The 70,619-nt window shown below is 46.8% G+C and overlaps 7 protein-coding genes across 7 annotated transcripts; all 7 read right to left on the bottom strand.

Annotated features, from left to right (window-relative positions):
• Positions 1 to 36,987: 36,987 nt before the first annotated feature.
• Positions 36,988 to 37,933, bottom strand: PtA15_11A196 (uncharacterized protein; the record flags this gene model as incomplete). The annotated part of the gene is made up of 3 exons (XM_053161079.1): positions 36,988 to 37,314; positions 37,394 to 37,501; positions 37,586 to 37,933. The coding sequence occupies 3 exons, from the start codon at positions 37,931 to 37,933 to the stop codon at positions 36,988 to 36,990; spliced, it is 783 nt and encodes a 260-aa protein (XP_053025062.1).
• A 2,041-nt stretch (positions 37,934 to 39,974) lies between these two features.
• PtA15_11A195 (uncharacterized protein) lies at positions 39,975 to 40,285 on the bottom strand (the record flags this gene model as incomplete). The annotated part of the gene is made up of 2 exons (XM_053161078.1): positions 39,975 to 40,064; positions 40,148 to 40,285. The coding sequence occupies 2 exons, from the start codon at positions 40,283 to 40,285 to the stop codon at positions 39,975 to 39,977; spliced, it is 228 nt and encodes a 75-aa protein (XP_053025061.1).
• Positions 40,286 to 41,229: 944 nt separating this feature from the next.
• On the bottom strand, positions 41,230 to 44,360 carry PtA15_11A194 (uncharacterized protein; the record flags this gene model as incomplete). The annotated part of the gene is made up of 10 exons (XM_053161077.1): positions 41,230 to 41,452; positions 41,540 to 41,799; positions 41,915 to 42,073; positions 42,170 to 42,387; positions 42,507 to 42,597; positions 42,674 to 42,844; positions 42,911 to 43,674; positions 43,753 to 43,816; positions 43,884 to 44,111; positions 44,193 to 44,360. The coding sequence occupies 10 exons, from the start codon at positions 44,358 to 44,360 to the stop codon at positions 41,230 to 41,232; spliced, it is 2,346 nt and encodes a 781-aa protein (XP_053025060.1).
• Positions 44,361 to 44,705: 345 nt separating this feature from the next.
• PtA15_11A193 (uncharacterized protein) lies at positions 44,706 to 48,813 on the bottom strand (the record flags this gene model as incomplete). Its single annotated transcript, XM_053161076.1, has 4 exons — positions 44,706 to 47,169; positions 47,252 to 48,216; positions 48,285 to 48,386; positions 48,457 to 48,813. The coding sequence occupies 4 exons, from the start codon at positions 48,811 to 48,813 to the stop codon at positions 44,706 to 44,708; spliced, it is 3,888 nt and encodes a 1,295-aa protein (XP_053025059.1).
• A 7,434-nt stretch (positions 48,814 to 56,247) lies between these two features.
• Positions 56,248 to 62,243, bottom strand: PtA15_11A192 (uncharacterized protein; the record flags this gene model as incomplete). Its single annotated transcript, XM_053161075.1, has 32 exons — positions 56,248 to 56,472; positions 56,551 to 56,610; positions 56,689 to 56,759; positions 56,835 to 56,883; positions 56,956 to 57,006; positions 57,081 to 57,093; positions 57,164 to 57,220; positions 57,294 to 57,344; positions 57,440 to 57,626; positions 57,754 to 57,792; positions 57,891 to 58,003; positions 58,097 to 58,340; positions 58,416 to 58,446; positions 58,515 to 58,593; positions 58,661 to 58,753; positions 58,814 to 58,866; positions 58,925 to 58,949; positions 59,034 to 59,086; positions 59,156 to 59,291; positions 59,370 to 59,395; positions 59,467 to 59,556; positions 59,629 to 59,699; positions 59,771 to 59,829; positions 59,893 to 59,936; positions 60,022 to 60,176; positions 60,245 to 60,292; positions 60,359 to 60,569; positions 60,653 to 61,368; positions 61,452 to 61,511; positions 61,590 to 61,676; positions 61,749 to 61,823; positions 61,901 to 62,243. 32 exons carry the CDS (start codon positions 62,241 to 62,243, stop codon positions 56,248 to 56,250), a joined length of 3,615 nt encoding a protein of 1,204 aa, XP_053025058.1.
• A 533-nt stretch (positions 62,244 to 62,776) lies between these two features.
• PtA15_11A191 (uncharacterized protein) lies at positions 62,777 to 66,142 on the bottom strand (the record flags this gene model as incomplete). The annotated part of the gene is made up of 8 exons (XM_053161074.1): positions 62,777 to 64,534; positions 64,618 to 64,820; positions 64,908 to 65,140; positions 65,220 to 65,426; positions 65,520 to 65,596; positions 65,674 to 65,807; positions 65,896 to 66,028; positions 66,101 to 66,142. 8 exons carry the CDS (start codon positions 66,140 to 66,142, stop codon positions 62,777 to 62,779), a joined length of 2,787 nt encoding a protein of 928 aa, XP_053025057.1.
• A 1,152-nt stretch (positions 66,143 to 67,294) lies between these two features.
• Positions 67,295 to 70,367, bottom strand: PtA15_11A190 (uncharacterized protein; the record flags this gene model as incomplete). The annotated part of the gene is made up of 5 exons (XM_053161073.1): positions 67,295 to 67,390; positions 67,806 to 67,981; positions 68,045 to 68,192; positions 68,261 to 68,511; positions 70,097 to 70,367. The coding sequence occupies 5 exons, from the start codon at positions 70,365 to 70,367 to the stop codon at positions 67,295 to 67,297; spliced, it is 942 nt and encodes a 313-aa protein (XP_053025056.1).
• Between the last annotated feature and the right edge of the window lie 252 nt (positions 70,368 to 70,619).

Here is a 70,619-nt window from a genome sequence, read left to right as displayed (position 1 = left end):
TCAAAGCAAAATTCAATTTTAATTGTTTGTTAATTAAGATGAATTATTGGGTTTCAATTCATATTATTTATATGCGCATGAAGGTGGTAATGGTTTTCACTTTGCTAATGTAACTGTCATGTGCGCATGTGTAAGTTTGTTAAAAATTGCAGGTTGGGCCTCGGCCCGTAGATCAACAGTAGAAATTGCCCATGGGTACCCTCCCACGGGTGCTGTGTGCGGGTCCGGGTATGTAAATTTTGGATGGCGGGTACCTGTCCAGGTACCCACTGCAGAAGGTCTGGAGAAAAGCAGTTGTGGACGGCCTTTTGCACTGCGATCATGGCCCCTGCTAACCCTAACCCTCTTGATGTCCGGCAGACCAAATATTGGATGGGTATACACCCAGCCTCTCCATTTCTGGCACAGACAGGACATTGAGTCCGGCACAGACAGGACATTGAGAGGGTATACACACACTCTCTCCATGTCCGGCACAGACCAGACGTCAAGAATTCACACGCACACATACCCTCTCAATATCCGGCACAGACCGGGCACCAAGAGGGTATATACACCCTTGATGATGGTCTATGCCGGCTTCAAGGGTGGTGTAAACTCTTGATGACCGGCACAGACTGGAAATTGGGAGGGTATACACACACCCTCTCAATGTCCGGTCTGTGCCGTTCATTGAGACTGTATGCCCTCTTGGTGTCCAGCACAGACCAGACATCAAGAGGGTATGCATACACCCTCTCAATACCCAGCCCAGGTCGGGCATTGAGAGGGTATATACACCCTTGATGACCGGTCTGTGCCGCCCCGGTCATCAAGAGTTTACACCACCCTCAAAGCCAGCATAGACTGGCTAGAGGTTTGAATCGTAGGCAGTACCCATGATACCCGTCACGTGTCAGCCACAGAGTACATGTCACAGTACCTTACACGTACCAAGTACCTGCAATTGTTCACATTACATGAAGTACATTCCTTTTTACGCCTTTATTACATATGTATATCATTAGATACAAGCTTAAGAATGTACTCCTGTTATACATTACATTACAGATAACCATAGTTAAATACAGTTACCATAATGTACTGTTGTTATGAGAGTTAAGTTACGTGCAACAGTAAGATTACAATACATTGTAATATTACTGTACACGTGAAATACTCCAAAACAGGTATCACTCATTTATCCCCTGTTACGCCTCAGTCTCCATTTACATAATATATTGGTTATGATATAAATACATAAACAATACATGATGTAATCCAATTCAAAGAGCACTGAATGGAGTCACTGATTGGTTATGATCAGCTAGTGTGCACAGCTACTGATCTAGGATCAGTACTGGTCATTACACTGCCCTGATCATTTCCAATGTTGATCCTCATGAGGATCTGCTTCCCTTGAGCGCTTCCAGTTCCCCCCTGGTCCTGAAGCGCCTCCAAGCGCCTCATGTTCCCTCCTGCTCTTTTCCCCTCTATATAAACACGCCCCCCAGGACTGTTTATCCCTCAGAATATATTTACAGCAAAGTTTAACCCATACTATAGTTAAACAGTGCTTCCATTCTCAACCATCATTCAATTCAGGAATACTCTCAACTCTTGATTACCCTTACCTTTCTGTAGGTAAAACCACAAACCCAAGTTGAGTTATTCCTTGGATGCCTATTAACACCCTGTGTTGATCTGGATGCGCCTTAATTGAGCAAGCCTCTCAGTCAAGATTACTGATAGAGTGAAACCTTTTACAGGTCTTACCACGAACCCATTGGCCCATCCTTGGCATCTTACACCATCATCTTGCTAGTAACAACCCTCTCAGACACGGTTAGTTACCTACAGGCTGACATCACGGGTACCAAGGGTACCCGCCCTACGGGTGCCGGGTCCGAGTCTGGGTATCTAAATATGCCCAAAATGACCGCGGGTACCCGGTTCCACTCGGTGATCTCTAATCAACAGCATGTACAACTCTGTTAGAATGATGTGAAAGGCCCATCTGAATTGGCATATTTCCCTAAAGAAGGCCAGTATCATCTAGAATTGAGCCAAAAAAGGATGAAAGTAGGGTGAAAATATGAGTCAAGTCAAGCTTGGAGGTGTGTGGTCCCAGATTTCAGATAGACATCCTGGCAGTGGCTTCTTAACATATATAAGCTTGTGAGTTGTTTTTGTGTTTGTTTGTTTTCCAATGTCTCCATGCACATGCATGTGAGTTTTTTTCCACTTTGCTAATGTCACCTTCGTGTACGCGCGTACATTAGGGTGACAGATCACTGGAGGTGCCTTTCACAGCTCCATTACAAGTAAAAACTTGTCAGAAAGCCATGAAAGCCCCCGCAGGTCACATTTACATTGTTTGGAACCCCTTTGACATAGAGAAATTGATCAACAGAAATTCCCCATAAATGAGTAATAATTGGGCATTGATTAACTATGATTTCATGACAGATTGTAATTAATTTATACTTAGAAAATTAAATGGTTCTATACAACATTGCACAAGGTCCTGTGATAATTCCACATCACTTCTGACACACTTCCCATTGACTTCTGAAGAATTTATCAATCATTTCCTAATCCACATCTGACTCAAATCAGACCCAGATCAACAACATAAAATTAGCCTCTGGCACTCTCTGGAGATTGCCTCAAAGTCTCACCTGGTGATAGTTAGATCCTTTTTCCAATACTAGCTTGGCAGAGAACTTGGACGCCCCTTCTCTCTGCCGGCGCTAGCAATAAAGCCCCCCCAAACGTTTGACATAGAACATCTCTGGCCTTGGTGCCTGCTCCTTGTGCCTCATTCAACAAAGCTCAGTGAAGGACTCAACAAAGTCCTTACAGTTTAGTCCTGGTGAAGCCGGTCCTTGAGAGGAGGGCCGCAGTAAGTCACATTGGCGAAGCACCAAGCATGAGCGTGCACCTGTAAGTAATTTTGATCACCCAGGCAGGGGGAAAGCCAATTTGGATGAGCCGTTGTGGTGAGCTAAAGTAGTCTCTGCGTAGAAATGTCAGGACCTCCGTTGCTCCAAGATGTTTCCTGGGAAAAGTCCGGTGATCTGTGAAACTCTGCTCCGCTCCCCAAGTACGTGTAAGGGCGCAATGATCAAAAAGACAGTAAAGTAACGTATAAATAACCGCAAGACACATAGAAAAACCGCAGTAAACACCGTGAAATCCGCCGTAAAGTACACAAAAGACAACTCTGCCGCAAGTAGTAACATCTCCGCCGTTGGGAATCCGTACCAGAGTAACAAGAAAAGAAGTAAGAATCCGTAAAGAAAAACAATGATCAGATGATGGATGGATGGGGGAAAAACTCCCCCCCTCCCCCTTTGTACAAAAAGGAAAAACAATATCAAAGAAACCATCCTCCTCCGCCCGCCTCTCACGCACGCCATCTGCCAAGCCCTGCTCCCACAACCACGCACGTCATCCGCCCATTCCGCTCTCGCATGGATCTTCTGTCAACCTTGCTGCTGTGGTAGACGGAAAAGTGGAAAAATAAAAAGTTTTTTCTATGCCACATAATTACTCATACTAGGCCTCAAGATACCACCAAATGGACCCCATAAATGGATTCTATGGCTAATCTCACCTCTAGTCACCACTGGAAGAACCCCTGGCCCCCCTCTAGTGTGGAAGTTACACCTCATGGACACCTATCACACAGCCAGCCCCAGTAACCCAGCTGTCACCTGCCTCAACCCGAGTTTCACAGTAGTACACTTATACGTATCACAGGATACAAACATACGTCTCCCTGTCAAGCTACACTCATTAAATATTAGCCAAATACCCTCTTTTATATAAATAGTATGACATCATTTACACTGTTTCTGCAGCCTCAGACTTTGTGTATACACTACTTACCCCTTTATGACAGCTCATGCAGTCTACTGTCACCTTATGCATGTGTTAGAATTTTCTGTTGTATATTCTGACACCATTCATGCGCCCCTGAGGGGTCATGACATCATTTGTATCTACTCCCACCAGCTAAAATCCCTCACCCTGTTGTCTAGATTAGCTGAAACCCTAACCCACAATCCCCTCTGGGACTCTAATTTTTTCTATAAAAGGAGCTCTCTCCAACCCCAGTGGTCTGCTGCCCAGTTCCTCACCCAGAACTCACAAGTCACCCAACACTCATCCACACTCAAATCCTAAAACCCCTATAACAACAACTCAACCCTTATAACAATAATTCAACCCTTATAACAAAGTAATTAAAACACTTACACATTGCCAGTCAAACAGATTTCATCTGGAACAGACCAGACCTATCACTTAATAAAACTTGCCAAGCTGAGCTTGGTGGGTCTTGTTGACTGATAACAGAAGGGCAGAGCTTGCAACTCCATCATACCCTTCAAAATTCAGCAAAAGGGTTTCATTACCACTTTTGAGTCTTACACTGCACGTCATCACCCACGTTGGACTCCTCTTGCCTTAGCTTCCTCACCCCTGTCTAGCCTTCGATGCCGGGATCCCACACACCGCCTCCGCCCCAGCTACACCCACTGACGTAGCTGGTGTAAGACTCAAAAGTGGTAATGAAACCCTTTTGCTGAATGGTGAAGGGTATGATGGAGTTGCAAGCTCTGCCCTTCTGTTATCAGTCAACAAGACCCACCAAGCTCAGCTTGGCAAGTTTTATTAAGTGATAGGTCTGGTCTGTTCCAGATGAAATCTGTTTGACTGGCAATGTGTAAGTGTTTTAATTACTTTGTTATAAGGGTTGAATTATTGTTATAAGGGTTGAGTTGTTGTTATAGGGGTTTTAGGATTTGAGTGTGGATGAGTGTTGGGTGACTTGTGAGTTCTGGGTGAGGAACTGGGGAGCAGGCCACTGGGGGTGGAGAGAGCTCCTTTTATAGAAAAAATTGGAGCCCCAAAGGGGCTTGTGGGTTAGGGTTTTAGCTAATCTAGACAACCGGGTGAGGTATTTTAGCTGGTGGCACCAGGAAAAAAAAATAGTCACTTGATGACAAGTGACATCATTCCAGCTCCAGTGGGCTACCCACCATCTACCCACCATCTACCCATCATCTACCCACCATCTACCCACCATCTACCCATCATCTACCCACCATCTACCCACCATGTAACCAGTTTAAGAATTTCCACAGGAGATCCTCAGTTTTTGCTGGGCACCACTGATCCCCATTTCTGGTCAGCTGATACTCAGCTTTAGCTCCCAGCTTATGCTCAGCTTTGGTGCCCAGCTCATGCTCAGCTTTTTTGCCCAGATCAGAACCAGTCCTGGCCCAGCTTATTTTCAGCTTTATTCCAGTCATGGCTCAGCTTAGACTCAGATTAGGACTCTCATTAGCCCAGCCAATGCTCAGCTTTGGACCAGGATTGGCTCAGCTGATTTTCAGCTTTGGATAAATCTTGGCCCAGCCAATTCTCAGATTCTGAGTCTGACCACTCCTGTAACAGCTTATGCTCATCTGTGGACCAGTCTTGGCTCAGCTGATGCTCAGCTGTGGACCAACCTTGGCTAAGACAATGCTCAGCTGTGGACCAGCCTTGGCTCAGCTGATGCTCAGCTGATGCTCAGCTGTGGACCAGCCTTGGCTCAGCTGATGCTCAGCTGTGGACCAGCCTTGGCTCAGCTGATGCTCAGCTGTGGACCAGCCTTGGCTCAGCTGATGATCAGCTGTGGAACAGTCTTGGCTCAGGTGATATTAATCTTTTGAATAGTCTCAAAACATCTGATACTCAGCTTTAGAACAGCCTTGACTCAGCCAATGCTCAGCTTTGGACCATTGTTGGCTAAGCTGACACTCAGATTTGAAATATTCTTGGTCCAGCTGACACTTGGATTTTTTTCAGGATTGGAATATCCAATGCTAAGCTGTGGCCCAGGCTCAGCCAATGCTCAGCTTTGGCCCAGGCTCAGTCAATGCCTACTGCTCAGCTGTTCCTGGGAAAAAATCAGGATCAGCTGACTGTGCCACATTGAGTGCTCTGGTGCAGTCCTGCAAGCTCTACAAGTGCTGGTGGAGCAGACTTGGAGCAGCGCTGGAGTAGCTCTGGAGCAGAAACCAAAGCTGCATCATGTCACTTGCCATCAAGTGACTATTTTTTTTTCCTGGTGTGGGAGCACCAGGAAAATTAAATAGTCACCCGACGTCGAGTGACATCGTGCAACTTTGGGTGCAGCTCCAAAGCTGAATCCAGCCCGCTCTTCTCGCAACCCTGCTATGCACTTAAGTGAGCATGAGTGCCCATTCACTCAGCGGCTAGCCTGACCAACCGCTCAACAAAGCTTGCTCATCCGTGCGCAGCTCAGCAAGCTCAGCCACTTTTGGAGTGGGGGATGGTTCACTCCAAAACCAGCCCCCATTTGGAGTGCACAACCCGGCACTCCAGGCTGATATGGAGTGAACACCGGGGCACTCCAAAACCAGCCCTCCCCTCGATGACCGGCATAGACCGGCCATCGAGAGGACAAAGACAGCCCCCTCGATGACCGGGAGTAACCGTTCATTGAGCAGACACAAACTCTCTCAATGACCGGCACAGGCCGGCTATCGAGAGGACACATCCTCCCTCTCAATGACCGGGACCGACTGGTCATCAAGAGGACATCCCCTCTCAATGACCGTCCCAGACCGGTCATTGAGAGGACACACCCATCCTCTTGATGACCGGCACAGGCCGGCTATCAAGAGGACACACCCGGCCTCTCAATGACCGGCACAGACCGGTCATCAAGAGATGTATCCCTTGATAACCGCTATGGTCTGTCCCGGTCATCAAGAGGGGCTGTGTCCTCTCGATGACCGGGACAGACCGGTCATCAAGAGGATTGGTGTGTCCTCTAAATAGCCGGCCTGTGCCGGTCATCGAGAGGGGATGTGAGCCTGAGTCTCTATAGTGACAACAGGACACAAGAAGTGGGGGGGCAATAGTTGGATTTCTTGGGATAAAGAAACTACAACTATAAGAGAAAAAGAGAAAGAGAGAGAGAAACCAAGCAGGATAAGGAAAAAGAGAAGTACTAGGTTATTCTAGTGGGAATGCACGTCCACTGGCAATGCTACTCTTCAGAAGAGTGCTGCTAATCTGTGCTAGAAGTGCTACAGCTTCCTCTCAGGAGGGTATCTGGATTAGATAAGTTTAATCCAGCCACAATTTTTTAGCTTCCTTCTGGATAGTCAAGGTTCTTAAAGGGAAACCTGAGGGACAGCCCTGTAACCTAGATTTGAGGCAAAGGCCAAGTGATAATAAGGGACAGCCCTGTGATCAAGATAGAGGCAAAGGCCTGTGGATTTGGAGGGACAGCCCTGTGATCAAAAAGGAGGCAAAACCAGAAGAAAGAGCAGATCAAGCAAGACACAGAGTTGTACCTCTGAGATAAACAAGGTTCAGTGAAAGAGGTTACTTACTGTCAATATCCTAGGCGCCTGTGACGGTAGGTATACTGGGAGTATAGTAGGCTCTTTGGTGGTGATCCTGGAGTTATCTGGGTGGTGGTTCTGGTGTGCTGAAGTCTGTGGATCCGCCTCAGGCAAGGGGGATTCTGACTACGAAAATTTTCACAGTTTGCTTATGTAATTTACATATGTACATGTGGTTTGGCGCGCCAGGTAGTGCTGACACGTCACAACTGCGCAAGCGCGCCACAACTCAGTAACTCAGGGAAGGAGTATAGTTACAATGAATTGATAAGTTGTAACTAGGGTCAAAATTGCATGAGGAAATAGAATCTGAAGTCAAAACAAGGTTATCTCTTAAGATGAAAAAGATATAAAGTAATTTATATGTAACAAAGGTAGAACAGGCAGCTTTTAGGTCAGCTGTGATGACTCTAAGGCTGACAGGGGATGTGTGCTCTTGATTACCAGTAGGTCCCAGTCATCGAGAGGGCTGTATCTGTCCTCTCGATGGCTGGTTTGTGCCGGTCATTGAGAGGGGTTGTGCCCTCTCAATAGCCGGCCTGTGTCGGTCATTGAGATATGGACGCGATGGTCCTTCCATTTGTGGTACATTTTTCAAGGGTTTGGCCCACTTTCCTGAGCGAGCTGAGGACATCCAGGAACGAGATGGACTGATGCTGTTGAGTGCTTGAGGCCATTGGTCTGGGATGGGACATTGTTTGGGTGTGCTTCCATCAGCACCGATGATGTCTTCCCACCGGGGCCGGTCATCCGGCCAGTGTAGCGCCTGTGATAACCAGCCAAGAGTGTAGTGTGTCTGAAGGAACCGGGGCCGGTCATTCTGGTAATGTAGCGTGTGGATGACCGGCCCAATAGCATAGTGTTTTTGAGGGAAGGGCGGCCGGTCATCCAGCGCGTGTAGTGCTTGCGATGGCCAGCCGGAAATTGTGAGAGAAGGGCGGCCGGTCATCTAGCACGTGTAGTGCTTGCGATGGCCGGCCGGAGGGTGTGAGGGAAGGGCGGCCGGTCATCCAGCACGTGTAGTGCTTGCAATGGCCAGCCGGAAATTGTGAGAGAAGGGCGGCTGGTCATCCAGCACGTGTAGTGCTTGCGATGGCCAGCCGGAAATTGTGAGAGAAGGGCGGCTGGTCATCCAGCACGTGTAGTGCTTGCGATGGCCGGCCAGAGGGTGTGAGGGAAGGGCGGCCGGTCATCCAGCACGTGTAGTGCTTACTTTGGATGACTAGATAAAGATTTTGCTCTCAATCAAGGCTATGACTTGCTGGTTTGCACATCCTCAGCTTGTTGAGCTCACCCCCGCTGAGCTGTGCCCAGAGGTGCGAGCACTGAGACAAGAGGTTTGCTGAGTTTTCTCATAAACCCATACTCTTTGTTCTCTAGAAACAGACAGGTTGGAGAGCCCGCAGGAGCTGTCCTGATGTCACCTGACGTCAAGTGACAATTGAATTTTCCTGGTGGAGTAGATACAAATGATGTCACAACCCCTCAGGGGTGCATGAATGGTGTCAGAATATACCACAGAACATTCTAAATATGCCAGGGGTGCATACATGATGTCAGAATATACAAAAGAAAATTCTAACGCATGCATGAGGTGACAGTAGACTGCATGAGCTGTCATACAGGGGGAATTAGTGTATACACAAAGTCTGACGCTGCAGAAACAGTGTAAATGATGTCATACTATGTATGTAAAGGAGTGTATGTAGTTAATATTTAATGAGTGTAGCCTGACAGGGAGATGTATGTTTGTATCCTGTGATTTGTATAAGTGTACTACTGTGAAACTTGGGTTGAGGCAGGTGACAGCTGGGTTACTGGGGCTGGCCGTGTGATAGGTGTCCATGAGGGGTAACTTCCACACTAGAGGGGGTCCAGGGGTACTTCCAGTGGTGACTAGGGGTGAAATTGGCCGTAGAATTCATTTCTGGGGTCCATTCAATGGTATCTTGAGGCCTAGTATGAGTAATTATGTGGCATGGAAAAAACTTTTTATTTTTCCACTTTTCCGTCTACCACACCGGCTTTGGCTGCCACGGCTTCCTCCAGTCACAGTCTATACTATCCAGTCCGCGCCGGCCTGCTTAAGTTGAGTCCAGCTCCGCTGTTGAGCTCCGCCGCCGCCGCACCTTGGACATAGCCGCACGCTCCGCCTTGTGGACACATTCCGCACTGTGCCGCTTTGCGCCAGCCTTGCGGAATCCGCATGCCAGGATCCCACACGCCGCCTCTGCCAGCTGACCTAGCCTGCTTTTGCTGCCACGGCTTCCCCCAGTCACAGCCTATACTATCCAGTCCGCGCTGGCCTGCTTAAGTTGAGTCCAGCTCCGCCGCCGCCGCGCCGTGGACATAGCCCCGCGCTCCGCCTTGTGGACACATTCCGCACTGTGCCGCTCCGCGCCAGCCTTGCGGAATCCACAGCCCGCAACCTCCACAAACCCGTGCGGACACTTCGGGTCCCTGCCCCGGTTTCAGCATCAAACCGGATAGTTTACCTGTGCTTTATTTAACTTACAGGACTCAAATGCTACCGGGTGGAGGACCAAATTTTTGCCGTCTTGGAGAAGAACTGCACCAACTGAGCATCTGAGGTGTTGGTCTCCATGACAAATTTCTGGAGGGTATCCGGCATCAGCAGGATGGGTGCACTAGTAAGTGCCTTTTTTAATTCTAAGAAAGCTACTTCCTGAACCGGAAGCCATACCACCACCTGACGCTTAGTTACTCCACCTGCTGTCAGGTCATGCAACAGCGCGGCAATCTTAGCAAAGTTCCTAACATAACAACGGTAGAACCCGCACATTCCGAGAAAGGATCTGACATCAAAGACCGTCTGTGGTCGCGGCCAATCTCTCACACACTCTAGCTTTTACTCCATCAGTCAAATAGAATTGAAGCTAATGACGTGGCCTATGTATTGGATTTCTCAAAGGCCAAACAAGCATTTCGGGCCGCTGCACTTCAATTCCTCCCTCTGGAGGACTTCAAAAACTCTGCGCACATGGTCAACATGCTCTTCTTCCGATTTCAAGTAGATCAGTATGTTGTCCAAGTATACTTGGACAAACATGTCAATGAACTCCCAAAGAATGTGGGTCATCATTCTCTGAAAGGTAGCAGGGGCATTTACTAACCCAAACAGCATCACTAACCATTCAAAATGACTGTTGGAATTTCACATCTCTGTCACTCACTTCTTTCCTTTCTCTTCCCTGTCACTCCCTTTTCTCCTGCCAGTTGCATATGCAAATACCATCTTCTGCCCACATTTTGTCCCCCCAATGTAATAGCTTAAATATCCGCTCAGATAGATATAAATAGAAGCATCAGTTCCTGCACCTGTTCCCTGAGACCTGAGAATCTCTTGTAGTGAGGGGCCTTTTTCCCCTTCACAGCTAAGCAGCTTGGCCCTTTCTTGGGCTCCCTTGTTTTGTTCTCCGCCTCGAGCGTTCTTCCTCAGGCTTGTTTTTCACTCATCCCTCCGGCTCTGAGTCCAAAATTCTTCAATGACCATACTTCTTCCCAAACTCTGTTTTAGGTAAATCTGACTTGGCTATCCGCATCTTGTGGAAGCCTTGCTGCAGGTTAATCTTTGAACAGAAACAAGCCCCCCGGAGAGCGTCACAGCACTCCTGGATAATTGGCAACGGGTGCCAATCCTTCTTGGTAAGCAATTTGAATTTCCAAAAATCAACACACAACCAAACTTTTCCCAATGTAGGATGCTTCACCATGACTATGTTCAAGGACCAACGTCAACAGACAAATCAAACTGGCTTCCTGCAACCCCGCCAGGCGTTCTTTCAAATTTCCCAGAAAGGCGGGCAAAGTTGTCTCACGGGCTGACGGACTGGCGTTGCATCCCCGGTATTGACTAGGTGATTGATAACCCGCTCCTTCCTCAAAACCCCTTTGATGGGGCCAAAAAGAGATTGAAATTGACTTACTAAAGCTGTCATTTTCTCCCAAAGGTCGGCGTCTGGTCCAAATTCAGTGGGTAGGCCCACTTCTATCAGTTCCGTCGGCCCTGCGACACCTTTGGATTCCATGAGGCATACAAAATACTCTCGGGCCCCCTCGTAGATCTTGTGTCGCTGAATGCTCCTTGGAATCAGAACTTTTTCATTGTTGGAAATCACGGCTAACTTGTGAGTAACAATACAACATGTAGACAAGGAGGCCAAACTAAACTGAACGGCTTTACCGTCATTACTTTTCAGGTGCAACACGTTCAAATCCCAGTCAGTGGAGAAAACGCTAGAAGAGATCCAATCCCGGCTGAGTATCACATTGTAGCTTGCCAACGGCGCTACCCAACAATCAACTGCAAAAGGTAAGCTTTATAAACTAAAACGTACTGTGGCTAACTGGTTGTCCGAGGTCTGATCCCCAAAGGCTCCGGTAACCTTGAAGGAGGTAGGCAAATGGTAGATCAGCAACACACGGTCTAAGACAAAATTTTCTGTGACATACAACAAGCCAGTAATGGTGTAAATGACAACCCTGGCCAAACGGCCCTCAACCTGGTGATGGAAATCAGCCTTCACGCTAGTAGTTACATTGTCAATGTTCTCCGCCGAGTGACAACCATCCTAACAAAAACAATCATTTACAATATTGGTGGTGCTAAACAACGGTGTGATGCTAAAACCGGGTTGGGAACCGAAGTGTCTGCACGGGTTTGCGGAGGTTGCGGGCTGGGGATTCCGCAAAGCTGGCGCGGAGCGGCAAAGTGCAGAATGTAACCACAAGGTGGAGCGCGGGGCTATGTCCACGGCGCGGCGGCGGCGGAGCTGGACACAACTTAAGCAGGCCGGTGCGGACTGGATAGTATAGGCTGTGACTGGGGGAAGCCGTGGCAGCAAAAGCGGGCTAGGTCAGCGGGCGGAGCTGGGGCGAAGGCGGCGTGTGGGATCCTGGCATTGAAGGCTAGACAGGGCGAGGAAGCTAAGGCAAGAGGAGTCCGACGGTGGGCAATGACGTGCGGCGAAATTGACAGAAGATCCATGTAAGAGTGGAATGGGGGGATGACGTGCGTGGTTGTGGGAGTGGGGCTTGGCGGATGGTGTGCGTGAGAGGCGGGCGGAGGAGGATTGTTTCTTTTTCTCATGATTTTGTTTTTCCTTTTTGTACAAAGGGGGGGGGGGGAGTTTTTCCCCCATTCATCCATCATATGATCATTGTTTTTCTTTACAGATTCTTACTTCTTTTCTTGTTACTCTGGTACGTATTCCCAACGGCGGAGATGTTACTACTTGCGGCAGAGTTGTTTTGACTTGCGGAGTTGTCTTTTGTGTACTTGACGGCGGATTTCACTATGTAACACTCAAAAGTGGTTGTGAAACCCTTTTGCTGAATGGAGAAGGGGATAAAGGAGGTGCAAGCTCTGCCCTTCTATACTAACAGATACAAGACCCACCAAGGTAAGCTTGGCAATTTTTAATAAGTGATAGGAGTGGTTAGCTTAAGATAAGTTTCTTGTGACACAGTATAAAAAGGTTGTTATTCAGTATGTAAGGGTTGTTATATGTAAGAAAGAGGGTTGAGTGGGTACGTAAGTGTTTTGCATGATGGGTGAGTATAAAACTTGATGAGCAATAAACTGAGGAACTACAAATGGGGGGGAAGAGAGCTCCTTATATAGACAAATGTGAGGGATTTTGGCTCCAGGGCAGCCCCTGAGTGAGGTATTTTAGCAGGCCTGGGCTGTACAACATGAGGGAGTTAAGAGGGAGTGGCTGTGTACTGAGGAGGGGCTGTGCCAGATGGTGTCATATTTCATGCAAGGGGTGCATAAGCTGTGCAGGGAATGATCATGTGATGTAATAAGACCAAACAAAGTGGAGTTAGAAGGAACTAGAATGTGGGGAACCATTCAGTTTAAGGGGCACAGCCTGCAGGGGCAGTGCTGAATGATGTCATATACATAAAAAACAAATCCAAACCAATATACGTAGTGGGGATAGAATGGTGCGGGGAAACGTAACTTGAGGCGCCTGACAGGTGGTTGACTGGGTGCTACAGGTTGTCCAAAGGCCTAACTTCCAGTGATGCTTCCAGTGGGGAATAGGGGTTAATTGAGCCGTGAAGTTCATTTATGGTGTCCAATGGGTGGTATCTTGAGGCCTTCTGTATGTACATGAGAAAAACTTTTGATTTTTCACATTTTTAACTACCACAACGGTGTTTACTGCGGTTTTTCTATGTGTCTTGTGGTTATTTATACGTTACTTTACTGGCTCTTTGATCATTGCGCCCTTACACGTACTTGCGGAGCGGAGCGGAGTTTCCCGGGAAACATCTTGGAGCAGCGGAGGTCCTGACATTTCTACACAGTGACCACTTTTGCTCACCACACCGGCTACAGAGCAGGAATTATTAGCAATAATCCATGCTTGGAGGAAATGGCACGTCTACCTCGACGGTGCCGTAGAAACTACAGTAGTATATACGGATCATGTGTTGTTGGCTTACCTGTCTACACAGCTTCTTCCGACAAAGCGTCTTCTGCGGTGGATCAAGGAGTTTGCCAGGATGGATATTGAGATCCAATATAAGAAATGCTCTGAGAAGGTGGTCCCAGATGTATTATCGCTTAGAAGTGATCTGGCCCTTCTAGCAGAGGTAACCAATCAGCTCCACAAGACTGATTGGCCTCTTATTGTCCCCTGCCTGATAGAAAATTGAGACTTACCAGATGGCATTCCTAATCATTTGGTCACAAGGGCAAGGGAAAATCTAGAGCTGCTTGAGTACAACCCAGTCAAAGAGACCCTGATCTATCTTGGCTGTTGAGGTGTAAGGACTCTGAATAGGAGTCCTTCACTGATCTAGGGGAGAGTGGCTCGAAGGTGGCACGAGGCTCGAGGCAGCTCTAGTTCACGGGGCTGGTATTTCAAGTGAGAGGAAAGAACTAGCCGGGAGAGATGTGGGAGCAGGGATCTCTCAGTACATGATGGGTTTTGAAGGAGGAATAGAGAGGGAAAAGGAAACAACAAGATAAAGAGGAATGTGCTCGCTTACCTAGCCGGGAGAGATGTGGGAGCAGGGATCTCTGCCGGCTAGGACGTGGAGGGAGGCACGGGTTGATGTAGCCTAGGTGCTGTGACATCTCCTTGTGAAACCCCGCGATGTGCGGGGGCTTCACATGAGGTTTGAAGGAACAGTTTCCCTTTGTTGCATTTGCCTATTATTTTGATCTTCTCCGTGAGTTTCATGATGAACTTGGCCACCATGGCCGGGACTGCACCTTGCAGATCCTGCAGGGACGGGCATGGTGGCCTACGCGGTACAACAATGTACAAAGTTATGTATGTACCTGCGCTTCTTGTCAGATACAGGAATGGCCACACCCAAATCAAGAAACAGGGTTACAGAGACCCTTACCAGTGGTGGTCCTCCAATCTTATCCAGATGCCAGAGAGCACACCCAGCGGGTACAAGTGGATCATCATAGCAATTGACCACTGTACCTCATGGCCAATAGCTGTCCCGCTAAAAGAGGTGTTGGCAGTCGAGTTGGCGCAAGCTATTTTTGATCATGTGGTGATTGTTGGAGTGGCAGCTCGCAGAATGGATGATTTTATTACAAAGTAACCATGAGGTTTGAGGACGTTCTCCGGTTTGAATGACTTGATGGTGGTGGCCACAATGGACGCTAGTTTTGCCTCCTCATCAACAAACAATCACTTTTGTGTATGATTGTCCTCAGCTTCTCTTTGGGCAAGATAGTCCCAATGGCAAGCACAATTGTCCGTGCATTGAAGGCGCAGTTCCACCAGGAGACTCAAGAAGTCAGCTTGTGTGATTGATTGGGTCTGACCATCCTGTTGGTTTTGTGTGGATGGCTGGCTTGGCCCTGGTTTGGGGAGGTTGGGGGCAGGTTCTGTGCGGTGCCAGTTTTTGGCTGAAGATCTGATGTTTTGACCTGCAAGGCAAGGTTGGAAGGTTGTCTCCTCAGGAACATCATCCGAGAAAATCTGGGCTTTTGCCCTTATAAGCACCAAAGTTTGATGGTCCCTCCGTCTGGGTGTGGTTGGAGGGAACACGGCCCATTCTGCCATAGAAGAAGTTGTTTGTCAAAACTTGGGATCCAAGAATGTTCTTTAGGGTATGGTTTATGGGGGTGGTGCAATTAATTGTTTGAAGGCCGGGAATTGGTCTGGGGTGGTTGGTTGTTTTGGGGGCAAACCTTCCAGGGGGTAGTTTGCTGTCAGACATGTCTGATTGGTGGAGATGGTTGACGGGAAGGGGAAAAGGGAAAAAAAGGGTGAAGAAAGGGAGACATGGAAAGTTTGAAGAGGAGTGGGTGGAAAAAGTAATTGGTTGATTTGGCAATGCTTGATGGACAGACAAGCTCCTACCAACTTTTCAGACAATTTTGCTTGGCTGTAAGGTATTGAAAAAGTGAAAAGAAAGGTCCAAGTGAAGTGGGTAATGAAACCACAACCTCGTGTACTGTGAGAGCTGAACTCACATACTCAGCATTCATGAGTGATGCTCTAACCATTGAGCTAAGTACACATTGCTATGTTGCAGTTGAATACAGTAGATGTATGCTTATGATGATGTGTGGTGTTGCCTCCAATGGTGGGTGATTGGATGTGTAAGCAAAAATGTGACAAGCAGTGCTAGATTGACACTTCAACATTCCCCCATGCTTGACAGCGGTGGGTAGTTATAATACGCTACAATAACTGCCGTTATCTGTTTAGTGTAACGCTTGCCGTTACTGCGCTTAGGCGTTAGCGCTACTAGTAACGACTAGTTGTAACCCCGGGCCCGTATCGTAACGGGCCTGATTTTTTTGGTGTTTTACTTGCGCTACTTAACCACTGGTTAACAAGATAAAGAGGGGCAAATGGCCCCCTCTGGATCATATGCAGTCCAATATCTGCCCCTCTGTGCGGGCAGATATTGTAACAGATGTTAAATGCCATACATCCTGGGTGTGTGATATCGTAATGCACTTCCGTTATGGTTAACGGTAACGGTAACAAGAAAAAAAACGTTACAATATTGGTACGTTACCAATAACCGTACCGTAACTACCCACCGTTGTGCTTGATACAGGGTTGCGCGTAATGCACCAATCTTTCCAATTTCAATTTTGAAGCAGCAATAGAGATGGCCAAAGGGACCCGGGTACCCACGGCGTGTCCGGGTACCCGCTGTTATTTTGTAAAATTGTGGGTACCCGGACTTGCTGCCAACACCCGCGCACATGTCAGCCTACGTGATGCCAAGGATATTATCCTTCTAGCTACACGTGGTGCAAAGCAAAAGATTAGAGTTATAAAACTCTAAGACAAGGTTATAAGGGTTAATTCCAACGTAATTGTTGGGAATTATGGCGTAAGATTAAGGCAATTTGGGCCAATTTGACGTAATAAAATGAATATAATTAATTTTAAAGAGGGGCCTGATAAATCAGGGGTGTTTAATCCCTCTAGAATGAAGAACTGGGGCCTGTAAACAGGGGTGTTTCAAATCCCAGAAAGAAATAGCGGAGAATCCCAAGAGAAGGGGCTTAAACTTACTAGTATAAGACCCTAGGGGCACTTGAGGTTCTTCAGGCGTGAAGTTGGGCAGTTGGAGGCGCTCAGAAGTGTTAATCTTGAGGGCAGGGTGGTTACTGGACAGCTTCAGGGCGGAAATTGGGGCTAAAAATCACGAAAGTAGGTATTTTACCTGGCAAATCACAGGCTACTGAGGCTGTTGAAGGTGGGTAAAATTCTAATAGGTAATGTAAAGCTGGGGAATCTCCTTTTGGGCGGAGAAAGGGCCCTTTATATAGCCTAGGCAGGCCTCCAGGGGCGCCCAGGGGACATGGGGACACTTGTGGGCGCATTCTGAGGCAATTTGGTTGCGCTAGAAGGCGCTGTGGGTCGTGGAACCTTGGGGCTTGGATACAAGGGTTGCCAAGAGCCTTTTACAGAGGTTCTGCGTGTTTTTACACATGCCTTACACGTCATGGGGGCTGGTTTGGGGGTTCTGTGACGCTCATTTCCGTGGAAATGTGCCACAGAAGGTACTAGAACTGGCTTCTGTGCAATTGTACACGTGCAAGCAGTGCTACATACATGTTCTGGAGGCGCTTATTAAGTGCTCCAGTTCATTTGGTCCTTTCTACATATTTACTACAGTTGTAATTTACACGTAGTGAGGCTTGGGAGAAGCTGGGGCGCTTTCTAGTGTCTCCTGTGCACGTTGCAAGAGCCTTTTTCCATCTAGAATGTTTTGATATTGGATGACGTGGTAATTACATCTTGTTTGGTGATTAATTACATGTGTACAAGACATATAACACATGTAATATTGCTATTGGGGCGTATTCTGGCCCATTCTTACTTACTGGTAACCTGAGCGCTTTGGTTGCAGGCTAGTTTATGCATTATGCATATATGTACACTAGGAGCGCGGGCTTGAGCTCTAGGCAACAGAGCACGCGGGCTTGGGTGCGCCACGCAACAAATAAAGCCATCTTTTAAACTATACACAACACCTCAGTTACGTCACTAAAAATGGGTGTAAATATATGTACTTATATATATATGTGCATACAAGTGCATCTACGCGGGGCGTGATGCACTTGCGCAAACTTTGAAGTTAGTTTACACAAGGAAGGGAGAATAATTAAGGGTTAGGTTATTTTACCCGTAGAATAAGAATCTTCTATAATATTTTACATATTAATTACATAAAACTGAGTAATTAATTAATTATATATGTATTTAATGTTTTTGCGTAGTTTTACATGTGTAAGAGTAATAATATCTCTTTCATATGTAAAACTATTTTTTATATTTTTATTTGTCACGGTGGCTCTGCCATAGTAGCCAGCTGACAGCACAGGTACCGCCAGTACCCTCAATATATTTGAGACGAATTCAGCTTTTTTTTCAATTCTGAAGCGACTATTTGTTAGTTAATTTTTTTTGGTACAAAGCTTTGTTGATCATATGTACAAGATCTGTTTGCAGATAAAAATTGGGTTGCATGATCACACTTGATCTTTACCTTTTCTTTTTGATTTTTCCTTTTTTTCAGTGTGGAGCCCATCCTTCCACTTGCTGAGCATACCTGGGGGGATCAAGTGGTTTTTTGAGTAAAAAGGGACTGACATCCCCTGCTGATAGAAACCGTACTGAGGCGGTGTCTTTTTTTGGATACGTAATCCCTTCCAAACAAGAAAGCCCGCTCAACATTTACGGAAGTGGCTAGATTGAATAACAATCAGATATGCAGGCAAAAATGGGGACAATTTAGAATGACTTACCTGGGCAACTGAGGACATTGAGGGCTATTTGGACAAGCCCACCGTGGGTATTTCCAGTGCGCTTTTGTTGGATCAACCACTTAAGTGCATTGATCGGGGAGCCGTCCTCTAAAATGAGCCCAGAAGAGAGCCAGAGTTCGAGTGGATCATTTGAGGATTGACCCAATTGGGCAGCCAATGCAAGCTGAGCAATATGTCCAGTTTTGGGCTGAAATCATCAGTTGTCAGCCGACCAAGCCAGGAGTGCATTTGATTATCAAAATTAGCCCACCTTGCTTGATTTTTTTGATTGACTGGAGGGGAGATCTTTGAGCGGAGGCTTGTAGAATTTATTGAACATATCTTGTGTCAGCCAAAGGGCTTCGTCAATCCAATTTTTTTCCCAGCCAGCGATCTCAAAGTACTGGTCTTTGAAGGATGGGTGGAGTACTGTTCAAAAGGCAATCAGATAGGTATCAGTTAGCATATTCAGATGGGATTGAGACAGAAGGAAGACAAACCCATGGCGATGTGACTCAAAGGCGAGCAGTCAGTAAGTGTATAATATTTATTGGTAAGCTGAAGGCCGAGTTGGCATGCGTTTTGGAGTACGGGTGGGTATTTTTTGCTGTCTCCCTTGATCACATTTGAAAGATGTTTGGTTATCTCATCTATGAAGACAATGATATGTGTCAGTCAAGCAGATCCAGACACAGAAATTTGGAGTGTTTGTTTGTAGAATATCTGCAAGATGGCAACGAGGTTGTGTGCCAAGTGTATATCAACATCGCCAATGTGATAGCATCAAGGCATCCCAAATTTGTGGTCCTTTTGCCAGATGAAGCTGCCCCACAGATTATAATCAGCTTTTGTGATGACTTCATCAGAGATGTGATCTGTTACCCACATTGCTTTCTCACATTGAATTACTCCTTTGAGCTGAGCAAAGGTGGAGTTCCATTGTGTTTGGATGTCTCTCGGAATGCTGTGAGGTGTCGAGCAATCCATTTCTGCACATATTTTAATGAACTTGGCCTTCGAATTCGGAGATTTGCGCAGCTTCCGAGCTATGGCACGGAACTAGAAAGAAGTGAAGTGAGTTTGTGGAACTCGCTCTTGCTTGGAGGTGAATCATTTTCCTTATTTAAGCTCTGTTTGCATGATACTGAAGTGTAGAGGTCGTTATCTTCATCCTCATCACTCAAATCCTCAATGTCGGCCATAGATAACTCAGACTCCGACTCATTTTTGCAGTTCAAATCCTCCAAATCTTCACTGTCAGCAGGGTCTCCTTTGGCGGCATCATCTTCCCCACAGATGGAATCATTGGTGTTGTATCTATGTTTCCATTGAGACCATGAGAATGATGTTCATTATTATGAAATAATAAAACAACTTGCCTTTGGATCTGTATCTTGACATCATATTCTGATTCTTTGTCTGTTTCGATATTGGTCGCCCGTTTCCCAGGTGTTTTTTTTTTTGGAGATTCTTGAACGGCCGCAGGATTGATTGGACAATCAGATTAAGTATATGTGCAAAACACCTGATCCAATTTGGACGAGGCCATTTAAACTTTTTCATAGCGGCCACCATAGACGCATTGTTTGAGGCATTGTCGGCAACAATGCCACAGATCTGATTAAAAGCAATGAAATAGGACATAAAAATGTATCACAAGAGGAAGGAGAGGTGAGAGGGAGAGGCATTAAATTGGACGTACTTTATCTTTTTCAGACACTGAGACACTAAGTCCATGTGTCTACAACTGCAAAGTACATGTCTTATAACCGGCCAATGGTTAAAGACTCCATTAGTAATTGACTCATGTACATGAAGTCATGAGTTCAATTCCCTGTCATTACATTAATGATGTACCTTTTATTTCCATGTACAGTTATTATGTATTAAACTACATATTTCACACTCTTTTGAGTATGTCATTAACTCTATTTCACATTTATTACATATAGTCCATACAGAGAGAGATAATCTTATCTCTCTGTGTATTTATCCTGATTAAGAATAATGTATACACAAAAAGAGGGATTACATAATTATTTATGTAAATCCCTCATCTGAATTCCGTGGACTGCTCCCTTTCCTTGGAGTTAAGGATCCCTCAGGGCCTTGACTCGAAGGAGGAGCTGATCCTTGTAATATAAAAGGGGGGGATCTTTCCTCTGGAGAGATCTTTCCCCCCAAGATTATTACCATACAAACCTGTGCACCTTACTACAAATTATAGTGAGTGGGTTTTTCAATAATCAACTAACCTTTTCCTCCTTTTACAGCTTTTTTCGACCTCTACTTGTGTATTTTCTAGGTACAGGTGATTGTTATCACACCTGTAACTCAGAAAATAACCTCTTCTTATCAAAAGCTATGGCGCCTGGCTTGAGTTATTGCTGCGTCCCCTTACACTTGTAAGGGAGCTAGCCCCTCCGCTATTCAGCGTTGAGGTGAGGTTTATTCCCACTGGCTTTTTAAGCTATAGTGGGGCCCACGTTCCGCTGGCCGCTGTCCAAGCCGCTATAGCGTGAACTCAAAACCCTATCAACTCCTTTTCACCAAAGAGACAGGAGCTGAAAATCTTGAACTTCAAATTTTTCAACTACCAACCGCATCGTTTTGGCAAGATAGTCTCCAGTGTGACTGTAAGCAAGCTGAACAAAATCTAGTGGCATGGACTGGGGATTGAATTTTCCGCCATCCTTCTCCACTAAGCGGTAAATGATTACCCCGAGGATATCCTGGCCATTGGGTGACTGCCATGCATCGGCCCCAAGGTACATGGCACCCACATGTTTCTGACCAACAAAAACAATTAAACATTATTAGATAGCCAGTTTTGGTGCATCACTGAAAGGAATTAATGATTAAATGAGCTGTCTACATTTAAATCATCCCAGTAACTGTCTTGAACAGCAGTATAGAGCATATGAATTGATCTCAAAACTACCTTCGCTGACGGCATGTGATTAACGACTTTTGGATGGAGAATAGATTTGTGGGCCTCGTCCGCCAAAGCAGCAAAGGGTTGTGCAGCCTCTGCGCACCAGATAGCGCACAGTTGGTTTACCTCAAGAAACAATAGGCAGGCACTCTGTTTTTTCTGGTGGTTCCAAAATCTGAGAGAGAGACATGTTGGCAACAATGGGAAGTTACTTACGTTACGTTATCCAGCGGGATTTTCGTAACGTAACTTCCCACCGTTATCGTTATCTGGTGAAATATTCCTGCGCTATTTTGGATAACGTAACAGAGGCGAATTTCCGCCTTGATGCCGCAAAAAATAACGCCGATAACGCGCTAACCGCGTTATCTGGCGTAAAAGCACCGTAAAATAGGCAAAAAACCCGCGTTATCCGCACGTTATCCTTCTCAGATTGCGGGGGATAACGTAACGGGTCTAATAAAACAGAAAAAAAATCAAAAAATAACGTAACTAAAACAATGCTGCCGTTAGCGCAAGGATAACGGCACCAATTTAGTTACGTTATCCGTTACTTTTCGTTACGGATAACGTAACTTCCCATTGTTGATGTCGGTCACTCACCTCTTCCAAATCAATATCCCCTCCACAACCACCAGGACCAGCCAGATTCTGATTGCTAGTTGATTCACGCAGCTTCTTGAGACATCCAGTGGCATGTTTCAGCAAGTTGCTGCACGACGAGTCATACGTGGGCCGGTGTATCTTTGTGCTGCATCTGAAACCGGAATAAAGGTCAGTCCAGAAAATTGAGAAAGGGTCTCTGGACGGCTAACGTCCTGCATGGATACGCAATCATGTGCCGTCCCTTTTTGTCAAGATGTGTTGATAGTTCTGGTTTGTGGTAGCTGGAATAGGCGGCACTGATTGACATCGAGGAAATTTTCTGAGCTCAAGCTTTCAGAAAACATATCAGATGCCAAAGTCAGTGAGATGAACAAGGTCTAAGAGGACAAAGAAAGCTTACCAAGCTCTTCAGGATCAGAGAGCTCCCAACTGGTACTAGGCTGGCTGGTCCAAGGGGCTTTTTTTGGAGAGCTAGTTGAGGTATCTGTGACATCATCATTTGCAACCAAAATATCTGCATCAACAACATCTGTTTGATTTGCTTTGGTCTGACCATCTGAAGGTCCTGGAGGCGAGGAAGTCGGTGAATTCGAGGGCTGGCGGCGTGGTCTCTTTCTTGATTGTGTCATGGTGTATGAGGTTGAGGTCAGATGCCGTGTATGGGTTGTCGCTCTCCAGGATTGGAGAACTCACCAGCGGGTGCCTGAACAGGTACCTGTGTTGGACACAGGTACTTGCTCTTTTTCAGCCATATTTCACAGACCTGTACCCGTAAACAGCACCCATGGTGTAAAGCTCAAAAGTGTTCCTGAGAACCTTTTGCTGAGTGTGGAAAGGGATGAATGAGGTTACCTCTTCCTTTCCTGGGTCACTAGACACTAAATCAAGACCCCCAATCTACAATTGGAAGGTTTATGTAGTGATTGTGGAGGTGTATCAAAAGATAGCCTACGTCGAACAAGTGGCTTAGGGGATATGGGTGATGTAGCTGGTGCTGATTGAGTCGTAAGTTGATATGGTCCGTGTGTTGCCGCAAAGGGGGTTGTGGAACACCCTGACAGAGGGTTTAACGGTGATTGAGCGATGTAATAGAGTTGTTGTATGTATGTAATTGTTATGTAATAAGGATAAACCCACAATATAGTGAGGACTAATACTGTAGAGTGAGCAAGTGTTGTACTGTTATGGGGTGAGCTGACTGCAAGTAGTTTGCTGAGAGAAATTACAACTGGGGGGAGGAGAGCCTCCTTAAATAGAAAAGAGTGAGGGATTTTAGCTCCAGGGGAAACAGGGAATGAGGGATTTTAGCTGCCCTGAGCTGTCAAATGAGGGATTTTGGCTGGTGGTACAGCCTAGATGAGGGAATTTAGCCCAATTGACAGGTCACATGATGTAATGATGAGGGAATTTAGCTGGTGAGAAAGTGGAGGTGAGGGATTTGAGTTTGGCCTATGATGTAATTGACGCACTGCAAGAAAAACTCTAGAAACTGCTTGCAGTTGAGATGCAAGAGCTCAAGGCAAGCTGTGCCTCATGCATGAATCAAGCACTGGTTGATTCCATGCACATTGCCTCATGTATGCAAGAGTGAGTCTAGGTACAAAAAAATGAGTACAGGAGTTGATACCTGTGCAAATTCCCCTTTCATGTGCACATACCCCTTTCATATGCACATATCCCTTTTGTATGCATTCTCCCCTTTCATAATGTGTACATAGCCCTTTATGTGCACATACCCCTTTCATGTGTGTATATCCCTTTCATGTGCATGTATCACTTTCACAATGTGTACATACCCCTTTCATCATGTGTTCATGACCCTTTCATGTTTACATGTCCCCTTTGAGTTGTTTACATCCCTTTCAATACCCCTTTCATCATTCAGGTTTACATACCCCTTTGATGTTTACATATCCCACATATCCCTTTCATGTGCAAATACCCCTTACTGCACATACCCCTTTCATGCATACATACCCCTTTCATCATGTGTACATATCCCTTTTATATGTTAATACACCTCATCACATTCCCCTTTCATGCGTACATATTTCTTTCATCTGTACATTGCCCCCTTTCATGTGTACATACCCTTTTTATGTTATTCTGGCTGGATTCAATGGTGCATGGAGTGTTTAATAAAAGAAAACAAAAGGGTGCTCAGGGGGATGCTCATTTGCCTCAGCCTACTGCATGAGCACTACAGCATGTTCAACATTGAAATGCTGAACAAGGTACACACTCAAGGTGCACCAGCACGGAATTTGAGTGCTTAACTCCAGCTTGAGCTGAGCCTTGATTGCAGCTTGCTGCATCTCAACTGCAAGCAGTTTCTAGAGTTTTTTTTGCAGTGACGTGTGATGTCATTGGGTCATCTGATCATCTGTACTGCTCCTGTCTGTCACCTGCTGTCAAATGATGTCATGTGTAAGCTGCATGAGGGGTTTTTGCTAGCTTGACACCTGCATGAACTGCAGCCCCTATTACACTAGTCTGCATGCACCTGCATAAGACTGCATAAGCCTGCATAAGCCTGCATCTAGTGTGCATGACACTGTATGACACTGCATGACACGTGCATAACACAATTTAATGAGTGCAGCTGATGAGGTAAAGCATATTTAAAGGGTAGACAAGTGTCAGAGTGGCCCATGTAACGGATTACATGGTCCTGGGTAAGGGTGGTTCATGTAACGGATTACATGACCTGAGTATGATGTTTTGTGTGTATGAAACTGACTGATGGTATCTTGAAGGGGTTGTATCTTCTGATCCAGAGGGGTTAAGGTGTGTTGTTCATGGTGTCTTGTGTAGTTTTAGCCGTAGAATCCAGTGGTACCGCCGTATTGGTTGATTTGTGAGTGTACATATGAGAAAATGGAAAATTTAGAAATGGGCTAGATGGGTAACCATAAAGCATACCTCAACAGGGGGGTACCCAAGGACAGGGAGGGGTACCCACCCGCAGGTGCTGGGTACCGCCAGACGGGTACCCATGGCCATCTCTAAGCAGCAAGCGCTACCTGGGCTCATAACCTATTGAACAAGTGAAAAGAAAAGTCTGAGTGAAGTGGGTAATGAACCCACAACCTTGTGTACTGTGAGAGTCAAACTCACATACTCAGCATTCATGAGTGATGCTCTAACCATTGAGCTAAGCACACATTGCTATGTTGAAGTTGAATACAGTAGATGTATGCTTATGATGATGTGTGGTGTTGCCTCAAATGGTGATTGGATGTGTAAGCAACAATGTGACAAGCAGTGCTAGATTGACACTTCAACATAAGGAAGGCAACTTAACTCTGTTTGCGCGGTGATGGTTAATTACACCAAGCTAAACATCTGCTGGATGTCCGCCGCACAATACAGGGTTTTGAAGACTAGCTCAAGCTTTGCTCAGACTGTTAAGCGGTTGTTACTATAGAGACACAGGGGTTGTAATGAGTAAATTCCACATAGTGTGTCACTCTTCAGCCCGGGTTTGAACCGGGATGAGAAGCTCTGGTTGTGCTGCGGCAAGTCCAGGAGGTGCGTGTGACATCTATGTCACAACAGTTACATTGCTTGTCTGTGATTGGAAATTGATAGATGAGTGGTCAAGGTACACCACGGGTTGTGCTGGATGTCCATGGGACATACCTTTGGACATGTCCCTGAACATCCAGCTCTTGCAGGGCACAAAACATCCGGAGGATATTACTCTACACTCAACAATGCATCTATTACGCTAAATGTAATTAGCGCCGCTAAAACTAAATTGTAACACTTGTCGCTAATAATCTGGGGCTGTAATTTTTAGCGTAATACCAACCCGCTAAAAACCGCTAACACTAAATTACAGCTAAATTACAGCTAATTAGCGGCTCGCTACGCTAAATTAGCTGTAATTCGTAGCAAAAATTGCACTTTTTTGCCCAATCTGAGTTAGCTGTAATTGTAATAGTCCGCCCGCTACAATTTAGTTTAGCGTAGCGGCGCTAAAAAACCGCTAAATTAGGGTATTACACGCTAACCGTAGCGTAATAGATGCATCGTTGCTACACTAGAGGACAAGGCGGCTGCGCCGCTGCAGAGCACAGGTTCCCAGCTCAACTTTTGTACTATGTGGCAGTATTTCATCACATGCACACTGTGAAAAAAAACTCAAGAAACTGCTGTCAGTTGACATGCAATATTACAAAAGCACCTTTGTAATATTGCATGTCAACCGGCAGCAGTTTCTTGAATTTTTCTTACAGTGATATGTGTTCATCTTTTTGAATTCTGACTGTACATAAGGCTTTGAGATATTCATATTCCAGGTTGATTCATATGTGGTGCAAAAAAATTGACAATAGATAAACTTTAATTATCTACAATTGACAATCAAAAAAAATTCAGTGGGGTTATGTAAGTATACTGAGAGCGGGCTGTAGAGCCTAATGAAAGTCTACAACCTAACACAGTGGTGTTTGAGTACGGGCTGACTGGCTGGCTCAGAGAGAAGGAGGTCAGTTCTCTCCAGAGGAAGAGAGAGAGGGAAAGACAAGAGGGAGAAGAGCTTACCTGGCTCAGAGAAAAGGAGGTCAGTTCTCTGCTGAGCCAGGGATGAAAGAAAACCAGGCTAGCTACCAGCTTGTGAAATGCTAGTGTACATGTGTGACTCCTTGTGAACCCCAAAGGAGGAGGAGGTTTTACAGGAATGTAGTCAGGACCAGCAATTGTCAGCTCTTTGGGTAGGGAAGACTGATCTATGAATTGAAATGTGATCAACAGTTTCTCAATTTGAATTATGAATCCATTAATTCTGCTTTGTTTTTAGGGAGTGTGATTTCACAAATTAGTCCCTGAAATCATTGTCAGCAACATAACAGGTGGCCTGGCCAGTTATTAAAAATTAAATTAAAAAAACTCCTGAAATTTTCTATGATCAGGTTAACAATAAAACATAATTAAATTTTTAGTGACTAAGCATTTTATATACATGCCTTGATTGGGATACATTGATCTGAGACCACAATTGAGTCTTGCAAATCTATTCATCATGCTGCTTTAGCAAGTGTGGATTTCACACTGTCTATTGATGGAAATATATACTGGATGACATGCTTGAGGAAAGCTAAGTTTATGGAGAAACATAATGAGTGGTAGAGATATGCTGAAGTGATGATGTTGGGGGAGGGTGTGGGAGGTTGAGGATGGAGTGGATTGGAGGAGCTTGCTCCAGACAACGTTGGAGATAATACCACAGATGAGCACGATGAATTAGAACTTAGCCGGTCTGGAGAGGGAGAGTCATGATCTTGTGAGCAGTAAGTTGCCGGCGAGGACAGAGAGTTGGCTACCCAACTCAAGCGGGACGGACGGCTCGCCCCTGCAGCTCTCGGCCTTGTTGATGACGTCGTCGTGGAGCAGGGAGGAGACGTGGATGAGCTCAGCAATCTCGGCGACCCGGCCTTGGGTGGGTAGGATTAAGGCCGGCTCTGGACAGGGATGAAGATGATGAGTTGTGGCTGGCTAGGGCTGGTGTCGTTGAGGATGTGGCTGGGCGAGATGGGCCGTTTGGAGTTGACTGGCGGCGGCGGAGGGTGCGGACCCCTGGGCGATGAGAGGCCGGAGATGCTTGCCCTGCTGAGGCGAGGGGAGGAAGCAGCTCGCGATTGAGTTGAGCTGTTGGTGGTCCGAGCCAACGAGTGCCCGGATGTTCTGCCTCAGCTGGCCGAGCTCGGCCACCAGCAGTGCAAACAGATTCACAATCATCTCCAGCAATCGGCTCACCGTCCGCGGTAGGCCAATGCTTGCTGCTGGCCGGGGGCTGCCTTCGGCTGAGTCGGGAGTTGTCAGAGAAGTCATCTGTTGGCTACATATGCTGCAGAGAAAAATAAATAAAAACGAGATCAGAAATGCTGTTAATCTATGTAGCATCAGGCGAACAGACTGACCTGTTTATATAAGCCAACCTCTTCGCAATCGAACGGCGGGTATGTGTATACCAGGTCGGCGAGAGGGAAGTTCCTCCCGGCGAGCTACCCATACCAGCTCGCCGGGAGGAACTTCCCTCTCGAGGGACTCTCCTCTGGGCGAGCTGGTATATATTTATACCAGCTCGCCGAGAGAGACTCTACTCCCGGCGAGCTGGTATGTGGATACCAGCTCGCCGAGAGAGACTCTCCTCCCGGCGAGCTGGTATGGTGTATACCAGCTAGCCGAGAGGGACTCTCCTCCCGGCGAGCTGGTATGGTGTATACCAGCTAGCCGAGAGGGACTCTCCTCCCGGCGAGCTGGTATGGTGTATACCAGCTCGACAAGGGGGAAGTTCCTCCCGGCGAGCTGGCAGGGCAACGGTTTGGAAGGCACCGCTCCCAATGAGGGTTATAAGATGCCTCAGTAGATGTAGGCAAATGGGATCTGGTCGGTACAGTCCCGTCGCGGTCAGTCTCGGCACTGACGAATCCGGCTCCAATCTCGGTTGTGATTGCATAAGAGAATATGTACTAACCTGGTCGGTACAGTCCCGTCGCGGTCAGTCTCGGCACTGACGAATCCGGCTCCAATCTCGGTGAGGAAAAGAGATTGGAGCCGGGCGCGGGTCCGGCCAGGTTATATAGTCTAAACCTAACCGGTTGATGATGACTAAGCACCGGTTAGGTTTAGAGTCTAAGTACATGATTATGCTCTAACTGTGTTTATGTAATCTTGGCTACTGTGACTCTACCGGAGGCACTCCAACACCCCCCCCCAAGATTGCAAAAACTACCCTTTAACCCCGAGTTGTTCCAGTGCGCCGGTCATTTTGGTTGGGCCTAAGCGCTTGGTCAGTACATCCGCGAGTTGATTGTGGGTGCTGGTCCAGGAAATGTCGATGTTGTTCTCTCTGATTAGATCATTCACAAAACAAAAAGCCCTCCGTAGATATTTGGTCTTCTTTTTTGATGTGTTGTCCGTAGCAATGAGTATTGCCGCTTCATTATCGCAGTGCATTGATAATTTAGGACTGACTCCAATTTCCTCAAAGATGTTGAGAAGATGCGCCAGTTGTTGCGCGCCTTCAGAGAGCGCAAGGTATTCCGCCGCGCAAGTCGACATTGCCACAACCGTCTGCCTTTTTGATCCCCACGCCACACTATTCCCGCCGTGTGTAAGAAGGTAGCCCGTTGTCGACCGCTCGTGTTCACCACCCCAATTCGCATCCGTCCAGAGGTCCATTTCGCCTTTCCCTGCCCTGTACACAAGGGCCCTATCCGCCGTCCGACCCAAATAGCGAATTAACCAATCGAGTGCCTTCCAGTGTTCCTCAGAAGGTGCCGACGAAAAGCGCGCCAATAAGTTCACACCATAAGATAGATCAGGGCGAGTACCACATGCGAGATACATGAGTGATCCAATGACTGAACGGTATCCAGTCTGATCCACCGGGTTGCCAGAGAAGCTCTCAAGATCGGATTCAGGAAGCGGGCAGTGATGAGGGAAAACCTTTCTGTGATAGGTCTCCACAATCTGCTTTGCCATCAGTGACTGAGCTAGGCGAAGCTGGCCGCCATTCCAAGTGAATTCGATTCCCACCAGACGCTGGACGTTGTCGGACCATTTAATCTCCAGTTGGCTTTCCATTCCACTCCGTAGTTCCGCTAGAAGTCGCTTGTCGGATGATACGGCAAATCCATCGTCAACGTGAAGCCAGATGATGATGAATTGGCCTCTGCGTCGAAACAAATAAAGCGATGGTTCCATTTCACTGGCCTCAAAACCAAGAGACTCCACCGTTTTCTGGAAGAATTTCCACCAGCAGCGGGCCGCTTGTTTGGTGCCGTAAAGTGCTTTCTTGAGCCGCATAACCTTACCCTTGAGTGAGGGAGTGATCTCAACCGGGGGTTGTATATACACCTCTTCCTCAATTGGGCTGTACAGGTAAGCTGAACTCACATCGAAAGTTGCGGTGTGAAGTTTGTTTGAGATCGCCAGTGAAATAAGGAGGCGAAGGGTGTTGAGAGAGGCAGTCGGGGCGTAGGTCTCGTTATAGTCAAGGCCCATCTGCTGGTTGAAACCCTTGGCAACATACCGAGCTCTATATTTATCAACGGAGCCATCCGGTTTCCTCTTGATAGAAAAGACCCAGCGCGCTCCCAGTGCCTTACACGCCTTCGGCGGATTCGTTGGAATCCAAACTTCCAATTGATCAAATTTCAGCATTTCATACTCAGCTGCTTCTCGCCAGAGATGGGCGTCAGGACCGGCCAGCGCTTGCTTGATTGTCTTGGGTAAGTTATGTTCTTCGTCCGTTGACAGTAAGGATAGTTGACGCCTTTCTTCTTCCGCAATCTCAGCTGTTTTCTCTTCACCAAGTCGCAGCATGATCTGTTTTAGGATTAGATCAACCTGGCTTTCATTTTCAGCTTCTGGTTTAGCTAGCAAGTCAGACGCGGTTTTGGTCGTCGATTTTTGAACTGGTAACTTCTGGAAGTCTGGAAAATTTACCGAACTCAAGTGAACCATCCTCCTTTCATTCGGGACCCAAAGGAGCCAACCAGTCCCCGAGGCTGGGTAGCCGAGCAATTGACCCTCACGAGCGCGTTCGTCTAGTTTCTTCCGTTGTTCTTTAGGAATATGGATGATCGCTCTAGCTCCAAACGGGAAAAGAGTTGCCGCGATAGGTTTCACCTTATATAGCAGCTCCAGAGGTGTTTTGTCATTGGTTCGACTGTTCGGCATCCGATTGTGAAGGTGTGCAGCTGTGGAATAGGCGAAACTCCACCACTTGCTAGACAGTTCACTTGAGTGAAGCATCGTCCGCGCCATATCGCCAAGTGTGCGGTTGACACGCTCGGCCTCTCCGTTTTGCTCCGGTGAATATGGCGTAACGGGCGCTAAAGTAGTACCAATGGCTTCCAGTTGAGGCTTCAGGCTTTTGGTATACTCCAGCGCATTATCACAGCGGAGGTATGTCGGGACTTTCCCAAGGGCAGTCTTGAGGTAGCGGATCCAGCCCATGATCTTCTCAGGAACATCGCTTCTGTGTTGCATGGGCGCGCAGAAAGTGTAGGTGCTGGCATGATCCCTTAGTGTCACCAGATATCTGCAGCCGTTTATGTCCAAATTAAGCGGTCCGATAACATCCGACACGCAGAAGTCGAGTGGTTTGTCACGAGGGATCTGGGTCTCCATCCCAAGAGTCTTTTTGTCCAGGCTTTTGGACCGCGCGCACTGCTCACAGAAGAAGGGTTTCCATTGTATCTTGACATCCGGGTAGTTGAGGCGCAGAAATTGTTTGACAACTTCATCAGAAACGTGGCCAAGGCGCATGTGCCAGATGTATGGATCAAACGATGGTAATTGGGATATCCGTCTAGATTGCAATAAAGCGCTAGTTTTAAGGGACCAACAATAATTGTGGAATACAGTCTCATAAGAATTGTTACAGGGGTCTAACAATGTCGCTTGCGTTCCATCATACTTCAATTGCCAGCCAGAGGACAATAGACGACCGGTCGATAGGATTATGCCGTCAACACCAGGGCAATGATAAACGTCCTCAATCTTCAACGGTCCCGTCGGTGTCGGGATCGTCACACTTCCGATTTCCGAGACCGATACATTGCAATCAGAGACCGCCAAGTAGAAAGTACGAGGACTTGTCAGTTTCCTCTCGACGTTGAACAACGGCGAATCACCGCTTACGTGAGCTGAGGCCCCGGAATCAAGTAGGACTCCGTCCGTCACTTCAGGAATGTTGACCTGTCGCAATCGGTTGCCACTCTCCGGTCGAGGGGGTGGGCGATATTTGGATCCTTTTTCATTGTAATCAGCACTCGGAGGGTTGATTTTCCCCGTCGCAACGTCTTTCCAGAAATGAGCGCAATCTGGGTACCAGTGACCATGCGCACCACAATAGAGACAGTGCGCTCCGTGCTTCTTGATAAGGGCTTCGGACTGGCTCTTTCCTTTGAAATGGGCTGCCTTGTCGAGGGACAAGGTCGATTGCTGGTGAGGTGGTTGCGATCCAGCTCGCCGTTGGGGAGGGACATAGCGGGATTGGTTTTGGATTGCTTGGATGCGGTCCAGTTCCATGGCCATAGGATCAGGTGTTGCAACCGGCAGTGGATTCAAGGGGCCAACCGTCTTATTGCGCAGTTTGTTGGCGGCGAATTGAATGATCGTCATCACATCGTCGAATGGCGGAGCGTCCTTGTCGTTGAGTTGTTGATTGACTGTGAACTCAAACGTCATCGACTCCACGCCGACGGGTGGCTTGAAGTAGGACTGTAACAGGATGCCTAGGGCTTCATCCCAGGTGATTTTGAGCTCAGCCAGTTCTGACTTGAGCCGCGCCCATACAGACAGTGTCGCATCCGATGCCGGTGCCGGGTCATTGATGAGTTGGACGAGTTGATTCAATAGTTCGATCTTCCGTCGTCGGTCGGAACGGGAGCATTTGGTCTTCAGGAGCTCAAAGATATCTTTTGGAGAGGTCATCTTCGAGGCATCAATGATATCGCCGAGTGTATCGACAATCGTGTTGCGCATGAGACTGGCAACGGTGGATGCCTCCTCCACAGACAAGATGGCAAAGTTTTCCGTCTTGTCTGTGAAGGGCTCTTGACGGATGAGGACATGACGGAGAGTTTGGTCGATTGCGGCCTCCCAGGATGAAAAATTCGTTCCCTCGTAGGCAAGGATCGGCTTTCGGGGGTTTAGCTGATGATGGACCTGCATAGGTTTATTGAGGAAGTTGTCCATTATCATTTCCTGGCGTGTGCGGTGGCGGGCAACGACTGGGGCTTGAGGTACTGGCATCTGAGCTTGGTTGTTGCGCAACGCGGCGATTTCTTCCCGGAGATCATGGAAGAGTTGCCTCGCTTGTTGCGGGGTGAGGTCGGGTTCCATGTTGTCGTTGGATGACGGTGATGAGGGGAGTGAGAAGGAGTTGGTGGGTGGGTTTCTGGATGTAGATGGTTGGTTCAGCAGAGCTGATCTTCTTCATTCGATTTCTGACTCTCGATTCTTCTTCTTCTTCAGTTCTTCGTTGATTTCAATCTGGCGTTCCTTTTTCTTCTCAATCCAATTCATCAAATGGCCGAAGGTAGGAGCGGGGAGACGAGCAGCGCAGCGAGCAGGCTTTTAACCTATAAGATGCCTCAGTAGATGTAGGCAAATGGGATCTGGTCGGTACAGTCCCGTCGCGGTCAGTCTCGGCACTGACGAATCCGGCTCCAATCTTGGTGAGGAAAAGAGATTGGAGCCGGGCGCGGGTCCGGCCAGGTTATATAGTCTAAACCTAACCGGTTGATGATGACTAAGCACCGGTTAGGTTTAGAGTCTAAGTACATGATTATGCTCTAACTGTGTTTATGTAATCTTGGCTACTGTGACTCTACCGGAGGCACTCCAACAAGGGTCCAGCCTCAAACACGCCTCCGAAGCGTTTCGTAGACGACTTGAGCAGGTCATTGATCCTCCTGCCAAATCAAATGGGGCGCGGTGGCATACCCTGTTGGTTGAAGGTCCGAAACGCAAGGCGCTCGACACCGCGTACAGGAACCAGTTCGAGGTTACTTGTATTCCAAATTGACTTCACGCCTGAAACCAATCCCTTGGTGCAGGCGCCTGGGGAAGAACTTATACATCAGGCTCCCTGACTTCCTTTTTCCCTGGCGGCGGCTCCAGCTCCACTGTTGCATTTGCGCAGTTTGAGCAGACCCCGTCCTGTCCTCCTCCACCTTTGCACTTGCAATAGGCCCGAGGGGAACAAATTTTTTTTTACTGCCCTGTTGCATTTGCACAGGTTTTTAACCCCCCATCCGTCAATTACAATTGTTTTTGACCTGAGGCGGACATTTTCTGCAATTGTGTGCTGAGCATTTTTTTTTCCCCCCTCCTGCCCTTGCAATTGCAACTGGCATGAGGGGGGTGAATCCTGCCCCTTTTCATTCCTGGTTCAGGAATTGGGGGGCAAGTCCAAGGCATTTATGTTCGGGGACTTTAAATTAATTTTCTTGTGGTATTAAGCGTAATATGCTGATACCTGAGAAAATTGGAGGTTGGACGCAAGTGCCAATTTTCCATTTACAGGGGGCTAAATTTTAAGCCCCTTTTCAGAAAATTGCAGGGGAAACCCTTGATCCCAATTTCCATGAAAGTGTGGATTTAATATACTTAGATGATGGATGCAGATGTATCGGTAATTAAGTATCCTCCAGATGTTCTCCAAGCATCCGCCTGATGGTATGTAAATGTCCATCGGACATCAGCAACTGTGCTTGCTTTGCCAAAATTTTAGCTCAGCTGGCACAGCAGGGCTTCAAAGGTTGCAGGGTTTGCACGAGGGCAGGCTGTGTAGTGATGTGACCCCCCTGCCTTGGGGCTGTCACAAGAAGGATCACAAGCCTCCACTTGTCCTAGCATATAGTCCAACCACGCCCCCGCCCCTCCTAGCTTGATAGAGATTGATCTGTCATCTCTCCCGAGCTAGGTAAGCCAGTCCCTTCTTTCCTCCTTTTCTCCCTTCTGTATCGACCCTCGTCCGCTCTGCCCATGTTGTTGTAAGTAGAACCAACAGAGATTGATCTGTCATCTCTCCCGAGCTAGCTCCACTCTGCAATTCAGCACACCTTGGTTCTAGAATTCTGTCCCAGTGTCCCCAGACCTGACTAGTGAAGAGCCCCCCATTCTGGGCTCTTACAAGTGACCAGTCAGAAGGCAAGGAGCAGGGCAGATACATGAGGCAAAGCAATCAATTGGAGGTGGGCGGACCATGGGTTGAACCCATCAAGGGTGGGCGGGGGCCCGGGGAATGAGGTGCTTACCAGATGTGCCATGACACCAATACTATGAGTCCCCACACACTACACTAAACTACTAGAATTGGGACCAAACATCTTTTGGATACTCTGGCTGGAGTATCCAATGGATGCTTGAATTTTTGGACTGGCAAGATGTCCATTGGACATTCTAAATTGGGAGTGTCCAATGGACAGAAATTTGAAATGTCCAATGGATGGTTTTGAATGCCAAGCATCACTTGGACGCTTCTGGAAATGTCTGAGTGATGCTCAGTGCATGTTACGTCCACTGGATGCTTCCCGGGCATCCTCTGGATGCTTCTCAATCAGAAACATCCACGGGATATAGCACATTTTTAGAAAGGCGCCCCGTGGTGTATGTGTGTTGTTTGGCGGATCAAAAAGATTGAGAATGTGGGGAGAAGGTGCTTGCCGGCAGACTACAGGGCTTGTCAGATGTGACTGCTAAGCTCGTTTTGGCAAAACCACTGAAAGGAAGAACTCGTCCTGGTGCCGGCTACAGATGATTTGATAGTGAAAAAATGAGCTATGTACTCCAGCAAGAGGCTCATAACCTGTTGGAGTGGTAGCTCATAGAATGGAGGATTTTATTACAAAGTAAGAAAATCATGTAGATGTACTATCTACAAAACACTGTGACAGTTGTTGCAGTCAAGAACTACCTATGTGTGATGCCGTATGGGGCACCTAAAGAGTTCCTGACAGACAGGGGTTCAAATTACCTGTCCGCTGGGTTTGCTAAGTTCCTGGCAGCCACCCGCAGATAAACGGAAAAAGTGAGCGCTTCAATGCAATTTTGGAAGCTGCTCTGTTCAGAATGAACACCACCGGCAATCCCTCTAGATGGGAGGTGTGTTTGCCTGCAGCATTTTTTTCAGTGAGGATTCACGTCATTGATAGTAGCGGGTTTTCTCCGTTTGAGCTACTCTATGGTGTCAAACCTTGCCTGCCTAAGGATTGTTGGAGGATGATTGCAGCTGACCCAGTTCCCCCGGGTCAACCAGAACTTCATTCTTGGATAGCCAAATTGAATAAGACCCGTGTGACCGCGGCGGGCAATACTGCAATTCGTGCGCAGAAGAACAAAGAGGCCTTTGACGGAAAGACCGTCTTTGTGCGTGATTTAGAGGGCTTAGTAGTTGGGCAGTATGTTAAATTGCACAGCGGAAATACGAAACGTTCTCCCCGATGGTTTGGGCCTTTCTCAGTGGATAAAGGTCCATTAAGAGTTTGGGTGTGTAAAGTAAGATCTGGGAGGCTTTCAGACTCAAAGGGAAGTCATCCAATACAATGTCACCCACTGACAACTGTAGCTTAAATTTTTAGGTGAAATACACAATAAACTCTGAGAAAGATGTGCCTGAGCCAAAATCCCACCAATACTGGAGGACTTCCCTTCATTTTTGAATAAATCTGGAATTTCAGATTTCATAGGGAAATCTGGAATTTGGGACTCTGGATTGCTTTGGGGATCTTTGGGGACCTAGATTTCCCTGTGAAATCTGAAATCTGGCAGCTCAGATCTGACTTTCCAAATCAACGGGAAGTCCTCCACTGGCTCGGATCGGATTGGATCAGTATTGCAATCTGGACCTTGAAAAAAAATTCTGAGGGATTGTACCACCCATAAAATCCACTGGATTGGATTGCCTTGTTGATCCGTTCCCCAATTGCTGAAAATATGGGGATCAAAAATTGATGGGTTGCTTGTAGAATATCTGGATATTCTGAATCTGTACTCTATCTTAACATACTTACCCATGCACATGTATTTTGGTGTGCAAAATTTTGAAAAATACGTCATTTGTTCAAGGTTTCTTGGAAACATGATATATGATGATCATGCTTTCAACCACAAAGAGTGATTGACCTCCGATTCATCTTTTTTTTTTTTTTTTGAAGCACCCTCAAAAGCAAGATTGATCAGGAAGAGTTTCTGTAACAAGGGAAGCCAACAATCACAAAGTGGGGTTTTTTTTAAGTAGTGGCATTATTGGGTTTTTTAGGAGGATTTTTGTTGGTGCGTTTTGGAGCAGGAGGTTTTTGCCACAGAAGGGGTTGAGGAGGCAAGATGTTATTCTGCTCAGCGGTGGCTAGAGAAGGATTGGAGGAAGGGGAAGAAGCGGCGGCTTTGAATCCGTCGAGGAAGCTGGGACTGGGCGTAGTCGAGTTGTTCTGACTGGCGTTGATCGCACTGGTATCGGGGATACCTAATCTGGCTTTTAAAGATTTCGGGATCAACCTGATAAACGTCCCCCAGAGTAATGAAAACATGTTGTTTGTACACCAATAAAGGAATACCGCCTGTTAATCAAATCAGCAGATCAATCATCAGTTTCATCATCCTTTCTTCAGCATGTCAAAATTCCTCCTCAAGACTGACTGAAGGTAAGTCATGGAATAACCATAAAGTGCCAACGATCACAGCTCGTAAGAACCACATGACCTTTTGGCTCTGTCCGGCTTTCAAGCCGCCCATCTCAGAAGCAGTCTGGTTGAGGTCCACGAAAGGCGTAGGTTTGTCAGTAGAAGTAGAGTGACTGATGAGGTTGAAGAAAAGAAAAAAAGAACCTACCTCGACACTCAGCAGGGTCAAACCAGAAGCGATCAACGGTAAGCCATACCAAGGACCCGCAAGAGTCAGATCGGTGAACCAGAGGGCACCTTCGGCAGTCAAACTAGGTAGATGGTGGCTGCCCATCTCACGCAGGGCCCAAAAGAAGGAGACGAAGAGACTTCCCTGGAGGAGGGGCAAGCCGAGCGGTGCGAGTGGCCTGAAGCCTTCCGTCTTCATGTAAGCTCGGAGCTCATTCTGGGCATGGAGGGCCTTGTGTTGTTCGCCGCGAGTTTGGAGCTCCTTGATCTTGGAGATCTTGACGTCGATCGAGGGCTTGATGGTCATGTTCCGAGCTCCGATCTTCATCGACCAGATGTTGATCGGGATGAGGACCGTCCGGATGCCGACGATGACGACCGGGATGGTGAGGAACCAAGGCAGGGCTAGCTGGTCGTGGAGCGCACAGAGCACATTTTCGATCGTCCCGCTCGTATATCGTGCAAGGAACCCATGTTCCAGTTCAAGCGCTGCAAGTTCCTGGCTGGCGGAGCTGGTGGTGGTGGATTCTATCAACTGCCCGAGTTGGGGCTCGAGAGCGGGGTCAGGGGTTGCTGCCGGTGTGATAGGCTCGGCAGGCTTCTCGAGGGCGGAGGACGGTACGGCTGAGTGTTCCTCTGCTGGCGATGATGGATTGGATGATCCTCTGCCAAACGGCCACAGTGAATATGCTCTTCTGGAGTCCACACTCGATAGATTGGTAGTCGTTGAGGCTCGAAGAAGAAGTCTTGGGTTCCGGAGGGCGAGATTCGAAACGAGAGGCTATAATGATGATACGTTCATGGATTCAGAAATTATGCAGTATGTTTCGTTTTGCTGTAAATAAGTACGGACCGAGTGCGATGATCGAGACCTGAGCGCCAAACGATCGGGGGCGAATACCCTAGATTTTCCTGTGCTTGGTTGGTTGAGGGTACAGATGTTAATTTCCGGGTGTAGTATTCCTGGCCGAGCTGAGGAGAGAGCAGAAACCTACACGTTTCCAGAGTATGACCTGACTGCAGTCCTGAGCATCCTGGCGAGCGAAATGTTCTTGGTGGTCCGGTGGGCTGTACTGGCCGTAGGAGAGCCTCGGAGAAAGTACAAGCCCCCCTTCGCCCTTAGGGTTGGAACTTGGCTCCCCCCCTCCCGCCCACAACTCAGCCTCAGCCGGCACTTGTCCCTCAAACCACTATTTAAAGCCTGGCCGTCCCCTCTCCACACTCCCCGAAGAACTGGCCCGTTCCCCATCCAGGTAAGCAGACCCTCCCTCGCCCTTTTCTCCTCCTCCAGCTCCCACTTTCAGATGATGACACCGAATATTCACACTGTATGAAAAGAGCTCGCTCTTGGATGTGTTTACCAATTTCTTAACTACAACGGTATCTGAACACCCACATCGTCTACAGACCATTCTTTGCTTTCATCGATCTAGCACGCTAACTCATTGTTTTCTTTCCCTTCCAGATACTCCTCCCATAGCAAGCATATTCTTTTGTCCTACTTTTGCCCACATATAAAATACCTCCCTGGGATTGCCCCTTCAGCCATGTCATTTTAGCAATCTCCTGTTTACCAACCATTATCACATCAATCCCATTGTTTGTCCATGTTCTATGTATACCGGCCGCTGATCTCCGTCTTGGTCTATCAAAACAATTAATGAGCCACCAATGAGTAGTCATACTTATCACCTGGCAACACGCGAACTGGTTGTCCCAAGACAAAGAATGAGCCCCAAGTATCACAGATGATTAATAATTCTGAACCGACAACACATGGCAATGGTATAAGCAATTGGTCCGTAAAGCGCGGAGCCCAAAATCTAACCGGTGGTTCATCCATGAGGCGCGGAGCCCAAACTCCCACGAACTTAAGTTCTTAACACAAGTCCCTCCTCGAGCCTCCAATGTGGAAGAAACTGGAACAGAAAGATTGTTAGACCAAATTGTACGTGCGGCCATAACCTACATAACTCAGCTCAAGTTGCTTTATGTCTGGAGGGGGGACGCAGTCCCGCACCCCCGGTCAGCGCCATGCGGCCACTCCACAGGTTAGGAGGGTGGGACATTTATAAGTTAGACTTTGTATAACAACGCTCTTCATTTATCTTGGCAAAGAAGTGTACATAGCTTATGAAAACGGATCGGAAGAAAGGGTGATCACATTGGGTTAAAATAGGAACAGAATAAAAAAAGACAAGGTTGATAAGATAAGTGGATGTTAGATAATATACATGAAAAATGGAGGGGTGGGAAGAACACCAGGAGGGCGAGGAAAGTGACGAGAGGCCGCCGAGTGTTTTTCTCGGAGGACAAGGTTGGAAGCAGGTTTTCAGAGGTGGAGGGGAACGGATTGTGGATGCTCAAATTCAGATGTTTCGGAATTGTGCGGGGAATTGCTGGCCGGCGAACTGTCCGGGGATTGGTTGGCCGGGGAATGTTTGGACGGCGACTTGTTGCTGTCAAGAGGAGAAAAGCAAGTCGTCAGTGAGCTGCCGGAGAAGGTGATTGGTCTTCTTGCCAAGTCTTGAACTAGACTCACCAATATGACTGGTCTCCCGTTGACGTTAGTGTAGATGACGGGCTGCCCATAGCCAACTTGGGGTGTCGGCATCGCATTCCCGGTTTGTAACTGGCTGACCAAAATGGCCACGATGATCCCGGTTGAAAAGGCGAACATTCTTGAAGGGGTTTTTAATTTGTTGGTTTTGCGGGGGGATCTTCGTAAGCGGGTTGATCAAAGCTCACGAGAAATGTGCAATCTATAACTTTTTCAGGCGGAGAAAACTGTTAGTAAACTGTTGATGTCTGTCGGTCCAGACTCGACCAAGCTTACCTCAAGATGATGAACCAACGGGTGTTTGTAATGGGGAAGGAAGACGCTGAGGGTTAGAACTGATACTGGTACTATTGGGGGTGGGGCTGGATGGGGTTGTGGATGGTAATGGTTTGACGGAATGGGCATGAGTGGGTTATTTATAAGAATATCTGGTTCCATTGCCCGTCTGCTCTTGCTCTAGCCCCACGCCCCACCAACTGCTACCCCTGTAGGTAGGAAGAGGACAAGCCAGTCCCCTCCTGCCCTCTGCACAACCGTGGAGCGGAGATGCCTGGGTCAAAAGTCCAATGCCATCAGCCTTGATGCCTGGCGTGGGCAGTTGCCATCCACCCGCCAGCCGCAAGCCGGGCCAGGAGTATTATCAAACGACCAGTGCAAGCGCCGTGTCCAGGCTTCTCCGACAGAACCCGGCGGACCGAAAAAAAAAAACTGTGGCCAAGCTATGGAGGTCAAGCTTTTACATACATAGCTTGGCGTTGCCGACTTCCTGAGTCTATGCATCGCAGTTTCCTTTGCAGTAAGATATATATTGAAATCGCCACAACCAGATCGTCATTAGATGATAACACGAGCATGTCGGCCTTGACGGTCACTACACGATGACACGGCGCTATGTCAACGGTCATGCTACCATTCGATGCACGTATACATCCTTTTTGCATCTGTTGCGTGTTCATGGGGCTTTGATAAACTGCAGTGGATATTAAGCATGCGCAACAATTTTTCACGAGTAACAAATGAAAGGGATGATGCACACGAAGAAAGGCTAAGAGCCAGAGAGAAGATTACAATAGACCGATCCAGTCAAACTTCGAATATCCCAACTGATTCAAAAACTTATCCACTCGAGTCCGATTCAAACCAGACAGACTGTGACTATGGCTACTGCTGCTGCTGCTGCTATGGTTATGATTATTTCGATGTTGGTGATGTCCGGTCCTTTTGGGTTTCCTCCATTTATGAGGTTCTAATTCCAAGAGATTTCCGATGATTTCAGCGGCAAAGTATCTAGAAATGGTGGGGATTGAGAGGTAAGGAACCATGTATAGCATACATATCAAGTCAAGCGATCAAAAGCAAGGGAGATTTATATACCTGGGAAATTTACTTCCTTTTAAGCCATCATCAACAATCGATGTGTAATCCTCCTCTGCTCCAGTGTTGCCTTTGGAAGCCCCTTGTTCATCATTACCTTCAATGACATGTCCGAAGCCCTTTTCGCCCTTGTAATCCCACTGGATCATAAAGTAGGGTAGTTTCGAAACCATCGATCTTCGGAAGCCCCCCGGCCTGTCACTAAAGTTGATCAGCTTCCTGTGTTGAGACCATTCTGATTCACACGAATTGATTGATTCCTTCGTTTATCCCCCAAAACCATTATACCAAAATAAAACAAAAAACCCGCCCGGTGGATTTTGATGATTAACATGAGAGGTCTTCGCAAAAAAGAAGTGATAGGCAACCACTCACTCGGAAATAAGCAGGTATATCATTAAATAAATCCCATGGGATTGGGACTACTTCAATGTAGGTATGAAGCTGATGCTTAAAGCTTATAACGGTCTCGTAAAAGACAACCCCTTTATCGTGCTTTTCCGAAAACATCCTCATTAAACATTTCATGTAATTCTATCGGCAGAATAAAAGAAGAGAATACGGGTTATTACTCTCTCAAGGCTAGATCAAGAAACACATTACATGATAATCAGAAAAAATAAGTCTCACTTTGATCTCATCCCAAACGTCATCATCAAGCTCCAAGGTGGAAAGACAATGCTGCATAGGAACAATCCAACAATGACCATCGACGAGTTCTTCGAATTGAGTGCAACTCAAATAGACCTTAGAGCCACTCGAGATTATTCCTAAATTCGATGGGGGTGATCCGTCGTCCTTGAAACAAAACTCACAACTCTCCAACGCTTTCCTCGTCCGTGCATAATCTACACGTCAACGCCCCAGATATATAAAAAATGATAATCAAGTTACCATCCGTTTTAATTCTGAATTCCATTTAGGAGTCGCTTTTGAAGAAGCGGGAAAACTGTCAAATAAATCTTACCATTGATGGCGAACATTCTTTTCGATGCATCTGTTTTCATTTTCTTCCTTGCCAGTCGGTCGGCATTATCGTCCATGTAATCCAGATCATTCTAACACAAGAAGAGGGTATACTGATCGGTTTTGTGATCGGAAAACCGATCAGATTTGCATCAAAACTGTACTCACTTCGAATTTCGCATCACCCATAATCCTCGAAGCCATTTCGACATCGAAATCTTTTTGGTCGGCGGCACCCGCCTGAAGTTTCTCTTGTCTGACCATTTGGCCTAAACTGATTTGGTCGTCATCTGCATTGAATCTCAACAGCTGTCCAGTTTTGGGATCACGTGTTTCAAACTGAACATGATAGAACATAGGTCAAACAGAGTCAAGACAGCAAAGATGACCCGCAACAACACTCACCTTGGCCTCTTTTTTCCTCCTGTTTCCAGGCTTCGATGACGAAGCCTCATCAGACTCAATTCCGGCACCAATGTCATACATCCTTCCTCTTGCGTCGAGGGACGGGATCAGTTCAACGGTTTGTTGAGTTGACGGGCCACGTTTTTGAGATTCTAGGGCTTCCTTGTACTGTTTTTCAAGCTCGGGGACCGCGCCTGGATTCATCAGTTTAGCTTTCATGATGCTGGCCTGAAGTTTATTGAGCGTGGTCGTGTCCGCTGGAGGTTTATTTATTCCAGCTAGTGATGCTCGGTTCGCAAGGGGATTGATGACCGAAGGAATTGGGGTTGATGATCCCGATGGTGAAGGTGAAACGGGGTTAGAGGCTGAAGGGCCGACTCGGATTTCATCCACGCGTTTGTTAGTTCCCAGACGGCCACCTTCGGGGGTGTTAAGGGCAGAATTAGGTTTTCGAAAGCCAGCTCGACTATTTGGACGACTGCTACTGCTGTTAGCCTCATTGTTGGTGAACATGTATCGGCGCTCATAGGACGACGAGTCTTGTCGAGGTGTACTACGTCCACTTTCGTGGCCAGAATGATTCCGACGATCTTCAACGATCCGACGCTCTTCGTTGGCTTGTTCCCAGGCTTCTAATGTTCCGTATCGTTCGAGAGCCACTTCCTCGATACGCCGGTTCTCCTCTTGAGCAGTATCATAAGTCCGTTTTAGCTTTGTCAGTCTCCATTGATAACCCGGACCTCCTGGGGTGATTGGCGTTTGAGCTAAGCAAACAAATATATCATCAAGGCCGTCAATGAAATCGGGGGCTACCACGTAGCTTGATAATCCCAATATCTTACAAGGTTTGGCATCGGGTTGGTAATCTGGATCGCCTGCTCCTAGTCGCTTGATAGAGCTGGAAGACTACATATTTTCAATCAGTTTCTTTTACAGAGTTGAATCAAGCTCGACCAGAGAAAATGAAACGAACCTGACGAAGTGAGTCTTTTTCTTTGGCCCTTGCTTGATCTTCTTTCTCCTTGTTGACTCTAGAGCTAACCAATGTACCTAGACCGCTGAGAAATTCGTCGTCCCGACTGCCTTCCTGACCATCCTTGGATATCATCCAACTCTCTCGTCCTGCGGATCTTGCCTCCTCTGTCTTGCTATGCTGATCATCGCTCGCAATGACGGGTTCAGGTTTTGGGATTGTGGTGGACTAGAAAGCGTTGATAGTGGGAAAAATCAATAGGCGCGCCAGTATTTTGTGAATTATCTTCAATGAAATGAGAATGCGGACCTTAACTCCTTGCTCCACTGGCAGTTCTTTTTCGACCCACTCATCTGACTCCTCCTCCTCCTGCCGCCCCACCGGATCGGGTCTGTGCTTATGTTTCTTGTGCTTTTTCGTGCTCGACTCGCGTTTGCTCCCTTTCTCGACTCGAGACGTTTCCTTCGCTCCGGCCATCGTCGTGGGGGTTTGGTTCGAGACAAGGAAGCGGTCAACACGAGCAAACCACTACGTTCAATCGGGGCCACCCCGGGGAGTTTACCACATTCAACACAACCTCTCCAAACTTTGCAGTCCTCATCGGACAAGTCATAAAATCACATAAATACATATTTATTTCAGTTATGCCTTCTACAGATTGTACAACACACACGCATAGGGCTTGAAAACGAGAATTTATAGTGATGGCAAAAAACAACAATATCTGATTGATTGAATAGAAGTAATATTTGGATCACAAAATTAATATAAAGAAATCCGAATCTGTATTCCCACATGTGTAGGTATATCCTCATTATGTAGTTAATATATCGGGGCCCCGAAATCTCTACATGCGACCGAATTGACTTTGAGTTTGAGGTTATCCAAGATATTCTTCCAATAAACGAAAGGCGGATTGTGAGACTGATCGATAGAAAAGTGTTTGAGGATTAGGTCTTCCCACCATTGAATGATCTTGAAGACTTTTTCCAAGTCTTGACCGGGTGAGGACTGCTGACCAGTCGAGAAATTTGGGTTGGGAGGTGGGTCGATTAAGTCGAGCAAAAACTTCTCGATGATTTCAAGATCCCGCTCGTCGATTTCGACTAGATTTAGTGCCGCTGGCTGTTCTTCAGATGTTGCAACAGTGGCAGATGGCGAACTGACCGAGGAAAGCATCCACTGTTCGATTAATTCAATTACGTCCTCCAGCTTGCTCAATCCCTTCCGACCTGATCGGCCTCCTCCTCGACCAAACAAACATGGCGGCTCTGGTAAACTGATCTGAAGAACTTTCGCTGGAAGATCAAAGTTTTTCCTCCACTTTCTCCATCGATCACCCTGTCGAGTCACTTCCTTGAACCGACTCGAATGGATCTGGAACTGATTCCATATCAAATCAAGCTGGAACGCTCTAGTTGAATTCCCCTTGAGCTCCCTAAAAAATCGCACATCAATCTCCAGAGCTTCAAGTTGCTCATCGCTAATCCTGTTTGGCGTAGGGAGTAGTTCAGTGGCTCCCTCTTCCCTACTTCGCTTTTTTTTGGGGGGGGATATCTTGGCTGGTTGATTTCTGGTGATAAGCTTAAAGGTCTTCTTGTTGATTAGTTTCTGGCTAGGCCCTAGAGGGGCAACGCGATGGTTGATCTTCGACTTGGGACGAGAAACTCGTTGGTCTTGAAAAGCAAGCTGTAAGCCGGCAAGACGGTCTTTCTTCTGCGATGAAGCGGGTATTCGACCGTTGAGCTTCCTATGATCGCCCTTGAGATCTCGAGTGAAATTGGGTGGAGTAGGCGGTGGAAGATGTCGACAAGATTTTTGCTGGGCATAGATTGCTTCGATCGGTTTACGTACCGATGAAGGGAGCTCAGCCAAGATTTTCCAGTCAACTTGACTGACTGAAGGTAGACCAAATTGATTTGTACTTTCCTTCGATTTGCCATCCGGTGTGACGAGGTCGATGGTGTTTTGTTGATCGGGGGAGAGATTGGCTGATTTGCTTTGACCAGCACCAATGGATTTCAAGATATGAGACTTGAGCGGTGTGGGCAAGGCTTCCACGACCTCTAAATCAATTTGAGAAGCCGGAGGGATAGAGAAAGGGGTGGAATGAGGCAGGTCGGGCGCTTTGGATATTTTCTTGGATGTTGATGCAACTGGCGTGCGGTCTCCGTAATTTGGGATTGTCTTGTTGGAGCCGTGAAGTACTTTGCTCTGATGTCGAGGACCTTGTCGACGGGCAGATGGTTCAATAGCCTTGGTTGTTTGAAACATCAACGTCGACTGGCCTGAAGGTTTATCCCCATGAGTATTTTTAGTAAGCTTTTCGAGCCGATTAATTTGTATTCCAATCCCTCGGAGATCTTCAGGTGGAATGGACATGGATTGAAGTAATTTCCACGCTTCATTTCCGATAATCGTCCCATCGCTGACACCGATGCCACCTGGACCAGAAAGTTTAGTCGTTTTGCTGAATTCTTCACAAATCCCATGTCCCATGTATTTCTTGGTCTCCACCGGAGCATTTGGGGCACGTTTCATAATTTTGAGGGTGAGGTGAAGACCAGAAACTCCTACTTCGGTCAGCCGACGTGAAACCTCAAGACCCAAGTGTCGCAAAAAGTCCCGGGCATCATCATTGCCGCCGTCTTCAATTGCTTTGAAGCGGATTCCATAATTTATGACGGCAGAGACCGATTTCCTCTCGTGATTCGAGGACTTGAGAGTTCGATCATCTATTCCGTGAGCATATTGATGAAGAGTTTTGCCTCGCGATGGGCCCAAAACATCGACTAGTCGAGAGAGAGGGAACGCCTGAAGCTCTGCAACATTATCGACTAAGAGTTTGCTGTGCACCTCATTCTTTTGCGCCCATCCGAAACCAGGCAAGTCATCAATCGATAAATCCTTCAGGAGAGGGTGTGCTTGATTGGGATCCAAAAAGTACGATCCGCAAGGTTTGGCTTTCTTAGTGGCGAGCTTGGCCAACAAAACATTATAGGAAATGCCGATCGACACCTCGCATTGGGTGGCATTCCGTACGGTTGTGCGGATTTCCTCAGCAAGGCTCAGCGCGGACGATTTGATTGAATTGAAATTGCCAGGGGGATACTGGTTGGTAAATCGACTGCTAACGTCAATCAAGCACTCGTCAACGGACACTGCTTGAAGTTCATCAGCGTAGGAAAGAAGGATGTTATAGAATTTAAACGACAGGTCTTCATAAAGTTTGAAATCGTATGCAATAGTTTGAATTTCGGGGCACAATTCTTTAGCTCTCCCGAGGCTGTGAGGGTTAATAAGCAACCGTCAGTTGCCTTTGATGTTACCATTGAAATCAAATTAAATAGTCAGAGATGGTTACATACGTCTGGCCGTTTCGAACTCCAAATGCCCGTGCTTCGTAACTGCAACTGGCGATTTCACTTGTACTTCCGTTCGGCTTGGCCGAATTAGTGGCCTTGGCATGGCACACAGCCAAAGGTTTTCCCTTGAGCTCCGGCTGTCCAATCAATCCAGCAGAAATGAAGAAACAGTCGAAATCGACATGCATGATGACGCGTTTATCGCTCGCGTCTCCCTTTAACTTTTTCGCGGATACGACTGAAGTCTTTGCGGTCGGCTTTTTGTTTTCAGATAAAATCGATACTCGTTGTAGTAGCTCCGCTTTCCATGTGCTCAGATGATGTAGCCTTGACTGTTGGAAATATGTTTTGATAAAGCTGGGATCCGAACACGAGATTGAGCCGAGATTCGGAACTTCTACATTAGTTTCGAAGATGCCTGAATCAACCTGGGCTTCGGTTTTCTCTTTAAACTGTTGACCGCTAGACTCTGAGTTGTTAGATTGATCCTTCGACGGTGAAAGCGTAGAAAGAGATGGGGCAATTCCCAAAATCGGAGTCGAGTCATCCAAGCTGGGTTCTTTTCTGGTATTTTCTATTATCGCAGAACGCGTTGGTATTGATTTCAAAGTGGATTGTATACTAGATGCTACGGTTGGGGTAGTGCGTTTGGGAGCGCTAGATTTCCGAGAGAGTGGTGATGGGTGATGAGATGGTGTTTGCGCTGGGCGGGTAATTTGAATGGATGTTTGTGTGGAGAGGCCTCTGGCTAGATCAAACAGATTTTTCTGAGCAATCGCTCGTCCACCAGTGGCTTCTCCTTCTGCTATCTTGGGTTCGAGGGAGAGGATTCCACCCATGAGTCCGAAGTCGGACCAATTGAGCAAACGACCGACTGAAACGCAATGGACAATCCATTCTGGCTTGACTACCCTATAGGCACGGAATTCTTCGCGTTTCTTGGGTGTCAGGGATGAAGCGACGATATGCTAGAAGTTAGATGGAATCATCAGTCCTTTATCTGTGTTGTGGCAATCAGGTAGGTTTCTCAACTCACCGTGAGGGCCGACTTGTGATCAAGATACGCCATGTACGTCCCACCGTGCAAGATAATCAAGCTACGGATCTCGGAGAGAGGTGGATTCGTATGACCGTTGACCTGAGAGGGTTATAAGATGTTACAGATGAGATTGGAACTGTTGGGATTGATAATCAAACAAATGACGCACATGAATCACAAGCCCAGAGAAGATCTGTGGGCGGATTGAATTGCCTAGTTCGGACTCTCTGAGAGCTGATTCTTGAAGCTTGAGTTTCTTTCGTTTGTTGGCCATGTACTTGGGGATTTCGCCAAAATTGAGAGCTTCATAAGCTTGATCTTGAGTATTTTTATCATCGTGGTCATCCTTGGTAGTAGCTGGGGTATCCGATTCAGCCCTCCGTTTCCTGAGTTGGTTTGCAGATGACGACTGATGAGGCGAGGGGAAGCCGGGCAGTGGTATGGTCGCAAGAAGTGAGTCAAACTCATCGTCTGAGATGATGATATCGTCATTTTCGTCCTGGTGTTTCATGGCCTGGACTGCCATGGTGAATCGGAGTGTTTCAAGACAATCGCATCCTATCAGAAATTGAACAAGAAGTTGGTAAAGAGGCCAAGTCTGCCGTCGGACTCGCGCAGGCTGCAAGCCCTCCCCGGGTCATCGGAGCATGAGGGGGGGTTCGGGGGTTGTGCGGGGGGCAGCCGCTACCGGTCAAGACAATATGGTGGTCTGATCCTGATTCTTTCTGAGTTCCACCGGAGTATTCCAAGCCGCTTCCCTGATTCTTTTACGCTTCTTTGATCACAAGCTCCGCAACCTTCATAGTTTGAACTTTGCACATCCTTCCTCCGCCTCTCCGACCCGTTCGTCGTCTTATGCTCTGGGATGCCGGTGAAGAGAAACAAAAGAGAGTCTAAATTTCATCATCCCAGATCTAATACAAAAGAAGGAAAAAAAGAAATAGACGAGATAGTGAGAACATATTGGGGCTTACCTGGGATGCCGGTGAAGAGAAACAAAAGAGAGTAAGGAAAAGAGAGGTCACCGGCACCCAGGAGAGGAGTCTTTTTAGAGAAACTAAGAACAAGATATAAACATAAACTAAATACATATGCTAGTACCGAAACATAACACCATAACAGCCAGCCCCTCGAAAAGACTCCGACAACTGGTCAAAAACTTGAGCAGAAAGAAAATAATAGAAAAAAAATGTACCGAGAGAATAAAAAGTTAAACAATTGATCAAATTCAGAAATGGGAGTCAAAGAAGAAAGGAAAAAGAAAGAAAAAAAATGCCCATATGACCGCCTAAAAGTAAACCGCCGCTGTCGAGCACAAAGAAAAAAAACAAATGTGTCGTTATCTTAATCATACAACCATTGATATGAGTGGGACGGACAATCGCGGGGGGCGCATGTATCTCGCAGCTAGCGCATGCTGTCCCCCCAGGTACTTGCCATAGCGTATGTCACTCAACCGGGAGTAGACATTTTGAGGCTGGCTAAAATCCTCTCAAAAGGCATCGGGCCCAAAGCCTTGGTCATGATGTCGGCAAGTTGTCGATCTGTCGGGACCCATTCAATTGCCAGCCGCTTGCGATGTAATTGCTCATTGATGTAGAAACATTCACGTTCGGAGTGCCGAGTTCTCTTGTTCGCCGAGTCCGAGTTGTCTTTGGAAATTTTGACGGCGGCATCGTTGTCGCACATTAGCCGAGGCGTGATGATCTGGTTGGTCATGTCAAAAAATAACTCCTTGAGCCAAACGGAGTGTCTCGAGGCCCAGCCCAGCGCCATGAACTCCGCATGGCAAGTCGAGGTTGCTACAGAGGGTTGACGCTTGCTCGCCCAGAGGATCGGCGCTCCAAAAAGTGTGGTAATTGAACCATGAGTCGATCTGGCAAATTCGCCACCCCAGTTGGCGTCAACCCAGGTTAACATGTCAGTGTTGCCGTGTTCTGGTTCGATTACCAGCTCCCGACAGCCCATTGCCTTGACATATCCCAGAGCGTGCTGTACGGCCGCCCAGTGTCGTTTAGTCGGCGATTTGGCAAAACACGCTAGAAATCCGACAGCAAAAGATAAATCCGGTCGCGTCGCCACAGCCAAGTAGTTTATTGATCCTACTATGGATAGGTAGCCGTTAGGGTTGATAATTTCTTCGCCAGACTGAGCCGAGAGAAGGGAATTAGTGTCTTTGATCGGTACAGATCGTGGGAGTGTTGCGTCCGTGGTGAAAGTGTTGATAATTTTGCACGTTAGAAATGGTTGAGACAGCACAATCTTGGAGGACGAAGGCCGGTTGACTTTGATTCCAACGATAGTATGTAAAGACTCTTCCCACGTTGTGCGAAGTTTAGATTCAAGAGTTGAGCGAAATTCCCGCATGATTGCGGCCGATGACGCCGTGACCACCCCATCGTCGACGTGAATCCAGACAAGAACAGTGTCACCGCTTCTGTGCAAATGATAAAAAGAGTCGTCATAGAAACTGACAGTGAATCCAATCCCTTCCATTACTTGGACGAAGTGTTTCCACCAGCAACGCCCGCCTTGCTTGGTTCCGTATAATCCCTTGTCTAGTTTGAGTGACTTGCCCCTATGCTCCTCGGGCACAAACATCCCGTCAGGCACTTTTACCCACACATCCTCATCAATCTCGCCGTGTAAGTACGCCGCCGTGACATCAAAAGCCTCAATCATCCAGCCATTCGAAGTTGCTACCGCAAAGAGCATGCGTAGTGACGCAAAAGTCGCCGTTGGTGCCCACGTGTCGTGGTAATCCTGGCCAAATATTTGACTGAAGCCTCTGACAATGTACCGGGCTTTGTATTTCTTTATTGAGCCGTCTTGATTCCGCTTGATGTCGAAAAGCCACCGTGCGTCGGTCTCCTTTCGGCCTGGCGGCACATGTTCGAAATGCCAAACGGACATATCCCAGATGTTGGATAGTTCGGTGTCCACCGCAGCCGCCCATTTATCGCCATCCTTACGGGCAACCGCACGCGCGTAGGTCCGGGGAAGAAGCTGAGTTCGAGTGGCATCTGACAAGCCAGTTTTGTTGGGAGATTGGTCACGAATTGTGGCCTCGGCAACGTCCGATCCAAGTACTAGTGCGGAGTTGAAGATCATTGGTGACACGTCCTCGGTGTTCAGAAGCTTGTCAATGGTGCGCCTAACTGGTGGCTGCTCCAATTGATTGTTGTGTTGAGGCACACGAATAGGCTCAGCGGAAAGTGTGTCGGAGTTAGGTCCATTCTGAAGGATTTTATTGAGGGAGTCAGAGAGTGTCAGCTTTGGTTTTGGAGGCTCGGGAGGATTGATAGTCTCGCGGCTGGAATAAGGAAAAGTGGTGATTGATGACTCAAAAAATGTGTTGTTTGTGGGGACCCAAAATATCCATCCTTTGCCACCTTGGACGTAGCCCACAAGATTGCAACGCCAAGCTCTCTGGTCAGTTTTTCCGGTTCGGTAAACATCGGGCTTGTGTACAAAAGCCACCTCGCCAAACGTCCGAAGTCAATCCAAAAGCGGCTTCTTGTCAAACATGAGTTCAAGCGGTGTCTTGTCGCCTGTCAAAAAGTTAATCATGCGGTTGTGCGTGAAATACCCCCACATGTAGGCAAAACCCCAGAATTTGATGGGAAGTCCCGAAGCTACAAGCGCCGTGCGGGCCATTTCGCCCACCGTGCGATGAAGCTGCTCCGCAGCGCCGTTGTGTTCAGGTTTGTATGGCATGGAGTGTTGATGCTCGATGCCTTTGTCTTGAAGCCACACAAGAAAGGCTTTGGATGTGAATTCCCCGCCACCGTCCGTCCAAAAACGTTTGAGTTTCTTTCCCGTAAGTCGTTCCATCCGCTCGATGTATCTCTTAAAGTTCAAGCAGACCTCGCTTTTAGCTTTGAGCAGGAAGCCTTCAGAGTATGTGCTTGCGAGGTCCCGAAAAACAACCAGGTACTTAACACCATGAAAACCCTCGACGAATGGTCCGAGAACGTCTGACACAATAATGTCCATTGGGTGTAATTGAGATTCCTCGGAGAGACGCGAACCGCGAGTGCGCTTACTCTTGCTCACTAGACAGTCTTCACAAACGAAATCCTTATTGGTTAACTTCTCGGGCAGGCCGGGCAGACTCCCCAGCGCGCACATCCTGATGATGCGCTTGAGGCTGATATGGCCCAGCCGCCGATGCCACATTAGAGCGTCAGGGTTTTTAATAGAGGCGTCAAAAGCCATAATTGCATCGGGGGCAAGGATGAAGTGGTGTCTATCTTTGGGGCGGGCGGCACAACAATAAAAGGAGCAGGAGACGCGCGGAAAATAGCAGGAACCTGCCATCTTTGATGTATCGAGTATGACCGGAAACCAAAGCCGTTGGGGAAATGCACCAAAGCCATACCACTATCTGAAACGCACAACTTTCCGCCGCCTAGTCGAAGAGTCTCGGTTGAAAGAAGGGTGCAGGTCGCCGTAGGGCTGTAGTAGACATTGTTTAGCGTGATAGACCCGGAGTTATTGACAAGCCTCATCTTCCCAACTACTGTAACAAAAGATTTCGGTCCGTGAGTCGCCACAGTCAAGGGAATGGGGTTGGAGAGATGAGTATGATCAAAGAGTAATGACAAGTCGGTTGTAAAGGTGTGGGAGGCACACGAGTCCAACCCAAAAAAAGCGTCCTCCTTGCTTGACTAGCCGGTCAATGTCCCCTTGTGTCACTTCGGGGTTCAGCGAGTCCATGTTGGGTTGGGCAAGGAGGGTCGGACGATCAACCTAATCGATGAGTGAGGGAAAGCTGAGAGTCGCAGCACGGTTTGTGGATTTTATCGAGTATAGGTCTGTTATCAGTCGCCAGTGTAGTTCGATAACTCGTAGCAGCAGGCGAAGCAGTCGGGTGGGTGTATTGGTGAATATTATGTGCTCTTGAAGTTGACCCCGCAGTTAAGGTAGATCGGTTATAACACGAGCCAGTACGATTGGATGAGATGTAATCAAAATTGATTGAAAGTTATTTCGGCCTTGTGGAATCAATCCCGCAGTTAAGGCAGATCGGTTTTTGCGACGGGTATCTAGGTAGTGTGGCGCGATTTATCCGCTGAAGGAGGATCTGACTTAGTTTTAACGCTTGCAAGCGGACTCTCGGAATTTTAGCACCGTGATCTGTTCAGCAAGAATGAGGGCTCATAACCTCTTATGCTCTGGGATGCCGGTGAAGAGAAACAAAAGAGAGTCTAAATTTCATCATCCCAGATCTAATACAAAAGAAGGAAAAAAAGAAATAGACGAGATAGTGAGAACATATTGGGGCTTACCTGGGATGCCGGTGAAGAGAAACAAAAGAGAGTAAGGAAAAGAGAGGTCACCGGCACCCAGGAGAGGAGTCTTTTTAGAGAAACTAAGAACAAGATATAAACATAAACTAAATACATATGCTAGTACCGAAACATAACACCATAACACGTCGGACCTATTTCCTCCGCCAAGGGTATTCACACCCCTTTGTCTCTAAACAAATTCCACCCCATCCCCGCTATCAGTTTTGATCCTATTTCCGCTCAAGGTTTTACGGACCGCCATGAGGGCAGCTACACAGCACTTTCCCCTCACAGCGCTGCCTACGGTCTGACACCGTAGGGGCTCCATTACGTGTTCCAGCCCGCCAAGAGGAAGACCTCTTGGTAAGCTGGTGTATGTATACAAGTCATCTGAGAGGAAGCCCTCTCAGCTGAGCAAGCTGATGTATGCATACCAGCCCACCAAGAGAAAGCCCTCTAGGCAAGCTGGTGTACATTATAAATACCAGCCCGTTGAGAGGAATCCCTCTGGGCAACAAGCTGGTGTGTTTGTACCCACTTGCCAAGAGGATTCCATCTCGGTGATTTGGTATATGTATCACTGTGAAAAAAACTCAAGAAACTGCTGCCAGTTGACATGCAATATTACAAAGGCACCTAATGCATGTAAACTGGCAGCAGTTTCTTGAGTTTTTTTCACAGTGTATACCAGCCTGTTGAGATGAATCCCTCTTGGCAACAAGCTGGTTTATGTGTAGTATACCCACTCACCAAGAAGAATCCATCTTGGTGAGTTGTTATATGTATACCAGCTTGCCATGAGGGATTCCACTTGGTGAGGTGGTATACATGGGTATTGGGGGGTACCTGCAGCTCATCAGGCCAGACACCTGCACCTGCCAGCGGGTACCTGCTAGCCGCCAACAGGTACTCTCCCACAGACACAAGGTAGCTGCAAAGAGGTACCGGTGGCATCTATATTTGTCACCCTAGTACAATAGAGTGACAAATCACACACAAGTTACACACTTTCCAGACCAGAGGGTCATGTCCAGCTGAATTGTGTCTAAACTGTGACACCCTCATTTACTCGGGAAAAATTTCACCTCTGGTCTGAAAGCAGTGTGATTTGTCACCCTATTGTATGCACGTACAATAGGGTGACAAATCACACACCAATCACATTCTGTTGAGGCCACACCAACAGGTATATGAGAGTGAAATGGTTCCAACACCATTAAGATTGACATCACCCTCCGGTACAAACAGTGTGTAATTGGTGCTTTACACTTCAGTTAAACTTTGGTTACAGACACTTTGTGTTCTGTGGTCCAGTTTAGTTACTACTGAGTTACAGATGACTTCCAGCTGACTTATGGATACTTCATATACAGTTGTATGTATATCATTTCATGTTTGATTATACATCAGTCAAACCTGTCTAAGGGCATACCCTTTTAACTGCATAATCTGCCTAACAGCATAGAAAAATACTTCCCTGTATTCTTGATTGCCCTGCAAAATCACCATCTCTAAGGGCATAACCTGCCTAAAATGATGTAGTAGAAATTGCACCCAGTTATGAAAAAAAAAACAAGGTAAGGCACTCCCTGGGGAGTGCCCCCCAAGCTCCCCTAGTGTAAAGCACTTAAATTGACCTCCAAATTTTGGTTGTAAAATTCGATCTATTGGTTTACACTTGAGGAGCATCAACCTATTCAGGAGACATGTGGTACACTTGCTAGCAAACTTTCAGTAGGGTATTCTCTCAATGCCTTGCATTTCTACTTGTTACATCCATTATCAGAGATACAAGTTTACAAGATCTAGATGGCCCTACAAGGGGGATTCAAAGTTGGATGGGTTCAAATTGCATAGACTTTTGCAAGCTGCTGTTCAAGAATTTTGTTGAACATCAACTGGCAAAAAAAACATGGAAGAAGGCTTCAAAGGCCAAGGACAATGTGGCTTGCATGCACTGTTGCAACTCAGTGTTCAAGATCTGACTTGAATGCCAACTTGCAAAAGTGTATGCAAGTTGGACCTGGCTAGCTTTGAAACACCCTATTATGGCAACAATGGGTCTTTACTTTATGGTTTTTTGTAAAGTAAAGATATAGAAGATTATTATGAGTAAATACTACAACCATAGTTCCAGAATCAGTAAAGAATCTTTCTTTACTATTACAACACACTCCCCCAATTTTTTCTATTTTTCACTGGTACAGTATCAGGTAAAGGAATTTATGTTTTACTATTGGGGAGAGCTTGCCAAGCACTATTTATCAGTAAATGAATGTATGGTATCAAAACAACTTTACTTTACTGAAAGGGCCCAGTTATTGTAAAGTAAAGACCCATTGTTGATGATCGTGAGTGCGGAATCCCCAGCTTTTTTCTATCAAAAAAAAAACTTGTAAAATAAACGCTTGCCAGATATCGGATACTCAGTTACAGTCAGGATGATTATCTAAACCGCAGCTAGCCTCTACTCTTTCGGGGGTGCAAGTTTGTGGGATGACTTGATATTTGGAATCAGGGCTTCTGTAACGGAGGCTATGCAAGGGTTCTTCGGTATATTTCTTTGGTATAATATGCAACATGAATTCCTACCTAATCCATTTGAAAGACAAGATTTATTTAAAAAAATCATTTAGAAGAAAATATAGATAGCAATCACCCCATATTCAAGAAGATCTTTTTCTTTTAGGTTTTAAGAATCCGAAATCCTTTGAAGTGATTCCCTGTTTAGCATGCCACGATTCCGAGCTTGAGGAATCAGAATGATTCCCAGATGAACCACCCGACTCAAACTTCTTTTCATGAGCTTTGGCCTTTTGTTTGGCACCGCGGAGAGGTGGCTGTTTTATTACGATGGGCCTCGACTTCTTTCGGACGTTAGCTGGCCTCTGCTTTATTGACCGATTTTGGCAAAAAACGTCAATAGTAACTCTTATGGCTGAATTTCACCATAAAAGAAATAGACGTACAGATCGAGGAAGCGTAAGATCATCGGGATTTGCTGGGTCCAGTGCAGGCTTAACGATTTCCTGTTTCAGGTCATCAAAAATAAGTACAACTTTCCTTCAAAGGGCAAAGAAAGGCAAACCAGAAGGATCACGGCTGACTCCATGTGATAACATATCAACGCCAAATTGTCGCAAGAGCGCTTCAGCTGATTCCGGATTTGGCTGTGAGACTGTGTTGCCGAATCATCAATGATTTAAAAAGGTTTGCTGATTGCGGCTATGTAAATTCGAAAAGGGACACGAACGTGGTGGTAACCCCTCTAATGGTATCAGCTCATACTTCTCCTTGCTTGTCTGTATACATTTTTATTGCGCGTACGTCAGTGCAAACGATCAACTAGTTTAGAGTGGATGCCAAAAGCTTACAGCTGCTGCTATCGCTCCACGGGCCACAAATTGATCGAAAGCGTAAGAAAACTGAAACAAATAGGGAAATGGGCTGTCATCAAATTTGAAGAGAACCAAGTTTGGATCTCTTTGGTCTATCTTACGTCGTCGAGATTTCTGAGTTAGAAGGAGAAATGGATTAGTGAAGGAGTATTCTATAAATGGATATAGCATAAGCCTAGCTTACTCCTCTGGATTAAGACGTGCATGCTTGTTCGCTTGCTTTTTGAAAATGTTTTTCACTCTGAAGATGGATCGGGGTGTATATATAAGTTCACGATCTTGTTGGATGCTGACAGAGATCTCAAATTTTTCACCCAAATATATCGCCCTGGTTATTCTTGTCTCCCTGTACTCCGGTGAAATACCTTGCCCAGAAAAAGTAGAGAAGTAAACAATTATGTACGATCTAGTCAGCTACATCGCGTTAGGAAGTCCTGCGTGATCAACAAGAAGGCTGTACCGGCTGAGAGCCTTTCCTGTATTGGCTACTTCGGAAAGGCCCTGCTTGTAAACTTGTCTATGGTATATCAATTCTTCTGTAGTTCCAGCCGATATCAGTCGTATGCATTCAACTTCCCGCTTTTGACCAATGCGTACAACCCTGTCCATGGCTTGGGCGTCGTGACTGGGATTCCACGATGGCTGGTCTCACACGCGACATTAATTCTGAAACCAAACAATCCACCTGCAGTTTTGTAGCACCCTACTTACATCAAAAATCTAAATACAAAAAATCAGTTGGTCAATTAGAATTTGATCGACGTCAGAGTAGACTCACTACTACTTTGTTCGCTGCCGTTAAATTCAGACCAACTGCAAGGCGGCGGGCAAGACGCGGATATTCAGGTTCGATTTGGCCTCTCGGATGAATGACATAGGATGAATGACATATCGATTCAAGCAGCACTTACCGCCAGCAGCCTTAATACTAGCCAAGAAGATGAACTTGTCAGGATCCGTCTGGAACTCTTCCACTCTCTTAAATCGTTCTCGAACCGCCACAGTACCATCAAGACGAACAAAGCTAAAGTAAGCATATAGTCAGTATCTCTCATTGGGGTAGAAAGCAAACAACTATTTCAGAGCGGAGGGGCCAAACTACAACGGAAGGACAAACTCTGGAAAATCTTGTTGCAGCCAATACTCTAGAATGTCCATCATTTTTGTGCTTTGAGAAAATAAGAGCACCTTAAATTGGGCTTTCTTCCACTGCTCTAACAAAGGCTTCAAAACCTTCCATTTTCCACAAAGTTCGGGGTCATATTTAGAGGAGAGGCGATCCAGAGGGGAATCATCCTCAGGAAACATTTTCTTAATATACAATTTGTCTTGCTTATATCTTTCTGCTGTATCTTGCTTATCTGAAAAACGTATCGAGAGAGTCGAAGTCAACCTGGTGGCATATAAAATGGTCGAATCCGATTCTCTGAACTCACTTGGGCAGGTCAAGGCTAGATGGTTTGCAACCTGAGCGAATCAAAGGCGTTAAGCAATGTTACACGGATTCAAAGAGACCAGCGCCAGTTGTGAATCACCTTCTGAAGCAAGATGAGGTAAGGAAATATTCGCTTGGACCACCCTTGGTCGCAACACATACCGAGAACATATCGCTTCCTGTACCTTTTCTCGTCAGATATCGCAAAGTTAAGTTCTTCTAAAATATACAGTTTTTACTACTTACCCCTTATCATCTACTCTTTTACAGTGACATGGCAGATGGTGATTTGTCATATTCACGACATCAGGATCAGATAAGAAGTTGTCGTGCGCCAATCTGAAGGATTTCTATCAGTGGTGTGATCCAACAGGCAGAGTAGAGACGTTTTATCCGTACTTCTGTATTTCTGTCATCGGACATAATGCTATTTGATCAGTCCTGGGAGGAAGCTGCAAAGTAAATGCTTATCAGTAAGCTTTTCAACAGATACTCTCTTGCTCAGCTCACTTCATGCAAAATTTTAGACTTGGTCCTGATGGATCACGCAATGAAATTAGTCAGTTCGAACTCAACCAAAATAATCCAACTAGGGATGAAAGAAAAGGAAACAAAAAACCTTCTCAGCTGAAGATCTGGCCAGCAATTTTTAACCAGAGCTTCAGCCCTTTCCTGTAGAAAAGATAACGATGAGAAGAATAGGTCACTGGCGTGCAATTGATATACTTTAACAAAACTCACGGAACCCTTTTGAACTTCGTAAACGGATGCGTTCGACTTCTGCGCGTGCACGAGGGGTTGCGCAACGAAAGCCTCCCACATCACTCGAGTTCCTAGAGCGCCGGGCCGAACCCAATCGAAAAGAGTATGGAGCTCACTAGAGTAGTATGAAACAACCGTTATTTCTAATCGTCACAGTGCGTGGCTTTAATCAGACCGAAAGTAGCAAGCTCACGATAGTTTATTTTGCATAACGGTGCCCTTCAGAAAAAAAGGGTGCATATGTAGAAGTTAATATTTTGTTCAATGATCTGATGTATGTCTGCGCGCACAGTTAACCCAAAACGAATCTTTGTCTTAAACTTGTGAAAAGCGTGTGTCACGGCAGATCTATGATTGTTAAGGTGCTGCACTTCATCCACCTGACATGAGGGTACAGTTTCAACTCTCGTCAATAACCACATTCCCCCTGCGAGCAATTCCGGAGGACCTACCACCACGACTGTAAAATCCAAGTCGCGCAATTCATCAATGTGATCTCTAGCATAAGTGAGCCCGCAGATGACTAGTAGTAATGATTGGTTGAACTCAGTTTGTTTGACCCACGAAAATCAAGAGTCGGGGGAACAATCTTACGAATATCAAATGCTCCTGCATTGAATCTTGCGACAGTTTCAGCCCCACCAGTGTTCCCGCTAAGAATATCGTACTGGTGGTGTGGTGGTGGGAGTGCGGGGGTGGTAAATTAGCTACCGCACTTGAGAGATTGAGGACGAGCAAAGCTTGCCTCAAAGTATCCCCACTGAGTCGGTGCACCGCGAATAAAAATGGATAAAGCAAACCATGAACATTTAGCAGAGGAATGAAAGACACAATGAAATGCTGACTGTCTTGATCTCCCTAGCCCAGTTATCAATGACACTATTCGGACAAGTCACCAGGCAAGTAGGGCCAAGCTCGCTGGGTTTGTAGGAACGATTACGCGGTAGATTATTAATCGCATTTTTTCGTCGATTTTTTTCGTCAGGCGTCCCTTGGAGTCCTACTCATATTGATCAGGTAGGCGGTATTTCAGTTGCCTCTAAGAAGAGAAATGCCAGAGATACTAACCCATTATTGCCGAAAGGAATGCAATGACTTGAATTGTCTTGCCCAAACCTATAGACGAGCTTTCGATCAGGTACATCGGTACCATTAGATGCTGTTAAAATGAAAGAGACAAACCCATATCGTCGCCTAGTATCACCCCATTTCCTTGTTCAAAATGTTTGAAAAAGAACTTGACGCCATCACGTTGGTACGGTTTCAAAAATTTATTTATACTTTGGGTAAGCTCGACAGTTTTGCTTAAGGATAACGGTCCAATTGCGTCTTGATCTTCACTGCATATTTCGAGATTCGGTCGCGATTCGGACTGAATTCGGGGGTATGTAACCTGTATCCGAGATATCAACATCCTCAAATTCATGCCTCTAAAGTTGGGGTGAATAGAAAACTGCTTCAGTACTATTGACAAACCTTATGCTTCTGGTTCTTGGAAGGAACCGAGTCGCCAGGTGATTGTTTTCCGGTGACATCTATTGAGGTGGGCTGTTCACTGGGGTCGGCATCTGTATCTATGGTCAACAATTCCGACGGGAGATTTGTCGAGCCATGGCCATCAGGCTTTGACTTGCGGCAAGCTTTTGAAGGTTCGTCTTCACTTTCAGATTTGGCAGGAAGTTTCTTTGGAGCTTCATCTTCACTAGCAGTAGTTGTAAGTTCGTCATTATAATCAGGCTCTTGTGGTGGTGGAGTACGTGATGGGCGGATATGCTTCTTCGTTTTTGCGGGTTTCTTTGGCGCTTCATCTTCACTAGCTGTAGTTGTAAGTTCGTCATTATAATCCAGCTCTTGTGGTGGAGGAGTACGCGATGGACGAGTGGGCTTCTCCGCTTTTGGAACTTCCTTGGGAGCTTCATCTTCACTAGCAGTCGTCGAAAGCTCCTCGTACACGTCCAATGGGGGATCAGACTCTGTTGGTTCGTCATTATAATCCGGCTCTTGTGGTGGAGGAGTACGCGATGGACGAGTGGGCTTCTCCGCTTTTGGAACGTCCTTGGGAGCTTCATCTTCACTAGCAGTAGTCGGAAGCTCCTCGTATATGTCCAATGGGGGATCAGACTCTGTTGTAGAAAGTTCGTCATCAGGTGCTGAGCATCCATCCCGCGATTCGACTGCTTTCTCAATCCTTGCTATTATGTGAGATTATCAAACAGTAAGTAATGGCAATTGCATTGCAACACAGTATGACGATAGGAATTTGTTTTCCACTCACGTCCGCAAATTGATGACGCGACGTTCTCATCTGGGGGGGAAGGCGACCGCGAATCGAATACTATGTAGCAGTAAGAATGTCATACTTGATTCATTAATACATCGCATGAATTTCCGGCCATGCTTTTGGTTGACTCACCGGTTGTTGTGCGAGGGTGACGATGGTCTTGATCTGAAGAGTTGGAGTCTGCTTCATTATTGGAACTAATGATGTTAATTTTGATGTCTGTCTCGACGCAACCCCGTGATTAGTGACTGATTTGTTCAAAGAAGCGCTGGACAATGAGCCAGAACGTACTAAGCATTTTGATCAGCGGGTTATACTTCATCTGCTGGGCAGCCACAGAAGCGGTCATATCCTCAGGAGCTCGTCCTATTGAGATAATCACGAGTCGAGGGATTAGTGGCAAATATTCCCTGCGGCTGCAGACGAGTTAGAGGAGAACTGACCCTTCATGGGCCGCCATTTCTGGGCCTTCAAGGCCTCTTTATCGAGTGGCTCAACTTCATCATCGTCCTCAATTTTTCTGCGCTTGGGTTGGAATTTCTTTGGCTTGGCCTTGCCCTTATTATCTTCGCGGAACTGGCGTTCGTGCACGATGTCATTGGCCATGTCTAACTCGGCCGCAAACTCATTTAAGCCATCGCTGTCGGTGTTCGAATCACTGCCGACGGGGCGAGATCTGATTGGACCACTGGATTCACTTGCCGCCGACACACCACTTTTGGACCGCTTCATGCCCTTCCTTGGGACGCGACTCTGACTGGTGTGGCCTCTAATCCGACCTTGCATGATACCTATACAGCTCTTGTGGATGGGGATAAGTCGTAAATTTTGTTAGGTTGGATGAAAATGTCTGTTGACACCTCGTGTTTGTACTCACTGGAATATTTCAAGTTGCAGTCGACATCGCGTGTGGCATTTGAATTTTGAACCCTGGGCCCTGTCGGAGGAAAGGGCCGGGGCACGGGCGATAGCCTGATAGGCCCGCCCAATCAATCCTTTGGGCCAGGGCTTTTTTAAACTGAAAACCCTCAGAAAAGATGAAAATCTTTGTAAATTCAACAACATAAACAAAGCGAAATTTTATATCTAGTCTATGTAGTGATAACCAAAAGATCTCTAATCCCGGCGGATGTATGTATCAATATATATATGTGTGTGTGTGTGTGGGTTTCGAAGAAATTATAATCAAGCCTGTGCATGTATGTCGCCCAGAAATCTATACAATAAATAATAAGTATGAGAAACAACAATAAGAAAATCAAAACAAGGTTATTAAAAGGAGAGGAATGTGAAAGAAGAGTCGATCTTCCGATTTCTTTTCAATGGTTTGTTTCGCCAAGGGTAAGGCCGCCACCACTTCCACCAAGATCACCACGGCCATCGCCGTCGTCTTGATGAAAGGCAGATAAAGTGGTGATTTGTTCTCGTGATCTGCACCGGACATGACTCAGAGGATTGATGCGAGAAGAGGAAGGCAGAGAAAGGGAAGATGCGAGAAGTTCGTTATCGATATCGGCGCCTTCGTGATCACCATTGGTCGGCGTGGGATCGTCTGTTGTATGTGCGCTGGATCTTGGGATTCGGTTCGAGGAGCTTTGTTGGATGGAGATGGTCGAGCTGGTCGATGTTCCTATGCTCGGATCACTCGAGTCGATGTTATGGTGTTGAGGTTTGGCGGAAGTGAAGGCGGTGATAGACTGGTGGCTGGCACCAGTGGATGTGACTGAAGGGAGAGAGCCTAGATGATGGATTTGGTGAAGATTACTATTCCGATGGGTTCCATTGAGATGATCATTGATGAGGATTTTCTCTCGACTCTCGTTTGAGGAAAGAGAGTACGAAGGCTTGGAGCGATGATCTGAGGAAGAACAATTCTCATCGCTCGCCTTTTTCTTCAAGGATGGTGATGGTCGGTTGGTTTTCAAGCTGTCCAGTAACCCGGCGCCGTGGTTGGTGGCAATTGTGGTAATTTTGGAGGAGGTGGATGATAATGGATTGGTTACAAGTGCAGAAAGAGCGTCGGTAAATGAGCCTTGGAACACTGTGGGTGGGGTGGAAGGGGGAAGTTTTTTACGTAGCGTCTGGCGCGAGTCGTCATGATGCGGATATCTATACCCACCTCTATTCGGTTTCACATCTGTACCTCCGCCATTACTATCTTCCGAGTTCCAGGACGAATTGGGAAGGGGCGAACGTGGTGAAGGGATAGGATCGGCATCCGATTGAGCTCGATAAATTGCATCGCCTGCCAAGCTGGCCCGTTGGTTCCGCAGTGCCTTTCGAGAGGCTTGCTTCCGAGAGGCCGTTGCATTACTGAAGACGGGCAAAAGATATTGTTCGTCGAGAACTGTAAACCACTGTCCGTCTCTCCATACCTTCCGATTGCCTCCATCCTGCCCATTTCCTTGACGAGCTTCACCATCTTCCAGATTGAATTGAGTAGTCTGAGCATCCGCTGAAGGCAATACCTCGTCATCTGAATCCTGGGTGGCTATCGAGCGCTCAGACATTGGACTGGCGATTGCGCCATGTTTGGAATCCCTCGCTCCTCGGGAGAAACGCTTGTAGGGGTCGTCAGAGTTGGGACCATTGAAATCGGTTTTCACATTTCTCAGATGCCTGCTAGTGGTTTGATCAAGTGAATCGCCAAGCGAGCTCTTCCGGCTATTTGTGTCCTGATAAAGTACTCCTCGATGGTCATCCCGATCCAAACTGAGGAAGCCGCCAGCACCATGGTCGGGCATGCCGGCGCCTTCTTCATCCGATGTATCTATTTCATCTTCAACCCCGGTCCGGATTCCGACGATATCGATCATCCTCGTCGTTGTCCCACCAAAGACAGCCATCGTAAGCACCACCGTCACCAAGACTGTCGTCCTCAAAGCAACCGCGTTGTCTCCTTTGATTCCAGCTGCTAAAGCCACTCCAACAGCTCCTCTTAAGCCCGCCCAGAATAACATCATCTGATAAGAATGGGGCAGTTCGTCCGTTCGAGTCCCTCGAGCCTTTCGGAAGAAAACATTGACCAAGTGTGAGATTGGAAAGACGGCGCAATATCTGGCCACACAGACCGATAACTAGATCATCGAGAAAGAATGAGGAGTAGATGTGGGTCAGACTTGTTGATGAAGGATTTGGAGAGGATTATCAGAGAACTCACAGCCGAAATGAAGATGAAAATTGGTTTGTAAACCAGTTGGGTTTGGGTGAACAAACTTAGCCCCAGATAAATAAAGATGAAGTTTTCACAGAGCGAAGAGAGGGTAGTGAACATGTATTTTGTTGTTCGTTGGGTTCTTCGAGACATGTTGTGGTAGGCGTAATGTTTCAAAGTGATTCCACAAAACAGGAGCGATACGATACCTTTGTCAAGAAATGAATATTGATCGGATCAATAAGCTGGATCACATAACCATTGGGGGTTTTTTTTTTCTTTTGCAAAAAACTCACCACTCATGGTTGATGCATTCGAAAAAAAGTAGCTGGTATAGGCGATCAACAACACCAAACAGCTTTCGATCTCGGGGAATTGGGAGACTCTTGAATGTTTTAGCATCAATGAGCATGTCAAACCAAACACGACGCCGAGGGCCATGGAAGTGAGGAAGACGAGTAAGAAGATTCCGACACCATGAAAGAAGGAGAGGATCGAGATTTTTTCGCCGTGAAAGTGAGAGAGAGTTCTGTTCAGAGGAAAAACCAGAACAAGTGAGTGGGGGTGACAAAGACGGCCGGTGAGTCCATATCCATACGACTACTAACTCGAACATCACGATAGCAATAGCATCGTTCAATAAACTTTCGCCAAAGATGATGCTGTATAATTTGGGGTCGACTTTGAGAGTGTTGAAGATGGCAAGAACGGTGACTGGATCTGTGGCAGAGAGAGTGGATCCGAACAAAAGACATTCGATGATCCCTAGAGAAAGACCTTCAAACCCCAGCAATGCCCAGATATAGACTAAGGTTCTTTTTGAAGAAGAAAAAAAAAAAAAAAAAAACAGGAAATTCAATTAGCATAACCCGACTGTGATACGGAAGCAGTGGGAACACATGAGATACCCAATGACGACTGCCGAGACAAAAGTTCCACAAAATGCAAAAGTCAAGATGACACCAAAGTTGCGGAAGAAGTTTTCCTGTGGACAATCCAAGAAGGGGGTAGAAGATGTGTGAGCTGGCGTATAAGAGCATGTGGATGAGCAGATACACGTACCTCTTTGAGGTCGTAGCCGGAAGCCAAGATGATTGGGGGTAGGAGGACGTTGAGCATGATCGTGCTCTTGAAGCTGATCATGTTCTGGACGACTTCGCCGGGGGAGAGTCTGACGATCAAGCCGATGACCATTCCTGGGAAGAAGCGAGAGGGAAAGTAAGCAAAGGATCGAGAGAGCGAGAAGAGGAGGATCGGAGAGAGAGTGTGTGTGTGCTACTCAACCAGCAAACAGGGCGACCAGTGTTTCGTGGATGGTTTTGATGCGCTTGATTTTGAGGTAGTAGGAGACCCAGAAGGACAGGATGAGGAGGACCAGGACGAGCAGGAGGGCACGGGAGGACCACAGTTCTTCGACCTGTGTGGGGGAAGCAGGGCGGGGGTTAGTTCTGGGGGTGGCTGGAGCTGGCGGAGAGGGTGAGTTACATACTTCTGGGTCCAGATGGATCTCTGGGGGTTTGGCTTCCTCCATGTCTTCGGCTGTGGCTTGCTCTGCTCGCGGGGATGGCTGGCACTCGAGTGGAGGTCTGCTCGATCAGCTTCCTGGGATGGTTCGAGCTGGGAATCGTGCGGGTCCCAGCCAGCAACCACTGCCGGCCTTTCTTGCTGGCTTGAGTTGCTCAGCAGACGTCCACCCGACCACCGCCTGGGCCAAACTCAAAACTCAAAACTCAACACCCAAACCCAACCACCTGTGGCCACTACATAACAGTATACTGTACCGAGGGATTAAGGGGCCCATTATTGTACGCTAGGGGGTCAATTTGGGCGCGCTACATCAGCGACTCTGGAATCCCTGGTCTTGTCAGAATCTCCGAGCTCCGGTCCCCCAAAATCCGTCTAAGTCACTGGCCCACCCGCCGGTCATATGATCGCCGTACTCCGACCAGCTCATAGCACATCACACCCACCTATTCATACAAAAATATTTAAGTGCATATACATATACTTCGGCAATGTCCAACAGAACACACGTTACCGGATCACCCGGATCAGCAACCACGATCATCACATGTGTGAAAATAAAGACAATCTCATCGGTGGACCATCTCAACCGACCATCTAAATCGAGGCACTTTATACTTTCTCTGTTGTTCGCATGTTTTTTCTATTTTTTGTGTTCTATTTTTTTGTGTTTTTGAACCCCTTGGTATTATGTATGAGTAGAATGAAACACTGGAACAAACTTTGGGTGAGATTGAAATGAGGAGAGGACTTGCGGAATGCAATACAAGACACATTTAAAGAACTAGAAGAAAAAAGATAAATAAAGCAAAATAGCAGTACTATGCCCGTCCTACTGACTCATTGCCGTCTACATCAGCAGAAGTTGGAGGAGTTTCATCATTCTCCATGTCCGTCTCAATCTCTTCTTCAACCTCCTCCCCATCATCACCTCCCGCTCCTAAAATTGCCTCCTCTAATTGCACATCTACCTCGGGCCGTTCTGTTGAGATTCCATCTTGGACCGAGTCCATTTTCTTATTTATGTTGTCCCAATCGCGCAGCATTGACGTCCGGTGGTCACTAGGCTGACAGAGATTTGCAAGCCACAGAACGTGGGGATGCCACTCTTTGACCAAGGTTACATGAAGGGTCTGTCGATGACGTAGCTCCTTGCGAATTACTCTAAGTCGGCTTCTCCGGTCCAAACCATGAAGAACCAGTTGATCAAAGCGATCCACATCCGTATCTGGTTGAACTCCGAGTAGATCAATACCTAGCAGGAAAAACAAAGAAATGCATCAGACAACGAGATATACAAGATAATAAATAGCAGAGACTTGTAGTGACCCACGGCGACTGATTTCGTTTATTGTATTTTCAGCATGAACATAATACCCAATTGCCCAACCTACCGCCCTCGCCAACTCCTGAGAAATGAGTTGAAATTCTTCGTTGACTCTGTTCAAGATAAGAACACAGTTTATCCCTGCTCGCACATTCGAATTGATTGCCCAAGGGGCCTTTGACTGTAAATATAACCCATCGTTCCAAAATTGATGATCCAGCGGCCAGGAGGAGAAGTTTTCATATTGCAGTGGATAGTGCGATGGATCGGTCAGTCGCTGATCGGGAAATTTCTCCAGATATTCAGCAAAGAGTTTGTTGTGCTTTTCAAGTAAGCGCTTGACTGCTGGGCGGCGAGTTGCGATTGCTTTGAGGATCTTCTCTTTGAGCTCAGTTCCTACCCGAGTGCCGAGCTTCTTTGCATCTAACAGGGGCTGGCGTTCCGCTTGAAGTTGGACTGCCTGAATGTATAATTCGTTTTTGGAATTCCATAAAAGCAGTAACAGCCTCTGCTCATCACCTGTCAGACAAAAGAATAAAAATCAATCTTCTCTACATGACATTATCACGAAATCGACTTCACTGTTCTCTTTGCCAGAAGGCAAATTGATGCCCAATGCTTCCGCTTCGGCCGCATCTTTATTGAGCTTCTTCGATACCTTATCAATTTTATCAAAGATCTTCTTGACTTCCTTTTCTGACAAAAGATTGAGATCTGGATCCATCAGACGCTCCCTAATAATCAGATTTCAATTGATAAGCGGGCAAAATTGGATATTCGATTAGAACAAGGGGACACTTGCCTTAAAAGCTCAATGTTTGCCTGATGTTTGTAGATCTTTATCAGTTTATCTCTCCGCTCCTGCTCTTCATCGGTGTGATCCGCCCGAAACGTTTTCTGATGCCTCCATTGCTCTTTAAAGTACGATATGGTATATTTTTGGCCGGGTTGCTTGAAAGGATTATCGAGCGATAAGATATTTTGCAGCTCTTTCTGAACCTCCTTCCGTCGATTTGCCGCTAGCTTGAACTTCTTACATAGCCACTTGACTGAAAGATGTTGGTTCAGATGGTTGTGTGTGCATAATGTTCCAGATAACACTTACTTAGCTGTCTTATTCCTCTTCGATTATGATTTTTCAATAGATGTGCAATTGCTAAAAACCGATGATTGCGAGTAGCATATCTCAAAGGACCAACAAGTTTTGCGAGATATGACCACATTCGCTCCAAACCTTCACCATCCAACAAACCCCATCCGGTGTTGAAGCGTGGGCTGTAATCCAACTGACATGCCCAATTGTGAACATACGAGTGGAATATTGAAGTTCCGAATTTCGTTCGTTGAGTCAGATCCGGCAGAAGACCACGCTAGTTGGTTAATATAAGTTGTAGTATAATATCAGTCAGTCTGTTAGCTCAAATTAAAATTGAGAAGATTGTGATTGGATAGGCCGGGGTCCAATGAAATGAAATAAAATTGAGCTTACCGACTTGATATATTTGTCAAGTGAACATCCGATGTCGTAGAGAATTCCAACCGGTCAATCCGGATCCACACTAAGTAAGTTCTTCAGCAATGCCAAAGGAAGGGCCCTAAGCTCGCCAGAATTGTAAATGTTGGCCAAGTAAATTGCTGCATCGTGTCGACAACAGCATCCCATGAGCCCAGTATCATCACAGCCCTTCCAAGTAGACTCGTTTCTCTTGTCGTCAGCGGCCTTGTGTGCATCTGTGCATCGATCTGCCTATGAATTACATCACTATCTCAAGTCAGAGTAGTTCGGGTGAAGGACAATTCACAAAGATACAAAGACATGTACACACCTGAGCAGGAGCTTTATTGACAACCTCCATATGCCGAATTTCCCGGGTCATGTTTTCGACTGCCCCTTCCGGGAGGAAAATGTTGGGTGTTTGAATAGTCTCGTGATCTCGGCTGGCCTTGGAGTGGTGTCTATGTTGAAAATTACCATCCAAGCATACAATCAGACGATTTCGAGTGGATTCCGGGTAATCACTATTGTTGGATGGCTCAGGCCCAAAGCAAGCTGGACAAGATCTATTGGCCAATTTGTCCTGCTCGGTCAGTTTGAGCGCTTCGTCAATTAAGTCATCTGTCCGAGTTTCGAGCGATCGGAAAAGATCGACAGCGGCTGAGAAGGGTTTTCTAATATCTCGGGCCTTAGAAAGAAGGAATGTTAATTTGCAATCTTGTTGATCAATGGCAAGAATTACGCACATGGGATTTTCCCTTAACGCACAATCTCTCCGAACGTGGCTCAAGGAATTTGGTAAGTGCAATTGTAAACGGCGACATACCAATGTTGCAGTTGTTCCACAACGAGTTGTGGAATATCAGGAGAGGAAGCGAGAATGCTGTTTGAGGTTTCAGAGGGGATCCAGCCAGATAACCATGACGTAGTAGATGGACAGCATCGTATGTGCATTTACAAAATTCTATTGGCCTCCGCGTTTGTGCTGATAGAAAGTTAAAACAAAGAGTATTAGCATGAATTTTGGCTCATGGAAAGAAAATGTAGTCTCCTACCATACAAGTCAATCATGTCAACATGGCGTGTGTTCTTCTGCTCAGCGGAGCATGTACAGGGCAGAGGTGGTAGTTGTTCTTCACACGCGTTTGCGCTTGACCAATTCTTGGTGTGTAACTTGAGGATGAGGTACCAGGTGTGCAGTTCCCGCATTAAGAGTGCCCAGTTGAATTCTCTCGCTTGTCGACGATATTCTTCTTGGACGGAGTGGATACTTGGATCAATGTGTTCTTCCAGCTCTTCTGCCGTGGGCATAGTTAGCCACCTCGGATATTCTTCTTGCTGACCAGTAGATTTGGATTCTTCACCGTGAAACTGGGATTCTTCGTTTGGATCGTAGGGATTCTCCATCATCTCCGAATCGTAGGTTTGATCTGCTTCATGGGGAGCCACTCTTCCTCTTTGACGTAGTCGAGCCCAGGCGCTTGCGTTGAGGGTGGCATTCTGCGAGCGTCAGAGTCGTTGGGCTCGAGGTTCGCGGGGATCTTTGATTCTTGTGCGTCTTGCCATAATTTTCACCGGTCGGAAGCTGAATATTTGGTGAGCTGGCAATTAAGGTGTGTGAGTTCCCGAGATGCTGTCCGAGGTTGAAAAATCCAGAAACAC

The sequence above is a fragment of the Puccinia triticina genome, chromosome 11A (genome assembly GCF_026914185.1).
Source record: "Puccinia triticina chromosome 11A, complete sequence".
NCBI classification, from domain to species: Eukaryota; Fungi; Basidiomycota; class Pucciniomycetes; order Pucciniales; family Pucciniaceae; genus Puccinia; species Puccinia triticina.
This window is presented reverse-complemented; position numbering and strand designations above follow the sequence as displayed.